General features: G+C 38.7%; 1 long non-coding RNA gene across 1 annotated transcript; it reads right to left on the reverse strand.

Moving 5' to 3' along the window:
• Window positions 1–2,240: 2,240 nt before the first annotated feature.
• On the reverse strand, window positions 2,241–40,592 carry LOC116657101. Its single transcript, XR_004312076.1, has 5 exons — window positions 40,547–40,592; window positions 34,371–34,454; window positions 19,373–19,432; window positions 13,770–13,866; window positions 2,241–2,354 (listed from the first exon to the last, which is right to left on the reverse strand). It is a non-coding gene; the product is annotated as an uncharacterized LOC116657101 (long non-coding RNA).
• Window positions 40,593–65,289: the final 24,697 nt, after the last annotated feature.

Below are 65,289 nucleotides of genomic sequence, written 5' to 3' on the forward strand. Positions count from 1 at the left end.
GAAGCTCAGGAGGAGGGACCCTGGCATCTGTAATTTTTAAAGCACCAAGGCTTTTCCCATGTGGAGACAGGGTGGAGAACCCCTGCCTCAGTTAGAGTCTGAGACCTGTATCTCATCAATTCTTCAGCAATAAATGCCAGTTTGCAGGAAACACGGCAACTAGGAGAACAAGTCAAATAACACCATGGGGAAGCAACCAACCAAGTCAAGGAGGCAACCCAGTTTCTCTAACAAAAACATCAATGGCATTAAAAAGGCAGAAGACTTCTGATATTCTACTTGCTCTATTTTGGGGTACAGATGTTCACATTCTTTATAATAAAAAGGGATTTAAAAAAATATTTGAGGATGAAGTCCAGGAATCTGCATTTTTGACACTGTCCTCAGGGGGTCCTGTTGAATATTTACATTTTAAGGATTTCTGCTCCATAGCAGGGAATTCATTAAGCCCCAGGGAATTCTTGGTTCCCACTCAAGTGGGTTCCAGTACTGAAAGCCCAGTTCTTCTCAAGTTTTGGACTGGCTAGGTTTTTGCTGGGGTTGGCTAGACCTGCAGTGCCCAAAACAGAAGCCACCAGCCACATGTGGCTGGTCCAAATTGAGATGTTCCATCAGTGTAAAATATATACCAGATCTCAAAGACTTTGTACAGGAAAAAAAAAAGGTAAAGTGTCAATCATTTTTTATATAGATTACATGGTAAAATATACTAGTTTAGATAAATTGGGTTAAATAAAATCTATTAAAATTGATTTTTGTTTTTTGTAAGATGGCTACTAGAATATTATAAATTACATATGTGGTTCATATTATGTTTCCAGTTAACAGTGTAGCTCTGGGGCTTTGCTTCTCAAAATGTGGTCCGCTGACCCGCAGCAGTAGCATTCTCTGGAAGCTTGTTAAAAATGTAGGCTTAAGTTCTATTCAGTCAGACTCTGCGTTTGACCAAGATCCTTGTGTCTCTGCCTGCCTTTCAGACTCTCATCCTTTAACTTTTTGCACTGTCTGAAACTCTTGTGGCTCAACGAAACCCAGCACTCATTTACTCCATTCCCCTGCCCCAGCATTGCATTCAAAATCTGTAAGTACATCCTTATCTTCGTCATCATCGTTATCCACCCTTCTTTGCAGAGCCAGGAAATAAGAAATTTCCTACTCTTTTAACCTCTTTCCTGCAATTCCAAGCTTTTAATTTCCAGCTCTGTTCTCAATCACTAGATAACACCAGTTACAATTTTTCTTTCTCTTTAATACTTCCTCTTCTAGGCCTGCTTTAGATTTTGTTTTCTGTTCCCCAGCTAATTTCATCCTTGTCTCCTAGGACCCATTCTCCAGCCCTTCCCATCATGATCAGTCCCTTTTTGAAGGCACACTCAAACAAATTCACTAAATGCTGAGGTGTCGCCAGCCTGTTCTTTATGGTAAATCTGAAAGTGGCTAGTGCCAGGCAGATCATTTGGAGAGAGGACTTTGATAAATGTTCCTGTGTTTGCAAGGTCAGACAAAAGAAAAAAGAAAGAATAAGGAGGGGCTGAACTACCTCCAAGACCAAACAGGAAACAGTAAAGTGAAGTGCTTTTGCCTAGAATGGTGGGGGTTTGATGGAATTAAGTGGAGAGTATGCAGGAATTTAGCACTTCTAATTCTGGCTCTTTCCTTACCTTCCTTCACAATTTAGGAAAAGTCACCAAGCCCAAGTGCCCTGATTTCCTCCAGTACATGCAGACAATGTTACTCTTCTATTCCATAGGGGATTTTTTTTTTAAGGGTGGGATAAAAATAAATAAATAAACAAAAATCAACACTCTTAAAAAATAAAAACAAACCAGTTTCCTTGCTCGTAAGCAACACATTTTACACGGGCCATGACAATGATTCCCTCATTTGAGGTTTCTATGAGCAGTTTATTGGTCAAATGGATAATATCTTCATTTTGAAAACCTAAATAGTTTTTTAAGCAAGTCCTGATTCTAGAACACCTCACTCATCTGAACTACCTCATAAAATCCATTACGTTGACTTGGTGACTCAGGGACCCTCACTTCCACAAGTGAAATGAGCAATTTAGTACTCAACAGAGAGCCTCTTTGTGACAAAGAGGAAGTTTGAGGGCTTATGATGCCCGTAGTAAAAGCTAGAGACATTCAGTACTAGGAATCTTTGGAAACTGGAAACAAATTCACTTTTACTAAAGGGATCTCATGGAGAAAGCAGTCCTATAAAATTCCTAGTGCTTTTTTTCCTTCCTCCAGTTTTCAAAAACTTGCCTCATCTTCCAAGGCTCTTCTCAGCTTGGCTCAAAATGAACCCAGGCCTCCGGAAGTAAAGCATTATAACGACCATCTAATGTTTTCCTGCAAAAAAAAGGGTTAAAACGTTAGATTCCCTCAACGGTGTGACAAAATTCCATCGCACTTAACATTTTTATATTTTACCCTTTAAAAATTAACCATATTCTGCATTTCCAAAACACTTTACTTCCAGCAATTAATATCACAGTTGGGAAAGTGACTTTTTATTCTTTTCTCCAGGCAAACAAGCTGAGAGTTTAAGTGATTTACCCTTTCTGAGAGAGGAGGTCACAGATAGAATTCCAGGATTTGAACCTGTACAAAGATCATTAAGGCAATTTTTCAGAGACTTAACAAATACCCACCTGGTGATGTTAAACTACCTTTGAAGAAGGCAGCTGTTGGCTCAAATTGAGGCTTACATGGAACCCTGTGGATTTTGAGGGTAAGGAAGATCTATATGAGGAGGGTTGACGTCCTTCCCAGGAGGCAGCCATATGGAAGGCAAGTGACCCAGTGATTTCCAAAGCTATTTCCTGAACACTGACAGTATGCACAGGAGTCCACTTGTATGACCTTATTATCTCTCCAATGCGCTGAGTTGTATGTCTTATTATCTCCACTTTACAAATTAAAATATAAAAACCTTAGAGAGATGTAACAACTTCTCTAAAGTCAAAGGGTAAAATCTGAGCCAAGAATCTGAAGCTAAAAACTCAAGTTCTAACCAATACCCTCCTGGTATTAACCCTATGATTATATCTGCAGAAGTTATTCACCTTCTTAAACCAAATATCCACACCCACTCTGCTTCATTTACAGAACATCAATCATGATGATTTCTTATTTAAATTTGAAAGCTTAGTAGATTAAATCTTACCGAGTTCAAAGTTAACATTGTTAAAGCAAGACATGCTACCTCATTATTTCTATTTCTTAATTGTAAATTGCATCTTAGAACAGAGGAAATAATTGAGGATGAAATAAATGACAAGGGCATTGATCAATTAAGAGTATTAATAGCTCTTATTTTCAAATCACTGAAAGCGACAAGCTGGGTCTAGGGCATATCCATATCAGTATATCTTTAATTCTCTTTCCATCTATTTTGAATACCATAATTGCTTTATTTTCAGTAAGAGAAAAGGACAAAGAGGCATCTAGAATATTGCACACTTGATTGTAAATTCATTTTATTTAAATGGAGACAATTTCCATTTCCTCCATTATACCATTTTTTCCTACTCTACTACTCTATTTCTTAGAGATTTTTGTAGTAAGCCTTAAAGAAATTACTAACATCATTTAAAAATATAGGTATCTATTAGTATGCAAGCTCATCAGTAACACTAAGATGATGGCAGAGTTTTCTGTGAATACTGCTGTCCATTTGCTATTTATATATGAAGGTCTCATCTTTTCAGCCTTTAGCTAAAGGGTTACTCTGTCATTTAGACCTCCTTATCACATTCTCACTTTTGCTCATGTCATTCTGAAATCATCAGGGTTTTGTTTTTTAGTAAAAGTTTAGACATTGTAAGATTGTAAACTTTGGCTGAATTAAGACCATTGACTTTTTTTTTTTTCATCAGAGTGTTTTATTTGAACTATTGACTATCATTAAAATTCTGGAAATTTCACGTGTGTGCATATTTTTCACATTCTCTTGAAAAATCAGAAGATCTGGATATACTGGGCCCATGTTCCCTCACGTGACTTGGTGGAGAATGCCTTCTAGTGACAGGTTAAGTATTGTCCATTTCACCAGTCCCCACTATCTCATATTCTCAGACTTGGTACCTCCCTTCAGTTGAACTTGGGTTTGTGATCTCCTCCATACTCCTCCACTCCCTACCTCATCTGCTGTGTTCAGAGATGTATTCCTAATATCGATAATAAAACCTGGCACACAGTAGATGCTTGATACATATTTACTGTAAGAACATCGATAATAAAACCTGGCACACAGTAGATGCTTGATACATATTTACTGTAAGAACATGGAGAAGAAACAATAAACACCAATGGATGTGAAGATGAGGATCAAGTCAGTGCCTTGTGGAGGATTTAAAATATGTCTACAACTTATCTGGCACTTCTCTTTATAAAAGGTGGAGATTCCCCTCCCCTTGAGTGTGGGACAGACTTAACCACTTACTAGTAATGAATAGAATGTGGCAGTGACAGTATGTGTGATTCTTGAGTCTGCGTCGTAAAGGATACTGTCACTTTCACCGTGCTATCTTTTGGATCACTCACCCTGGGAAAGCCATCCTCAGTATCCTGAGGCCACTCAAGCACTCCTGTAGAGAGAGTCATATGGCAATGCACTGAGACCTCCTGTCACTAGCTAACACCATCCTGCCAGGCACCTGAAAGAGCCACCTTAGAAACAAGCCCTGAGCCAAGCCTTTGGGTGACTGCAGTTCTGACTGACATCTTAACAGCAACCTCAAAAGAGACCCTGAGCTAGGACCACCCTGCTAAGCAAGCCACTCCTAAATTCCTGACCCTTGGCAACTGTAACATAATAAATGCTTATTTTCTTAAGCCACTAAGTTTTGGAGTAATTTGTTACATGGCACTAAATAACTAACACATGCCTCAGATTAACCTAAGTTGATTTGCTTGTTCATAATTCATGTGTCCTTTTTGATGGATATTGATAACCTCCAATACTTAGGGTGGGTGAGGACTGTAGTTCCTCTTCTTGACAATATGACTGAACAAAAAAAAAAAAAAGCAAAGGCAAGTCTCAGATCTAATTCTGCCATGCAGACCAGGAGACACAAAACAATCATGCATCTAGTTTTGCAAACTCAGTAAAGTCCCTGTTCTTTGTCATTTTAGGCCCATTGATAGCATTTCACACGAAAGGTTTATTCCGAAACTAATGTGACCATGCTGAAATGGCAGGATCTACTAATCTTCTAGTTAAAGTGGGTGAAAGAATTCTCCAGTAAGTCAGTTGAGGTGACACAGAACTGAACTGGGTTATAAACTTCAGCTGTCACTCAGGGGGCCATAGGCTTCTGGGCTCACCAGACGATTATACCTCAGGCCATGCCAGAATGAAGACGCCTGTGCAAAACTTCCTGCCAACTTTACATCATTTCACACACGAAAGCTCATTTTTGATATCTTGTCTGCTGATTAATTAAAATTCTAGTGTGGATTCAGATAGTGATATTTGAAGCTCTTGGGGAAGGGGCTTGATTCCTTTTTTTAAAAATATATATTTTTATTGAAGTATAGTCAGTTTACAATGTTGTGTCAATTTCTGGTGTACAGCATAATGCTTCAGTCATACATGAACATACATTTATTCAGTTTTCATATTCTTTTTCAGCATAAGTTACTACAGGATATTGAATTTAGCTCCCTGTACCATACAGTATGAACTTGTTTATCTATTTTATATGTGTTAGTTAGTATCTGCAAATCTCAACCTCCCAATTTATCCCTTCCCATCCTCTTCCCCCGACCCCAGGTAACCATAAGTTTGTTTTCTATGTCTATGAATCTGTTTCTGTTTTGTAAATAAGTTCATTTGCCTTTTTTTTTTTTTTTTTAAGATTCCAGATATAAGTGATATCATAAGGTATTTTTCTGACTTGATAATTTTCTTTTGTATCAGCTTGGTTTCTTTTTGGTTTCTGTGACTCTATTGTATGCTTTTGATTTGTGGTTACCTTTTTTTTTTTTCAAGTATGTTAAAATTACTGTATCTGTTTGCTTTAGACTGGTAGTCATGTATGCTCAAACACATCCTAAAAAGAATGAAGGAAAAAAAAAAAAAAAGAGGAAGAGAGAAACCAAAAAAAATCTATATTTTCTTGCTCCCATCTCCCACCTTTTATGATTTTGGTGTCTTTATTATTATTATTATTGTTGTTGTTGTTGTTGTTGTTATTATTTTTACATCTTCATGTTTATTCTCTTGCAACTCATTGTAGTTACTGCATTTCCAATTATGGTTTTCTCATTTCTATAGCTTCCTGCTTCTTTTCTAGTTAGAATGGGCCTTTCAATGTTTCTTTTAGGATAGGTTTAGTATTGCGGAATTCTTTGTTTTTGCTTGTCTGTGAAATTCTTTCTCTCTCCTTCTACTCTAAAGGATAGTCTTGCCAGATAGGTATCCTAGGTTGCAGCTTTTTCTCATTCAGGACTTTGAATATATCTTGCCACTCCCTTCTGGCCTGCAGTGTTTGTGTAGAGAAATCAGCTGAAAGCCTTATGGGGGTTCCCTTGTAACTAACTCTGTTTTTCTCTTGCTGCCTTTAGAATCATTTCTTTATCTTTAACTTTGGCCATCTTAATTATAATATGTCTTGGTGTAGGTCTGTTTGGGTTCTTCTTGTTGAGGACTCAAACCCTGTGCTTCCTGTACTTGGGTATCTGTTTCCTTCTTTATGTTTGGAAAGCTTTCAGTCATGATTTCTTAAATACCTTTTCAATTCCCTTTTCGCTGTCTTCTCCTTCTTCGACCCCTATTATGCATAGGTTGGCACACTTTATATTATCCCACAGGTCCCTTATATTACTTTCATTGGCTTTTACTTGCTTTTCTGTCTGCTATTCTGATTGGGTGACTTCTGTTATCCTGTCTTCAAAGTCACTTCTGTGTTCCTCTGCATTATCTGGTCTGCTTTTGACTGCCCTTAGCTTGGCTCTTAACTCAGCCATTGAGTTTTCTGTTTTTAACTGACCCCTCTTTGTAGTTTCTATTTCCTTTTATAGTACTCTCTGTCTCTGTTCATAGTCTCTCTTATTGCCTTCAGTAGTTTTATTACCTCCTTTTTGAAGTCATGATCTAGTAGACTGTTGAGATCTATCTCCTTGTTTGCTCTTTCAGGGGACTTCTCTTGTTTTTTTAATTGGGAGTGGTTCCTCTGCTTCTTCATTTTACTTATTTTTCTCTGGCTCTATGGATTTAGGAGTATCATTTATCTACTGTGGTCTTGAAGGGCTGTTTTGTTTGTTTGTTTGTTTGTTTAAAGTGGGAGCGTTTCTATGTAGACTGTGTGCATCTAATAGTTTTGTTGTGAGGGCTGTTCTTAGTATGGATGGTTGCCATGTCTTTCCTCTGTGTGTGTTGGCTGTAATCTGTCTGATTGGGGGTGTGGTTGGTGTTATGGTGATCAGAGCCTGCCCTGATTGTTGTTGTTGAGCAGGGCCTCCTTTTTTGTTCTGTGGTTGTCACAGCCTTTGCAGGGGCCAAGTCTGCTCCCCTGTTGCTGGAATAGAGGCTTCTCAACCCATTTCTGAGCTACGGTGTGTGGTAGGCAGGGTTGGAGCACTTTAGCTGGGAAAAAGGGTCACTGAGTGTACCTCCACAGGAGTTGTCCACTGGGAAGTGCCCACTGGGGTGTTGTCTGTCACTTGTCTTGTGGGCTTACAAAGTACTCTTTGTTGATGCTGTCTTTGTACCTGCCTTAGCTGTGGGAACGTAGGCCACCCACTTAGTGTCCTCCAGGTCCTGGGCCCCAGAAACCACCCATGCAAATCTGCCAATGTCAGGCGCTAGGACCCACCGTAGCGAGCGTGGGGTCACACATCTGAATACGTGGTGCACCACAGGGTCAGTGTAGACCCCAGCCCTGCCTCCACGTACAGTTCCATATGTTGGCCTATTGTAGATACCTGTAGTCACCCTCGCTGTGCACCACAACTCCGCTCGCTGCTTGTTTGTCCCAGAGGCCTGGTCCACCAGGGATCCAGAGAGAGCAAATCCACCCTCCCTGCCTGGGGCTGTAAGCAAATCTCAGTCCCGCCTATGAAGTTGCAGGGCCTCTGGGTATGGATTCAGCTTTCAGCCCTGCCTCCATGCAGCAGGGATGGCTATGACTGAGCCCCACCTCTCTTCTCCCACACCACACCAACAATGGAGCCAAGCGGAGGAAGTGGCTATGGTGCAGCTGCATTGCATCCCTCCCCACCATGCACACCAGCAGTGGTGCTTTTTTACGAGGGGTCCCAGGCTGTTCTATCCTGCACACACCCCCAGTTGGAGCTCACACTGCCCTCCAGTTTCCTGAGGCTGCCTCTGTGCAGTGGGCCCCAGCCCTCAGCCCAGGCTCCTCACCGCTCTCCAGCAGCCAATCCCAGGCTTGTATCTGCTGGCTCGTGTCTAGGGCTGGGGATCGCAGGGGCCCTCTGTGCCAATTTGTCTTAATTCTGTCTGCCAAGTGACTGCCACTTTCTCCTCTGAGCCCCAGAAGCTCTGCTTCTGTCCCCGTTGACCTGCTGGCTGGAGAGGGGGCATTCCCAGCGTGAGGGTGCATTTCTTCCTATGCTGCTCCCTCCTTGCAGGACCAGTCCTGCACCGATTTTTTTCTTTTTCCTTTTTTCTTTCTTTTTTTCTCTTACAGAATTTTGTGAGAATCCTCCTGTATTTCGAAGTGAGAGACACCCTGCTAGAGTTCAGTAGGTGTTCTGTGTGATTCAGTGGGTTTGTAGATTAATTCTTGGTATATTTGTGGGAGAGGGCGAGCTGTGAGTCCCTCCACTACTCCACCTTGGCACCTCCTCTCTGGTGTGTTCATTCCTGATTAAGGTTCTTCAGATGCTAACTGAGTGTGGCTTCTTGATTAGGACACTATTAATTCACCACACCTCAGGCTGTGCACATAGATAACACTATATCCTTATGTCTCTGACACATTTGGAAACAAGTTACAGACAATATAAAAATAAGAGATGTTGTGTGGAAAATTACCTGGATGCAATGGTAGCCTCCAAATAATTTGCCAGGCAATCTAATTCAGAGGTTACTTAACTGAAAGTCTCACAAACTAAGATGGTCAAATCATATGGTTTGTCGAAACAATTTAAAACACACATTGCAAAGCAAGGGGAACGAGATGAGATAGGTTAATATACTTAATAGAGGGTACCTATGAGGTGAAAGGGCCACACGGTCTGAATTCTGGAGATGTTTGCATATTCTCTCTCTCTTCTTCTCCCTCCCCTTCTCACTCTCTCTCTGCCATATCAGTCTTCCCAGCGATGGTGTGTTTATGAGGACCAGAGGTGAGGTTTGAGCAAAATACCCAAAATGATAGGTATCTGGGACAACCCACTTGGTTGCTCTGAGACACCTGCAAGTGCCCCTGGTCAATATCTGTATTTTGCCAGTAAGTCAGATAAACAGCTACTCTTGGGCTGAAACCCTGGAACCAGGATGAGTATCAATCATAGGAGCCAATCTAAGACTTCACAGATTGAATATTGCCTGGAGACAACCATTGCATTAATGTAATTTCCTACAGGACACACTTTAAAAAAAATCCTGCCCTTAACGTGTAGAGCAGGAATATTTGGTACCTTATATTTCTTCCCTCCCTTCCTCTCTGCATTTAGCACGGGCATTCCTCTACTTCATTTATTTATGTCTAACGTAGCTCATATGCTACTTGCATCTATGTTTAGTGTCATCTCCTCTCCATATTTGCTTCTCTTACTTTCTACTGCAGAACTGAATAATCTTAAATAATACTGCAAACATACATTACAAGAGATTATCATAGAATTAAGAGATCTCAGGGAAAAAATACTGGTTTTAGAAATGATGATGGAACCTATTATACAAAATTCATTTAGCTTATCTATCTTTGGAAATAGCCAAGGGGAAAACCTATTTGTTGGTGGTTTGTTTATCTAGGGATTTTACCTCTAAAAAGAGAGGGCTTTGAGGAAAGCAGACATTGCAGAATTAAATTCTAAATGGGTTTGTGCAAGTGAAAATTGGAGACTGGCTAATTCAATTAATTTCTATTCATGCCATCAGTGAAACAGGAACTCTAGGCATCTGATCAGATGCAAGAAATCTAGAGAAGCAGGATGCTGGAAACCAAATTACTTGCCTAGAATTCCAGCTCCGACATCCACGAGAATATTCTTGATTGAGTTGTGTGGATCAGCTCAACACCAATACCTATGGTTCATTTATGAGTCCTGGACCTGCCATAGAACACATTCCACAAGGGGGAGCCGATTTGCCTAAATGAGTGAGTTATTTCACTTCGTAAATCACTAGCGATAATTCACCTGTTTTTCTGGAAACTCGGAGTTCTTTCAGCCATCTCTGACAGTTCTAAATCAAATACAAAAATACGCTTCCTTAGAACAAAAGAGAACAGTATGAGAGGGACCCAATTACAAATAAGTTTTATGAATACAAAATCTCATAAATGGGTCCCCATTCAACTGGGCAGTTTATGGTTACATTTCTGGGCCTCACCTGAGACCTCACCTATTGAGTTAAAGTCTCAGTGACTGGGGTCCAGGAATGTGAATTTTAAACAAGCTGTACAAGAGGTTCTTCTGCACACTGAATTTCGATCAACACAACTAAGGAGTTATTTTAACAACGCTCACAGGACGTAGTAGTCTTGTTTGGATTTGTGTAGAAGTTAAAGTCCTTTCTTGTAAGTTTGCAATTAGAACCACAAATCAGCATAGCTGAAGTACAGTGAGTGTTTTCTCTGTCCTTATTAATAAGGATGATGACAGTGGGCCAATTAAAAAAAAACAACTCATCAGTTAACACCTGTAGCATATTTAGAATATTTGGTTACATCTGGGCTTTGATAACTCTTTTCAACTGAGTTTAAATGGCAGAAAAAGTTGGAAGCTAATTTCCTTTAGAGTAGGGTTTACTCCTCTTAACTCAAAGCCCAATGGTTTTTAAAAGACCTGAGATAATGTTTCCAAGTTGAGATTGAATTTACTTAAATGATAATATCTTTTTTTACTCTTTTTTTAATTGAAGTATAGTTAGTTGTGTCAATTTCTGGTGTACAATAGTTCAGTCATACGTATATGTACATATATTCATTTTCATATTCGTTTCCACTATAGTTTACTATAAGATATTGAATATCTGTGCTATACAGTATGAACTTGTTGTTTATCTATTTTATATATAGTAGTTAGTATCTACAAATCTCAAACTCCCAATTTACCCCTTCCGACCTCCTTCCACCCTTGGTAACCATAAGTTTGTTTTCTATGTCTGTGAGTCTGTTTCTGTTTTGTAAATAAGTTCATTTGTCTTTTTTTTAGATTCTACATATAAGTGATAGCATATGACAATCTCCAGGTGCATCCATATTGCTGCAAATGGCATTATATCATTTTTATGGCTGAGTAGTATTCCGTTAAATGATAATTTCAAGCTTAGACTTCTTCCTATATCTTCAGCTCCCGTTTGCCTCATTCATACTTGACTCTTTACCAAGTTAATAGCCTGTTTGGGTTTTGGAATCCTCATCTGTAAAGTGGGAATAATAACAGAACATACCAACTTCTGTTTTCATGAAAATTAACAATAGCCAGTAAAACAGTCCCTGATCCACAGTCTTTATGCTGTGGCCACTAATGGTGCAACTCATACTCATCCATGTCCAGGAAATTGGCTGGAAGACTTTTTTTTTAAAGGGAAAATAATGGATAAGAACCAACAACCTTCCCATTATCTATTTGTCTCAATGGGTAACATGCATTCCAGCAGTTTGCCCACCCTCTGGAACCCCTATTCCAGTGGCTATCCAACTATTGAAACAAGAACTGCCCTCAGGGCAAGGTTTTCCAAACTATCCAGCTTAGAAGAATCACCGAGCACACTTTTATTTTTAATACAGATTTTAGATCTATTCTTAGATAATTTGATTTAGTACACATGGGAGGAGAGGGTGCAGGTGCCAAAAATATAGAGATTCCCTGGGGATTCCTAAGACTAGGTCGGTTGGGAGTGTTGCCTGAGGACATGGCTGCCCCTTATTAATCACAAAACTGATTTCCCTTGTAAAAATATCCAGCTGTTTTTTCCCTCCTGAGACAAACTGGTTTGCATGGGATTGGGCAGCCAGACAGCCAGAGGGCTGACTTATATTTTCCTGTGACCCCTACATGGATGACCTCCTTCTTGTCCATTTCCTCAGCTGTAACAATGAGGTTAAGGTGGCTCCATGCAAGGGTGTGAAGAGGTGGAGCTAAGAGAAGGCGTTTGATAATTGAAAAAAATATGCAAGCGTTTTGTGAGCCGTCGTTGGAGGTTTCTCGGAGACTGTGTTCAAGAGGAGCGTGCTTCTTTCCATCTCTGATTTGGCCAGTCAGCCTTGTCTGTGGATGCTTCTAGCATTCCAGAATTTAGCTGCATTAAGTGAACTTAAGATGGGCTGAGTGAGTCCCTTCCACCCACTGTGCTTGCTGGCACGCCCTCTATGGCAGCTCACTGCTTGAAGTTAATAATGGCCTGTTGGTAAACTACATCTGAGAACTTGTCTTGAACTTTTCTCGTGTTCTTCGATGTTAGATGACCTTGGTGAGATGATTCAGGGAGCTACACGTGTTGTCTGCTGCATGTCCCAGGCTCATTTGGCAGGTGGCAGCTCTGGGCACTGTTCCCACCACCACTCACTCTCCAACTTGGTCTCCACGTTGCCTGCTGGGCGTTGTGAAGGACATGCTGACCTTTTCCGAACTGACAGAGGGAGGTGACAGAAAGAGTGCTTGGGCGTGGACAGGTCTGGGTTCCAGTGGCACTTCTGCGATCTTGTGTGTGTGATGTGGGTTTTTCCCAGCCTCACAAGGCATCCTTACCTGTGAAATGGGGAGCGTAGGGCTTCCCTCACAAGTTTCTGAGGACTGAATAATATAAGGTATACAAAGCACCTAGAAGACGGCCTGGCCAGTGGAAAACACTAACATTTTAGCTGCTCTTACGATGATCAATTTTATCAATTCTTAGATGCACATAGTTCTTCACATTTTTAACGTCTTCAGAAATGAGGTTGTGTCTTACAATCGGAAAAAATTAACACATGCCCTCCAGAACCTGACCAGAATCAGGAAGTGTCTGATTTTACTCCCTTCCCTTTTAGTATAAAAGAAGCCTGGATTCTAAATCAGGCAAGGTGATTCTTTTAGTCCGCCTTCTTCTTGGTCTGTTGGCTTTTGGAATAAAGTTGCTATTCCTTGCCCCAACAACTCATCTCTTGATTTATTGGCCTGTCGTGCAGCGAGCAGTATGAGCTTGGACTCGGTAACAGTAGGACTTGGATTATTGTACCACAGGACCTGTGTGTCCTTTGGTAGAACCATATAGCAATGTGTAGGTAATTTTTTCATTTTTTGGAATGATGACTGACCAGTGAATTTTGTCTCCCTTTGACCTATCGGATAAATCTGCAAAATAACCCAGAGTCCCTGATTTCTGAGTGCCTGCTTCAAGAGAATACTATTCACATACCAAAGTGCTTAAGTTGCTTTCCCAAGAAAGCAGACTGCTCTCTCTGCCTGAAGGGACCTGACTCAAAATTCTTTCTTGGGACTTGGGACAGTGTGACATCTGATCCCGTGTTGTTCCCTCCAGCAAGAGGCCAATACATGAGTGAATGAGACAGAGTTGTTACGAACCCCTGTGGCAGAGGAAGAAATAGGTAATTGGCTGTGGCACAAACTGGTTATGCTCACCTAGAACATTAAAGTGCCTCCGAGGCCTGTACACCAGGTCTGTCAATCCCGTCTGGAATCTGCTCTTCCTGAGTTAACCACGTTGACCTTCTTGGTCCTGAAGTTAGAAAGAGTTGAGTAAGCACCTACTTATATCATTCCCATCTATGTCCTCTCATTAAGCACCTGCATGATCTCACTTAACCCTCATGGCAGCTGCCGAAGATAGGAAGCAGCGTAATGAGGTCATATGGAGCAGGCCTAGAGATCTGCATTCAAATCCTGACTTCCTTACTAGCTGTGTAGTTTTGGGTAAACGACTTAACCTCTCTGAATCTCAGATTTCTATCTTTAAAATAGAGGGGAAAATAATACTTGCCTCTGAGAATTAATATAAGGATTAAGCATTGCTTAGTCGACACTTAATGGAGGTTTCCCAAAAGTGGTTAGTGCTTTCCCCAGCACCCTGCAAGCTGTCTGGCATATAGTAGGTGCTCAATAAAAGTCAATCTGTCAGAGATGCACATTACTATATATAAAATAGATAAACAACAAGGACTTATTTTATAGCATAGGGACCTATATTCAATTTCTTGTAATGAACCACAATAGAAAAGAAACTGAAAAAATATATACATATGTATGTATACATATAATTGAATCAATTTGCTGTACACCTGAAGCTAACACTGACTACACTTCAATAAAAAATGAGGATTACAAAAAAGTCATTCTGTCAGAGAGAGAGAGAGAGATCTAAGAGAGGTGGTGCATCAGTAGTTCGATAAGAATGAAGTGTCTCCTCTTATGCTTTAAGCCTGTGCTGGGAACTGCAGGGGCCCAGGCAAACAATAATAGCAATTTGTATTTACATAGCATTTTATAGCTGAAAAACACATTCATATGTTTTCATTTAAACTTCCCAACACACCCAAGACAGAAAGGGTGTTCTTATTCCTATCTCCGGAAGAATATGAAGCCCAGAGAAGTTAAAGAGCAGAGGCGCAAGTACGTGTCCCCACGAATTGAGGAGAATGATTACAGAGCAGAGCTGGTGGGTTTAGCAATCAGGAGGGCTTTGGTGACCTTCCAGAGAGCACGTTCATTAGAGTGATGGGGACAGACGCCAGACCTTGGGGACTGAGGAAGATACGGATGGAGAGGAAATAAGAATCAACCTCCTGGCAGCAAAGCAAAGGAGGGAAATGGGATGCGAACAGGATCAAACAATGGCTTTTTCAAAATAAGGGTGATCTGTGTGTGGTTATCCCTTGGAAATGACTTGTTCAGGCTGATTGGTGACGACTGAAACTTAGAAAGGGACACATCATGGCAGCTGAAGGATCACTTTGAAAAGTGATTCTTTGCTTTGCCAAAGAATTCTCAATAGACTGGGAAAAAAATCTAAGTCGTCAGTAAAAACAGGAAGATGTACTCAGCCTCCCGTATAATAAAATAAATACTAGTTATGGTAAGAATGAGATACCATTTTTCACCAGTGAAACTGACTTAGATGAAGCAGTTTGATAAGATGGAGCGGAGGCAGATTGTAGACATATGGTACATCTATTCAGCAATTGCAGGAACAAGGGGGGCTCTCTCTGTCCTAACATGGAGTGGGGTCCATCCGTTACATATCGATCAGAGAAAAACAAAAGGCAGACATTTTAAAAAAAATCATGCTGAAATATGTAGCAAAAATGGCTAGGAAACAATAAAGGGTTAAAGTTGATTATTAGGAAGGGAAAGGAGTGATTTTACTCTTCATGTTATTGTCCTCTCTACTATGAGTGGATTTTTTTAAAACCGTGACTATGCATTACATTTAATATAAAATACTGATTTGAAAAATTCACCACAAAATCCCTTTAAATCTTTAGGTCTTCTAGTACACTTGAAAAAAAATTCCATTTATAAAAATTTGATCTATTCACTCTGTTTTCCTGGAACACATCTACTGTATTAAGGGACACCAATACAGTTAATGACCCATCACCAATGGGTTTCTATAAAGACTTTCTTCTCCATTGGCCATTTCCTCCTCTGTGGAGGCTTACAAATTGCCAAGAAGGTAGAATTTCCCAACCTAAGTGAGTAGAAACCTTTCATCACCTCTAGTGCAATCAGGCTCATTTAGAATGGGTCTGTGATTACAAAAGAGTGTTTGAGGACTATTCCATTTTGGATTCGTACATGGAGTCTCACAAATCTGATTGATCATTATAACCCCTGGGGCACTTTTTATTGAAAAGATAGATTCTGTTATTGCTTATCCCTCATTCTGATCTGATAAGTCAAGATTGGTGCCTTTTTTTTTTTTAATTCTCAAGAACCAGATTAGGGAACGCTTATCTTGCATTGTGGCAACCCTCTCTTTTATTTCTTAGAAATTACTATGCAATGGTGCAAGTCATTCTCTCTAGAACAGAAGTCTCTATTTATTGGCTCAGCAACTGGGAACATGTTTACAGTCGCCAGAAGTCTATTGACATGCAGAGGGAATGCACAAGTGAGGACAGTGTTCCCTAAACTTCTCCAATAGAGAGTTTCAGTCACAAAGAACGCCTTCTAAAAGATCACAGCTATGACATCTGTTGAGCTAAGATGGTAGGAGGCAAGGCTGATGAGAGCTGTTTAAAGCAGCAATTTCCAACAATCTAAAGACACAGGACTTGTCAAGGCAGTCTACGTAGAAGTAGGGGCCCTTGCTGAAATAATTTCCTCTAATGTCTACATTTGCCAAAGCTTTGCTTATGGTTCCCTTGATAGAGATGGACATCAGTCTCGGAAGAAACGTAGTTTCGTCTTGAATGTAGATATCTTCCCCTCTCCAAACTCTGTCATCTAAAATATTATCCAGTGGTTGGTTGAAATTGGGCTTGGAGAACTGCCTATCAAGATTTTTGATTGTTCCCCTCACCCCCACTCCCAGGGAGACTTAATTTGCTTTTCTTTGGGTTATATTCATTTAAAACAAGAATTATGCTTTCATATTGAAAAAATTGTGCTTGCCTTGCCTGCCTCTCCAGATTGATGTCTCACTGTCCCCACCGTTTTTGTACCCTTAGCTCTGGCTTGAACTGCTTGCAGTTCCCTGAATGCTCCAAGCTCCTCCATACTCTGCCTTCACCCATGCTGTTCCTTTGTGCTTCCTTGCCTTTTTGGGCTTGGCAAACTCCTACTCTTCAACTCCAAACTCAGGCTTTCTGCACCCCTCTGATCTCATCTTCAGTGGTTATGATTTTAATCTCTAAAAATTCTATGTCTTTGTTTATATTTGCAAAGAATATCTCTGGACAATTATTGGAAATTAATACAATTGTTTAGGCAGTTGAATGGCTGGGAAACAAGGGTGGGAGGAAGATGCTTCATTGTACACACACATTAGTTCCTTTGAACTTTTGTACAATGTACATTTATACCTATTCCAATCAGTTCAATTCAAATGTAAAAACAATAACAAATATCAGCTGCAGAAGATATGCTATACTCTTCCCAGATTAACAACTTTAAGGCATATTTCCAAATCTATCTTTTTAAAAAATCTTTATTTTTAATTTCACAAGTAATATGTAAATTTTCTCCATTATAAATGCCAATGCAAATTAGTCTTTCTGCTACCAGGCTTCTCTGACATGATACTCATGTAATTTCTATTCTTGCCTTAAATGTGTTTTGAGTATATATATTAAAAAAAACTCAAGTGTATTACCAACCTGAAGAGGGTCAATTGTTTACAAAATGTGAACTTGAGTTGCTTTTAAATTTAATAATGCTGGGCTTTGTTGAAAGGGTTCATTAGGGTGACCAGCTGTCCCAGTTTCCCCAGAACTAAAAGGGTTTCCAGGACATTGGACTTACAGTGCTGAAACTGGGTAAGCCTCATACATACAGGGATGCCTGATCAATTAGAATGGACATTGGCCCAAACAGGAGGAATGTTTGATGTAAAGCCCCACACTGGGTATGGTGCATGGCAACTGATTACCAGCCCTGGTTTTATAGCTTTCCTCATCTTTCCAGAAGCATTGTTCATCAACTTTATGACATTTTTAAAAAGACCTTAACTTCTACTTTAAATTTCATAATGAAATAAGTGGCATAAAGAAAGAATTTCTTTGACATTTGATGCTGTTATGTTCTTAACTGAAGCTGGGAGATTTATCACCTTTAATGGTGCATGCAAAGTAAATCTTATTTTTAACTTCAGACTCAAGAAGAAAATATACCATTCTGACTTTTTTTTTTTTAAATAGCCCAAGGTTTACAAAGTCAAGAACCATTGAATTCAATTGTATAGTATGGCACAAGTAAGTAATTAAAAAGTAAATTAGCAGATGAGAATAATGAATTTGTAAGTGGGAGGGGCAGAAAGGCCTATAAAAAGTACTCAACCTGAGAAAAAAGGAAGATTAATTTCAGTTAGAAGTTGGTCAAGAAAGCTCATTGTGTTTTCAGCCTAAAACTGAAATGCAAGCTGAACAAGGCTGTTCCAGACTTCATTAACCAGTAATCTATGTACATAAGAGTGACACTGAACAAATAAATGTAGTGGAGTAAAATAAATAAGTTTTTCAAAATAAATGTCTTTTAACAGTAGTTGGCTATTAGTTAAAATAATGAAACAGCTCCAAAAAGCAAGCCTATGAAGAAGTTTTCCTCTTTGATGCTTTTTTTACCCCCCATTCACAATTTTATTTCCTGATTTCAGGAACCTACAAGTAAAGAGTGGATCTTTGCAAAAAGATGAAAGCAGAAGATTGAAGGTTTTGTCCACAGATGGGTTAGACAGCTCACACAGAATATTTTTAAATGGTTTACTTTGGCCCCTTCTGATGGTTTGGGGCACCCAGAGTAGGAATTCTTTACCTGGATACTTTTCTGGAAGTATAAAACCATCTGAAAGCTAGAAACTGTCTGCAAAGCTTTGTGTTTATGTATCCATGGGTGTTTTTCTGCAGAAAAAGTTCTCCATTATCTTTGAGCTTCCAAAGGGTTCTGTCACCCTTCAAAACATTTAGGAAGAATTGAAGTGCTACAGGGAAGTTTTCTGATTCTCTGTCTGTCTCTGTCTCTCTTTAATCGTTTGACAACAGGATTTGAAAGAGATTCTGTTTGCTTTACTTGAAGGACTGAAAATCCAGTTCTATAAGCAGAGAGAAAGATCCCACTCAGTCCTTATCCACTGGGGACACTCTACAGATGTGTAGATAGACCTACATACAGATTGTTGATTGCTGGGAGGAAGTGGGCAGACTTGCAAATGGACTAAGAAATACTCAGGGGGGATAGAAATATGGATCCTAATACTTTCCCTTTAAACTTTAAGTATATACAACATTTCTAATGAGGCCAGCTGACAGAGAAAAAAAAAAAAGATAGCCCTCCCCAAAGGTGAAAGTAACTCACGGTAAGGGTGAAGTCTGAACTGATAATGTGGACTCTATATGAAGTCAGATAAAAGTACCTGAAATTTAGGAATAGGGGAGATATTGCTGGGTGTTCTTTAGTGCAGTGTTGGGTTGACTTTACGTTGTCAGGGACATTTCATAACTCATAGGAGGCGGAGATTAACTTACAGATTTTTGTCTGATAGGGTTTAGCCAGATGAAACGAAATTTTACCTGGTGGAACAGATGACCATACAGGGTACAATTTATGATCCTGTTGGACATTAACCAAGTCTGCAAAAAAAAAAAAAAAAATTTTGAGGTAAAATTAACACAAATTAACATAAAATTAACCATTAACTATTTTAAAGAGTGTAATTTAGTGGTATTTACATTCAGAATGTTGTGCAATGTCACCTCTATCTAGTTCTAAAACATTTTCATCATCCCAAAAGGAAACTCTGCACCCATGAAACAGTCACTCCCCATTCCACCATACTCCCAGCTCCTGTAAACCTCTGATCTGCTGTCTCTATGAAGTTGCTTATTCTGGATATTTCATGTAAATGGAATCATACAGTATGTGGCTTTTTGTGTCTTGCTTCTTTCATTCAGTTTATTTTTGAGGTTCATTCATGCTGTAGCGTGTTTCAGTACTTCACTGCTTTTTATGGTGGGGTAATATTCCACTGTAGGGACAGATCACATTTTGTTTATCCATTCATCTGTTGATGGACTCTTGGGTTGTTTCCATTTTTGGCCATTGTCAACAGTGATACTATGATCATTCTCACATAGCATTTTTTTGTTCAAGTTTTTGAGGAAGCACCAAACTGGTTTCCATAGTGGATATACCATTTTACATTCCTCATGACAACGTACAATTGTTCCAGTTTCTCCATATTCTCATCAATGCTTATTTTCCTTTTTTTGTTGGTTGTGGCTAACCTAGTGGGTGTGATTTAATTATGGTTTTGATTTGCATTTCCCTAATGACTAATGACATTGAGCATATTTATGTCCTTGTTGGCCATTTGTATATCTTCTTTGGAGATGTCTGTTCAAGCTCTCTGCCCATTTTTTTAATTGGGTTATTTGTCTTTTTGGTGTTGACTTTGTATGCATTCTTTATATATTACGGATATTAAATAAACTCATATCACATATATAATGGACAGATATTTTCTCCCATTTCTTGGCTTATTTTCTCACTTTCTTGGTAAAGCCCAATTTATTTATTTTTTGGTATTTTTGTTGCCTTTGCTTTTGGCATCACATCTAAAAACAACTGTCAAATTCAAAGTATGAAGATTGACTCCCATGTTTTCATCTGGGTTTTACAGATTTAGGTCTTTGATCCATTTTGAGTTCATTTTTGTATATGGTATGAGTTAAGGGTCCAACTTAATTCTTCTGCACATGGATAATCAGTTGTGCCAGAACCATTTTTCAAAGAGACTGTTCTTTCTTCATTGAACGGTCTTGGCACCCTCATCCAAAACCAATTGACTATGGATGGATAGGTTTATTGTGTGGCTCTCTGTTCAATTCCATCCTTACCTATCTCTGGACTCTCCATTTTTTTGGTCCCACCTCCAGAGATTCTGATGTAATTGATCTGGGGCATAGCATGGGCACTGCTTTTTTTTTTTTGTTTGTTTTAACTCCCCAAGATGATCCTAACTGTACTTAGAGTTGAGAATCACTGTCTTAAGAGAAGTTCTAGTGAAACCATGCTTGATCTAATCTCATTGGTGCCTCAGGATTCTCACTGGGAAAAGTGGCTCTGAGTGGGTGTCACTAAGACCTCTGCTACAACAATATGGCATTTTCTTACCTATTTCAGAGATGGAAAACACCTGGCACCTAAACTTTGCCCACAATTTCCACTCAACACCTGATCTAACCACAGACCCTTTTATGTTCCAAAACAAAGTAGAAGTACAGAAGTAGGTGATTTCAAGGTGGGGTTCCCAACTGATTGATGAGTCCAGATTCTTTCCATCTTCCTGCTCTACCATCCTCAGTGTTTCAGTGACATGTGTTCTTTCAAGGGTACAGGAAGGCTGCTGCAATAGCAAAAAGCAACAATGTCCAAAAGCAGGAAATGGGGGAGAAAGAGATTTCCTTATTTCTCTTATCCATTTCTCTCTTTATCCCAGAAAATATCCCTTTCAAGGCCCACTGGGCAGGCCTGTGTCATATGGCCACACCTTAACTTCAAGGAGGCTCAGAAATAAGTAACTAGATTTTCAGTTTCTCTTAGAACACGAGGAAGGTTCTGCCGGCAAGAATAAAGGGTAGAAAGATGGCTGTTAGATTGGCAACTAAAAATGTCTGCTTTTCGACACGATGGTAGTAACACTTATTGTTATATGATCACTTTACATTCTAAATGACCACACTTGAGCAGCCTGGCATGTCATATTGGGACAAATGAATTTGCTTAAAGATGCTACAGTCTGCAAGCAAATCCTGTGTTTCTCACTGACCACCCCAACTAACTGAGTCCTGAGTCAATACTGCTATGACTAGGGAACCCTATGCGTCTTTTTCCTCTAGGCTTCTACAGAATTTGTGATCCCTTCAGAGCCAATTTAATTTAATTAATCTAATAAAGGAAAGCACAGGAGAAGGCTGCTATTGTGCTGTAATGCTCAGGAGGTAGCTTTGTGTTTGCTTTTTTTTTTTTTAAGTTTGATTAAAAATTCAATAAAACAAACAAGTTACAATGTATAATTATCATTAATCTCAGAGCAGATTATTTTCATGCACTAATGAAAAACTCAAGTAATCTTATCTAGTTTACAATTTAGACGTAAAATCACTGAGGAAATCTTCGTCTTTATTCAAGGTTCTACTCTGTCCTAATTCTTAGAACATTTAACTTATTTGTGTATATTCTCCACTTTTTTTTATCAATTCTTATTTTCTCAAACTTACACAAAAATTACTGTTTAACAATGCATGTTGGTTGTAATGTTACCAGCCTGGATCCTTGGACTCTTAAATCAATAAAAGTTGATGAGGCCAGATGAGGAATTCAGGCAAGTCTTTCCGCCCCAAGGTGGGGTGAGTTGGTCCCTCAAATATAGTGAGGGTAGGGGCGGACATGTGGATCTGGCTGGAGGGGTGGCTTAGGTAGTCTGCCCACCCCTTTGGCGGTGTTGTGTGCAGGGATCATGCGTAGTACGCTGCTTTTGCTTCCTTGAAAGTTGCAGTTGCCGGAGGGTGGGAAGGGATCGACTGGGATTTCAAAATTGTAGAATAGATAAACAAGATTATACTGTATAGCACAGGGAGATATACACAAGATCTTATTGTAGCTCACAGAGAAAAAAAATGTGACAATGAATATATATATATGTTCACGTATAACTGAAAAATTGTGCTCTACACTGGAATTTGACACAACATTGTAAAAGGATTCTAAATCAATAAAAAATGTTAAAAAAAAGTTGCAGTTGAGTCTTGAACGTTTTGTATCGTATTTTTCATAATTTGACCCAACTGCACATCCATGCAGTTATTTTTAGTCTCTTACAGTTGTTTCTTTGTATTCTGTTGCTCAGTGAGATGTTTGTCCGGGTTCAAGTACTTCTGTAAAGGGTCCCAGGTCCCAGCTTACCTCAGTAAGAATACGAATAATATAAAACTATAGAAAGTTATAAGGAAAAGTGCCCCCTCGCACTGCCATCCCCCAACCCTAGCCAATTCCCCATCCTTAAATACCCCTCCACAGTTAAGAATTCAATACTTGTTGTAGGCCTACAGAAATATGCACTTACAGACTTGTGCATTGTTTAAAGAGCACATTACATGTTGTTCTACAGCTTTTTTCCCCCCATTTAACAATATATCCTAGTCAACTTTCCATATGCTTATGTATAAATTTACTTAATGTTTATCACGTATTATATTCCATATAATGTACCTTTTGTAATTTTCAGAATATTTTTATCTTCCACTCCCCTTTTTTTCCATAGAAAAGAGCTCCCCTTGACTAACACTGTAATGACTCTGAGTTTTAACAACGGTGCTAATAAATTTTAGGAATGCTAGAGTCTTGATGGAACATAATCTTTTTCAGCATGAAATTGGATAAAAAAGGATGCTATGATTTTATAATGATGATGATTATGACAACTCCTACTTGTGTTTATACATTTTAAGATAATTTTCTATAAAGAATCTCATTTAAACTTCGTCTAATGATATTTTGTCTGGAAGTGCCTGCATATTCTCCTGATAACACTATTTTTATTGTAATAAAGTCTTACGGCATGAGCTGGGAACAGCATGGTAATGTTGCTATTGCTATCCAAGTAATTACTATTTAATAAAGATGAGAATTAATTGCTCCAACATTACTCCATGCCCATTACTCCTTTCCCAGCTTTGAATGTAGGATTCCTGACTATATCCTGCTGTTTCTTATTTCTGAGCTTCAATATACATGAGGAAAAATGGACAGAATTAAAAGGGAGAAAGACAATTCCACAATTATAGTGCTTGATTTTAATACTCCATCACAGGAATTGATAGAAAAACTAGACCCAGAAAATTAGTACAGACATGGAAAATTTGAACAACACTATCAACCACCTTTATCTGATTGATATTTATAGGAAACTATATCAGGAAGTGCAGAATACACATTCTTTTCAAGGTTTCATTATACATTCTTAAAAACAGACCATAAGCTAGGTTATAAAACAAGTGTCAATAAATTTATAGGAAATTAAGAAAACAAAATACATTTTCTGACTGCAGAGGAATTAATATAAAATTAATAACAATATAATATCTAGGAAAACATTGAATATTTAGAAATTAAACAATGTACTTCTAAATAAATCATGAGTCAAAGATACCGCAGAGGAAACTAGAATATATTTTGAACTATATGATAAAGAACATATAACATGTATTTGTAGAATGAAGCCAAAACAGCATTTAAAAGATAAAACTTTAAATGTTTATATCAATGACCCAAGGTTATATATCTACAAGAAATTAGAATAAGAGGAACAAAATAAACTCAATGAGAAGGAAAAAGACTAATGATAAATTCAAATCAATAAAATAAAAACAGATAAAGAATAAGGAAAATTAACTGATCAAGAAGTTGGTACTTTGAAATGATCAACAAAATCAATGATGCCCTAGGTAGAATGATTATGGAAAAAACAAAACACAAATCAGCAACATCAGGACTTAAATTTTTATTACAGAGCACACAGGCATTAAAAGGAAAATATAATCTTATAAACAACTTTATGCCAACAAATTCAACGAACTATACGAAACTGACAAATTTCTTGAAAAATACAATGTACCTAAACTGATACAGGATGAAACAGAAAATTTCAATAACCCTATATCTCTTAGAGAAATTAAATACATTATCAAAGACCTTCCCACAAATAAAACACCCTCTAGGTTTAGATAGTTTCACTGGTGAATGGTATCAAACACTCAAGGAAGATATAAAACCACTATTATATAACCTTCTATCAGCAAGGAGAGGAGAGAATACTTCCTCACTCATTTTATGAGGCCAGCATAACCTTAACACCCAAATATGAGGAAGACATTATTAAAAAATAAAGGAACATTGATGCAAAAATTCTTAGCAAAAAATAAATTGAATGCAACAATATAAAAAGGATCAGATATCATGACCAAGTAGGGCTTATTCCAGGAGTGCAGGATTAATTCAATATTCAAAACTTAACTGAGGTCTCTTTTTCCTTGCCAGGCCTAAGCACTCCATTTATGCGAAGAGAAAACTAAGACAAGCAGGTGGAGGGCTTGCAGGAGAGACTCAGCTACATCAAGTGATCTGATTCAGAAAGTTTTCTCCCCCCCCCGGCTCAAAACTCCTTCTTCACCTGAAGACACCAAGGCAGCAGGGGCCACCAGCAGGGAGATCACGGCCACATCCATCCTTCACCAAGAGACGTCTGGTGGCTTGGCCAAGGTAAACATCTGCCCCCTCAGATAGCACCGGAGGCACCAGGACCAAGTGGACCAAAACAACAACACAAAGTCTCTGAAAATTAAACTGCCATTGAAACCACAGCCTATAAAACTAGATAAAGACCCACACGCTAAACCTAAACAAGGTGACTGACTTCTAAGATAAAAGATTTACACAGAACCCACAGTCTCCTAATAAAAGAGACAAAATGTGCAGAATACAAATGAAAAATCACCTAAAATACAGAGAACCAAGAACATCAGAAGTTGAACGAGAAATGACAACCAACCGACACCAACACTGAGATAAGACAGATTTTAAAGCATCCATCACAAAAAAAAGTTTTTGACAATCAATTACAAATTCTCAGATGGCTATTCTGACTAGTGTGAGGTGATATGAATAGCCATCATTAAAAAGTCTACAAATAAATGCTGGAGAGGGTGTGGAGAAAAATGAACCCTACTATACTATTGGTGGGAATGGAAGTTGGTGCAGCCACTATGGAGGACAGTATGGAGATTCCCCAAAAAACTAAAAATAGACTTACCATATGATCTAGCAATCCCATTCCTGGGTATATATTCAGAGAAAACTGTAATTTGAAAGGACACCTGTGCAGGTGTCCTTTCAAATTACAATGTTCATAGCAGCAATATTTACAATAGCCAAGACATGGACACAATCTAAATGTCCACCAACAGATGACTGGATAAAGAAGATGTGGTATATTTATACAATGGAATGTTACTCAGCCATAAAAATGAATGAAATAATGCCATTTGCAGCAACATGGATGGATCAAGAAATTATCATATTAAGTAAAGTTAGTCTGACAGAGAAACACAAGTATCATATGGTATCACTTATGTGTGGAATAAAAAAAATGATACAAATTCTATTTATAAACCAAAACCAGATTCATTTCTACCCTCAGAGTCCCAGAAGAAGAAGAGAAAGGGAATGGGGGGCTGAAAGAGTATTTGAAAAAGTCATGGTTGAAAACTTCCCAAATTTGGCAAAAGCTACAAACCTACAGATCGAAGAAGCTAAGCTAATCCTGAATATGATTAACCCAAAGAAATCCATGCCACAACACATACAGTTAAACTCTGCAAGCTAAAGATACAGAAAAGAATCTTGAAGGTAGCCAGAGAAAAACAACTGCATTATGCATAGGGGAACACCAATTCAAATGACAGTAAATTTCTCATCTGAAATGTGGAGACCAGAAGGAAGGATCACATTATTTCTGAGGTGTTGAAAGAAAACAACTTTTAATCATGAATTCTAGATCTGGTGAAGCTATTGTTCGTAATTAAAAAGGGAAATAAAAATATTCTTAAACAAAGAAAAACTAAAAAAAAAAAAAAAAAAAAAAAAGTAGATCAACCCTTAAAGGCTGACAAAGGAATTTCTTCCAACAGGGAGGAAATGATAAAAGAAGGAATCTTGCAGTATCAGGAAGAAAGAAGGAAGAATGGGCAGAGCAGAAATGTGATAGACTATCCTTTTCCTAATGACTTTAATAAATAATATTTGATAATTGAAATAAAATTTCTAACACCATTTGATGTCCAAAGCAATGATATTCAAAAGTGGGGAAAGTAGAGGAATCTAAATGGAATTAAGATATCTAAACTCAAAGAGGCAAAATGTTGACACCAGTATATGTCACATAAGTATGTTAAAATCACCAGAGTAACCATTATAAAACCTATGCAAGGATATGAATTCAAAAACACTATAAATAAGTCAGGATAGAATCCTAATAAATATTCCAGTAATGCAAAAGAAGTCAAAACTAGAAAAAAAAAGGAAATATGAAATCTAGAGGAAACAAATAGAAAACAAATATAAAATAGCAGACTTATGTGATAATACAGCAATTACCTTAAATGTAAACGGTCTTAACACACCAATGAAAAGAGGTTGATGTAGTGTATAAGAAAGCATGACCTAGTTATTAAAAAAAAATCACTTCAAATCAATGACATAGGTAGGCTGAAAGTGAAAGGATGGAAAAAGTTTTACCATGCAAACAATCAATAATAGCAGGAGAGACTGTATTAATATCTGAAAAGGTAGATTTGAGAAAAAGAAAATTACTAGAGACAAAGAGGGACACTACATAGAGATAACAGTGAATCCACTAGGAAGACATAATGATCCTGGATGTGTATGCACCAAACAACAAGCCTCAAAGTACACAGAATAAAAAGTGATAAAGGTGAAAGGAGAAATAGACAAATTCATAATTTTATCTCCTCTTAGCATGTGCTACACATTCTATTTCAATAACACAATCAACCAATAGGATCTTATTGGTGTACATAGAACACTTCACCCCAAAACAGCAGTAAAGTCCATGGAACATTCACCAAGATAAGCCATACCCTGGGCCTTAAAACAAACCTCAACAAATTTCAAAGAATTGAAATCATACAGAGTATTTTCTCTCACCATAATTTGAATCAAACAAAAATTAGTAATAGAAAGACAATAGCAAAAGTCCTAAACATGTGGAAATTAAACAACACACTTCAAAATAATCCTAACTCAAAAAGGAAGTCTCAAAAGAAAAAAAACCTTAAAGAAAATGAAAACATCAGAGCAAAATGTACGGAATGCAGTGCTGAGAGGAAAATTTATAGCACTAATTCTTAAATTAGAAATAAGAAAGAGATCTAAAGTCAACCAAATATTTCTACCTCAAGAAATCAGTAAAAGAAGCACAAAATAAATTCGGAGCAAGCAGGAGGAAGGGAATAACCAGGAAAGCGGTAGAGAGCAATGAAATTGAAAATAGAAAATCAATTTTTAAAAATCAATGAAAAAAGAGAAAGCTAATTCTTAAAACAATCAAATGGATAAACCTTTGATAAGATTGACAAAAATAAAAATATATAAGAAAGAAACCCCTGATTTTAGGAATGAAAAAGGCGATATTACTACAGATTCTGCAGCCACTAAAAAGATAAGACACTACCATGAAGAACTTTATCCTCATAAGTCAACGACTTAAAAGAAATAGACAAATTCCTCAAAAACCACAAACTAACGAAATCTACTAATATGTAACAATCTGAATAGCCCTAAAATATTAAAGAAATTGAGTTCATAATTTTAAATCTCCTGAAAAGAAGTCATCAGGCTCAGATGGTTTCACTGGAGAATTCTATGGAACATTTGAAGAAGAATTAACCCTAATTTTATACCAGAAAATAGAAAAGGAAACACTTCTCAACTTATTTTATGAGGCCAATATTACTCTGATAACAAAATCAGATAAAGATAGTACCAAAGGAAAAAAAAAAGAAAGAAAGAAAAAAATTACAAAACAGTAGCTCCCATGAACTTAGATTTAAAAATCCTTCACAAAATTTTAACAAGCCAAATCCAATAATGTTTTAAAAAAAATCATACACCATTACTAGTGGATTAATTCCAGGTATGAAAGACTATTTCAACATTTTAAAATCAATCAATATAATCTACGATATCAACAAACTACAAGAGAAAAATCATAATATATATGTTTTAAATAAAATATATTTATAATATGCATGAAATGTATTTTATGTGCTAGCTGAAGATAAAAAACTAAAATTTAAATTCCACAGTAGTCCCCTCAAACTCAAAATTCTTAAAAATCTACTAATGCTATCCAAGACTTTTACAATGAAAATATTGCTGAGATTTTTGAAGACCCAAATAAATAGCTATCTATATACGATGTTCATCAGTTGTAACATTAAATTTTGTTAAGATGTCAATTCACTCCAAGTTGATCTATAGATTCAACACAATCCCAGTCTAAATTTGTCATTTTTTCAAAAGAAATAGACAAAACAGTTTTAAAAATTAAGTGTAGATGCAAACTATCTGTAAAATTAAATGTAGATGCCAAAGCATCTTTAAATGTAGACGCCAAAGCAAAAATAAAAATCATTAAACGTAGGTGCCAAAGCAAAAGTAAAAAAAGAACAAAGTTGGAGGCCTCACTCTTCTTTGGATAAGAGAGCTTCTGTGCTATTTCTATTAGAGTGTTCACCACATTTTAAGGTAATTGTTGTTAATATAATGCATGCTCCTTGAGGACAGGGACCATATCTCCATCATCTCTGTCTTAATCCTCTCTTGTCTTAACACATGTTTTTAATAAACAGTGCTGAGCTGGTTAAACGATAATGGTCATTTTATATTTATATGATTTTATTTTGAGAAATAAAGAGACACTGGGTATCTAAATCATTGAGCATGTGGGTAGGACTCTCTGGTGATTAACATCAGGAATGTAGCCAGCTCTTTTTCCTTCCAAGAGGCAGGTCCAGAACCCTGGGTCTCTGGTTTCCATTTAACACATGGGGAAGCCCCTGGAGGATATTCAGTGAGTTTGGTCTTACATCAAGGAACTATTTGGAGTCTGGCTTCAGCCAACCTTAAGTTTAATTATTCATGGTAAATATTGCTTGCCAATTGACATCTTTGTTTATATTGAATCTGATGATTTCAATCTTTGATTGCACGTGGCTTTTCTTCCTTTAACATTATGTATCACTCAATTCTTCAAGGTGAAACAGAGGGACCCCTTTCAACACTTAAGGTGAGCTCCTTAGTTCTGGGCAACATCAGCCAACGAATTTTGTATCTTGCCAATTCTCTAATACTTTATTCTGTGGACTTTTATAAATAGCTTTGACAAATCCAAAAGGCCATCCACTTTCTCTTTACAGAAGTTGCAAATTGGTATTGGTCCATGTGTGAGTATTTCCAAACATTCCTCCTACCCAAAGTTGTTTATTTGCACAGAGCTTTGGTCCAGTTCAGTGTCCATTGAGATTATTCATAATGACTTTTGAAATCATCTGTTTTTTGATTGTTTACCTCCAGGAAACTTCACTGCATACTGCTGAAGTCATCCCAGACAATGCCTGTTTTTCATTCCATTAAGTCATTAAGAACAGCACCAAATCAAGCACGAGATGCTTTTTCCATCTGTAACAAACAACGATGCTCCTATTTGATTATCTGTGTTTTTCATTCTCATATTTTCTGACCACGAAGATTTAAACAGTGTGAAAGTAATGCAAAACAAATAACCTGTTCAGACAAATCAGTCCAACGCTGTATTCTGAGGGTAATTGTGGAGGACAAAACGAGGCACAAGCATTAAATTATCAGGTTCAAATTCATAGGTTTCACCTACCTGCAGATAGTCCACTGGTAGTACCCAACCAGTCAATGTTTATTGAGCATCTGTAACATGCCACGTTAAGTACTACGAGGATTCCAGAGATGAAAAAGGTAAGGTTCCTGGACATACGTATGCAAATCAAGCCAAGAAGTATACGACAAAGGTCGATAAAGATGTGTGAATTAATGCTATTGGAGTTAAATCGGGAATGTCAAAAGTCTAGCCTCCAAATGGCTAGGCTTACAAGATTTCATGGAGGAACATGGTATTTGAACTGTGACTTAAAGAATGGATAATAGTTGCACAGGCAAGGAAGGATATGCCTATACATGAAATGGCACATGCAAAAGCACAGAAGTCAGAAAGTCAGAGGGGGTCAAATCCATCTGTCACAGGCTATGTGCATAGTCTTCTGGTCAGCAAAACTTCTGTATGACAGCTCTTCCATTCATCACGGTGAAGTGATGGGAAGCAGTTGATACGCTTGACCAAGGGTCACCTCTGTACAGAGGCCATCTAGGGGTTTCTTATTAGAGGGAGTAGTTATTCTTTTTCAAAGAAAGCTTACTCACTCAGTAGAATCCAATCCATATGTAAAGGCTTTTATCTTGCACACATATACTGATTATCCATTTTCTCCCTGTTGAACAGGATTGAGGGAACGAGGGCATGATCCTGCTTTGACCTAAGTGGGGTCTTGTTAGGTTGAACCCAAAGGTAAAGGGCTTTCCAAAAAGTGAGGTTTATGATTGGTGCTTGATCTAAATACCAACTTTGAGAATTACAACGTTTCTTAAGTAAGTTTGGATTAAGCTAATATTAACATTAGGTTGCAAATACTGTAATTACACCTCAGCTATGGCCATTAAGGATGGGGAAGAAATGTACCTGGTCTTGTACTAAGTGAAAAGTAGATGCAAAAAATTAACATGTAATATTTGTTGAGTACTAAGTACTTGCAAGGTCCTGAGATAAGAGTTCACATACATTGTCTCAATCCTTATAACAGCATTCTGAAGTAGACAGTATCATTTCTATCTTACATTTGAGGAAATTAGTGCATGGTTAATTAACTTGACCAGGGGTCCATAGCTGGTAGGTAGAGGAGCCAGGATTTGAAGCCAGGCAATGTGGATTCAGCCCATGTTCTCAACTGCTGGGCTAAGTGCAATGGGGATCATAATGGTGTATCTCTCAAACCGTTGTTATAATCATAACAAGAGTTAATATATGTAAAGTGCCTTCCTCAACATCTGGCGTTTAGTAACTACTCAATAAAGAATAAAAATTATTATTGGAAGATGAAGTTACTTGCCCAGAGTTGCATGTGGCCAGATTGACTAAAGAGCACCATGCTTTTAACCCTTATAATACTGTATAGATATTCTTGACTTTACTATAATTATGTCAGCTTTTATTGTTGTTTTATTTAATTTTGTTTCAGAAAGCTTAACTTGTTGCAATATTCGACAGGCCAGGCCAGGCCAGTAAAAGTAAAACTTGAATTTCATGTTAAACGTGTACAAATCTAAAATGAACTCAATCACTGTGACTTAAGCCTTTAAAAAAACATGTACGCTAAACCCATATTCCTAGCAGTATTATTCACTTTAGCCAAAAGGTGGAAGCAATCCAAGTGTCCACTGATGAATAAATGCATAAACAAATGAAATCTAGACATTATGCTAAGTGAAATTAAGCCAGCCAGAAAAGAACAAATACCGTATGATTCAATTTATAGAAGGTACCTAAAATAATCAAATTCATAGAGACAGAAAATGGGGTGGTGATTGTCAGGGAATGGGGGGAGGGGAAGTGGGGAGTGATTGTTTAATGAGTAGAGAGTTTCAGTCTTAAAAGATGAAAGAAGTTCTGAAGATAGATGATGGTGATGGTTATACAATGGTCTGACTGAAGTTAATGCCCCTGAACTGTACACCGAAAAATGGTTAAAATGGTAAACTTTATGATATGTACATGTTACAGCAATATAAAAAATCATCTATACAAAGAAATTGAATTCAATATATTCAGACAAATGCAAAAAGCCTCTTGGTCATCACAATAAAAATGAGGTCTTTTTGAAAACAGGTAGAAGTCATTTCCCTTCTTAAATGCGTTGTGAATGTGATGATAAAATTTTTGTTTATTTTAAATATTGAAACATATTAATTGAAGCCTTCAGTATTCAGCTGTTGAATACTGGATTTCGATAATCCTCTTCTCTGCTGTTTTTCTGATGTTCTCATTTCTAAAACCTAATTCTCCTGGGGAATATGCTACTCCTTTTCAGCAGATGAACAGCTTCTATAATTTAAATATTCAAAAATATAAGGCAGCTATGGGGTGGGAGGACACAGTACGGAGATGCTATTATCTTGGGGACACCATATTAAGAATAAATTGGGTTCTTCATTCCCTTCTGGAAAAATGGTTGGGAACTAATATTTTTGAGAACCCATTAGCATCCATGGTTTGAACAACCATGCTGAGAACTTTGTATATATTATTGCATTAATTCTTACAGGACCCTCATTTCTAGAGAGGAAAGAGTCTTGCTGCTACATTGGTCAAGGAGTTACCTTTGTGGTGCAGGATCCAGGTGCTCCCAAATGAAAAGAAAATCAAGAGATGGAGAGAATCAGTTCATCTACATCCTTGGCTCCTTGATATTTTGTGCCTAATGGTTCTTTGTTTTGGAGGCTGACCTACGCACTGTAGGGTGTTTAGCAGCATCCTTGTTCCCCACTTGATATACACGATATACATGTTTCAGGGTTGAGGCTTGGAGGAGAGAAGGGAGCTAGACTACAAGAGGTGGTGGAGTGGGCATTGAGAACAATTTTGGGGGATAGAGAGAGAAAAAGGAGAATCTTTGTAGCTACTGCTATAGACACTGAATGAGAGAATCCCCCAAAGGATTTTTGAGAGTTATTTAAGCATGAATTTTCCCCTTCACAATTTTCTCAAAAGTTTGGATCAGGATTTGAGTTGCTCTGAATTGTGCTTTTTTATCTGGTTGCTGTTTCTTTGAATATGATTCTGTGTTGAAACTGGACCACATGGTAGGGGTTTGTATAGATTTTATATGGGTTACACTCATAACGGTCTTCTGAATTCACATTATCCTCATTTTTATAGATGATGCCCTGACCTCTCTGAAAGGTAAGATTGTACCTGTACCATTCTGCCTTCTTCTGCCCTTTGCCTTCACAAAAGGGACCATGTTTAATTTTCTCAAAATCTTAAAAAGACTAGTATGAAAAGACACTTTTTTTCTCTTTTTAAATGACGTCATATCTTACATTCAGAGGTAGTTTAACATCTAACCATCATATGATTCAGAAAGGTTTGTCTGCAAGTTTCTTATTGCTGCTGTCACAAGTTACTACAAATTTAGTGGCTTAAAACAATACAAACTCACTATCTTACAGTTCTGGAGATCCACCATCAGTCTCAGTGGGCTAAAACCAAAGTGTCAGCAGGGCTACTTTCTTTTGGAGACTCTAGGGGAGATTCTGTTCCCTTGCCATTTCCAGCTCCTAGAGTCTGTGTGCATTCTTGACTAATAACCTCGCATCACTTCAGTCTCTGTTTCTTTTCTCATATCTACTCCTCTCTTTGACCTGCCTGCCTCCTTCTTAATCAGGACACTTGTGATTGCTTTGGGCCCACCTAAATATTCCAGGACAATCTCTCTATTTCAGGATACTTAATCACATCTGGCAGTCCCTTCTCCCATGCAGAATAGCATATTTGCAGGTTGCAGAGATTAGGATATGGACATCTTTGGGGGCCATTTCTTCTACCTCCCATAGCAAGGGTGTAAGAACTTGCGCTATGTGTGGTCTCAATCTGATAACACATTTGAATCGTTCCATCTTGACTTGATTTTTTTAACGTGACATTCTTAGGCTTAGCTGACATTTAATTTTCACACTGGAAAAGTGGTAAGGATTAATTGAATTATAATAATTTTGATTGAGATACTGGTAAGAGTTTTAAATACAAACTCAAATTCCTCTTTAACTTCATTCCTACTGTCTAATTACCAGGTCTGTCCAGAAGAAGAAAGCAGTGGCTGTAGATATTCAAAGATCTTCCACTGAAGATGGAATGGTCTTCCAATAGTCTTCCTGAAACATACAGCATGTGTAATAGTTAATAGTGTATGCGTTAAGAGCATGGACTTGCAGTCAGATTGATAGTGTGTTCAAATACCACCTCTGGCACATGTTGAGAAAAGCCTCTGTTTTCTTGCCTGAAAGGAATGATACTGGTGCCTGTTGCATCACAGGGCTGTGCTGAGGATTCAAGGAAAACCATGTGAAATGCAGACTCAAGTGCCTGGCACACAAGACCACTTAGTAAATGGGAGCTAATATTTGTCGGACTGAATTATTACCTACTAACAGGTAAGACTGTAAAATAGACTTTCTTTACCTTCCTATGCTCATGACTACTTTAAGGAGATTTTCTTAGGAAGAGCTCACCCTTCCTCCTGGAAGGGGGCAAGTAGGGGAGTGAATGCTTAAATGTTACAGGTTGTGTGTGTGTGTGTGTGTGTGTTGATAAAGATGCTTTGGAACTAGATATAGATGGTGGTTGTAAAACACTGTGAATGTATTAAATGCCAATGAATTGTATACTTCAAAATGGTTAAAATAGTGAGTTTTATGGTATGTGTATTTTACCTCAATTAAAAAAAAACATGGGATGATCTGAAGGGCTTCTTTCTTCTGAAATTTAGGATACATGGATGTGAGGGGATGTGGAGATATTTGCACTGGAATTTGGGGCTCTCAAGCTAAGGAAATCAGAAATTTAAAAGTATAGGAATAATGCCTCTTGTGTCTCTTCTGTTTATTTTTTTCTATTAAAGTGGAATAAAATTAAATTTAATATATTATTTAAAAGCAATTGAAAGTATCTGATTTTAGCAAAGTATTTCTATCCATTATCTAATTTACCTATGTAGCCAAGCTTGTCTCTGTACATATGCAGAAAATTTACATAATAATGTTCACCTGATGGAAATAATAGTAATTTCTGGATGGTGAAATTTGTGTGGATTAAAATAAGACTTCCTCTTATTTTTCTGCATTGTTTGGATTCTTTACATTGAACATATATCATTTTTATGAACATCACTGTGTGATTTTTCTTCAGTCAACCAACTAGCCTAACAAGCATACATGGAAAATGGAGGCAAATAAGCCAAGATGTAATAACAATTAATTCTGGGATAGATACGGTCCATTGTTATTTCTTTTTTCATTCTTTTTTGGGGTACTTTTTCAATTCCCAAAGTAATATTTTAAAAACACATAAAAGAGAGAAACATTAGGAAAGTTGTCTAATATCACAAAGCTGCTAGGGGTGGAGATGGTGGGAGTTCAAAATCAGATTTGCCTGACTCCAGAGCTCAGTTCTCAGCCTTGAGTTAATCTTGCCATAAGTAATATGGTTTTATTTTTCAAAAATTTAACCTAACTGCATTTTCCTCCTGGATTCTAACTACTGACTGAGCCCTGCATGCGTCCTTCAAAATGCCAAGACTGCAGAGGAGGGTATTGTCTGTGCTACCTCTTAAGAACATGAAGCACTCGATCCATTTCAAGGAAATTATCCACCTACTACCAAAATGCCCAGAGATGGAGCATCTGCTGTGTACAGGGCAAAAACAAGAGGCGTTGATCACAGAATCTGAATCTGAAGTTTTCATGGATTAAGATGCCCAGCAGCCTACTGCAGTGGGGGCTCTGTGGTAATGAGACATTAATTTGTTCATGTATCTGCTTACTCACTGTCTGTCGAGTTCCTGGGAACTATAAATGTTTGATGTCTGATTATCACAAATGTACTCCTTAAGACATTTTTGGTTGCAAGAAGCAGAGACCAAGTTAAACTAAAGAAAAATGGAAAGTTTATGACAGAAATACTGAGTGATTTTTGCAGGATTCAAAGAGAGAGATACATCTGAATCTTAGGCACAAAATGGCACTAGAGATAGGACTTGGTGGCTTAGAGCAAATGCTCTGAGGACAGATTGTCTGAGTTAGAATCTTTGCTCTGACATGAGCCCTCTCATCTTGAACAATTCACCTAACAACTCAGTGAGCTCATCTGTAAAATGGGTATAATGATAGTAGGTTCCTCAAAGGTGGTTCTGAGTGTTAAACAGTGATGCTTGTAAAGGACTTATCACAGTGCCTGCTACTTACCAAGCACTCAGTAACTGTTAGCTCTTTAAGTCTTCTTATCATTACAATATGTCACTGTAGACTTGATTTCTTAACTTCCTAGTCCATATGGTTAAGAAGGATCACTCAACCCTACTGATTTTATATGTTCCTGGTCTAGCCACAGGGAACAAATTAAGTTGACATTCTCTTGGTTCCCAAGCCAAATTTCTAGAGAAGAGCATTTGGTTTATTGGAATAGGCATCCATTCCTGGTCTAATAAACTAAATCCGGTAGGCAGGGCTAATCATGGCTGCCAGGAACCCACTGTTGCAACCACGTGGATAGAGGAAAGGGGTCAGGTGGTGGACACTGGCTAAACTGGTATACAATACACCAAGGAAACCTCTAAATGTGCTCCTCTTGGTGGCATTCAATAGGAAAAGGGAAGAATGAAGCAGACAAAAAAAGTCTTTATCTTGGTTGTTCAAAGAGTATCTCTGTGAATTCTTATCTTTCTTCTTAAAAACAAAACAAAACAAAACAAAACAAAATAGTGTTCTTGGATTAAACATTTCAGGAAGGAGACTGCAAATTGCCATGGAGATGATGGAGGAAATTATACACTTGTTCCTTTTTTTCTTCTTCACAGCCTATGCATAGGGATGGACTGAGGTATTAGCCTCAGCGCTTTTTCCACAGTGAACTGAAATGTTTTAACAAAATCTGCCACTCTACTAGCAATAATAGACTTCTACATGCAAGTGTTAAAATCTTTTCATTGTAATAGAGTCAACTTTACTAAACACCAGGCTACATTTGCTTGTCAAGGAAGACGCCCTGCACCAAGCTGTGAAACTGGATAATTTTATTCAAATTTGTGGGGTTTTTTTAAGGATGCCTATCTTCTAATCTGGTTTCAGCTTCCATTAATAATTAACTAGGTCACAAGTATCTGTTACTTGCAATTATTTGGTTGCAAGTAACAAGAAGTCAAACTTGGATTAGCTTAAACAATAAGGGTGGGGCAAGCTTCAGGTACAGGTTATCTAGTGGCTCAATCGGGGCCGAATTTCTTTTTGTTTCTCCATACTGTCTTTCTCATCATTAGTTTCATTTAAAAACTGACCTCTTTTATGGCCACAAAAGACTGGCAGCAGGAAAAGGCGCCACACGTTTCTATTTTAGCAGAGAGGAGAAAGAATTCTCTTGGTAGCTTACACAGAAAATAGAGGCCACTTCTTTCTCAGAATTCCTCCAAAAAGCCATTTACTCTTGCTGGGAGAGAAGGAAACACTGGCTGACACAAGCCAGTCAGGGCCTGTCCTTGGATTCTTGGGAGAGTTCAATTCCAGCCAAGCCTCATGACTGAGAAGCTTGAGGTCTTATTAAAAAGGAAGAAGGCTAGAAGGTATGTGGGGGAGGCAACCAACAAATGTTCTCTCCAAAATGCTTCTTTTTATTTCAAGTTACACTCATTTTGTGTCCTTCCCTAGATTGCAATGCAGTATAATCTTTTTGCCAATTTTGGTGAGTGTGGCTAGACGTCTGGCTTTAGTTAGAGAACTGCCTTAGGAATAAATTAAGAGGGTGGGCTCTCACTTTTCCTGCTGAAGACATCCAGACATCAGAAAGATGAGATTAGTTTTAATTCATTAAAGCAGTGTCTTTATGTTTAATGAAATACTATGCAGACCTATCTTCATAGTTGGAAGGGAATCATGCTGAGACATCTTGATTCTGGATTTAAAATAGTTCCAGCCTGAATACCAAGTCCTGTTCCCATTGTAAAGCTACTAATTATTTAGGCATTGGTGAGCACTACCTTATCTCATTGTCTATCAGCAGCTAAATTTATGGTGAAGCCTGAATTACTTGAAATTATACGTATTAGGAACGTCTGTAAAAAGGAATGTTGAGGGTGGGTAAACGGCATAAGAGAGGCAAAAATCAATTTGGGTGAAATATGGAGACTGACTACTTAAATGATGTGTTTTATGGCCTTCATTGGTTCCCTTTGATCAAATAAAGCAAATTTGAACATCTGAAAGAGTGTGGCTGATTACCAGAGGAAAACAATATGTCAAGATAATCATTCCCTTTACACTACTTTTTACTGGTGACCTGAATATTTACCAGGATCTAACGTCCCCATTTGTCTTGTAAAGGCTTTTGAGATCTTCCCAGTGTTAAATGCTGAAGTCCCATGGTGTCCAGAGAAGTCTATTACCATTCCCAGTAAGCCTGAATATTGATATAATCAAAGAAAACTATTCACTGTCATTAATTTAGCATATTAGGGAGCATCATAACACTTTGTTCCAAAGTATCTCCAAAAGCTTTATCTCATTTTTCTCACATGAAAGGCCCCCCAGAAAAGTAAAAAAGGAGTTAAGCAAATAGTTAAAATAAGTCTTTTTTTTACATTAAAGAACTTTAAGCATTTTTCTGCCACAGCTCTTTGACTGCTGTCCTTAAAACTCTGATTTCTTATTCATTCAGATGAATACATAGAACTTGTTGAAAATTGCTCATATGTTTCTTCTTTTTTTGTATTTTCTGTTTTTTAAAATATGATAGTCAAGTGAACCTGTGTAATAAAAAAATGAATGTTTTAAAAATTATTGTAGTTCTGTGGATGAAAAGATACAGTCTTTGAATTATCCTGTAGTACTTTATATTAAATTTTATTCTGGAAGTGTTGTTGCATCACACAGGTAGAATTCAGAGTGCAAATCCAGGTGAAGCCTGGCTTGTAATACAAACTCTCAGGGGAGATATTTCCTGTTCACCCAGAACTGTTTTCTTTTGGTTCCTTTCCATGCCAAGGTTTATTTCTCCCTGCTTCTTGCACTGAGGGTGTAGCCTGTTTGGGTATGTGGGAACTCCAAATCAGCACCCCTCTGCACCCACAACCCCATCCCTGCAGGAACTCACTCTGACCTGCTGTCAGTGCCAAAATTTTAAGGTCCCTAGTCCCAGAAGAATGTCTCCCAGGAGCCCTGGTTTTCTGTTCTTAGCCTCCGGAGGATCTGTCTTTCCATTCTAGCCCAGCGAAGCACTTAGGCAGATGTTTTGATATTTTCAATCTGGCTTTTTACTTGCTTCATTCAGGAGTGTTATTTATCTAGTGTCTGCCCTGCTGACATGAAAGTCCTGAATTGCTTTCTAAAAACGGTCTCTCAAAGATGTGTTTATAAATAATATAATTCTTGGATTTGTGAGGTTATATACACTTAGGAATACTTTTTAAATCTTAGATTTCTCTGTCTTTGTATTTATTTTTAAAAACGATATCAGGTGACCTCCACAATCATCTCAAACTAGCATTGCTGAAGTTGGTTCTGGTTCTTGGTTACTTATTATTCAAATTTTAAATATTTCAGTACATGTCCTGTAATGAGAGACTTGGTAAGGACTCAAATACATGGCGAATCTCTTCTTCCTGGTGGATAAATATTTGAGAAAATAAAAACTTACCTTATATTCATGCATGTGTGGTGCTCTTACACCAACACGCACTAGGAATGCCCTACTCTCTGCAGAGGTGGTCTGTATGGGTCTTAGTCTCTACTCAAAGGCCTTGAGTTTCTTGAGGCTAGGAGCTGCCTTACTTGTTTCTGTGTCTCTTATGGCCAGCACCTTAGCTGGCTTTTGCATGCAGCATGCTTACAAAATGACTGAATGAAATAATTGGTGGCCTTTGAAGTGTTTCTTTCTTCCCGCTGTGTTTGGATATCCTTGACTATTTCCATTTTATTCTTCATCAGTTTTGGCCATAGTTGGAGTCAGAATTTCCATCTGCTCAGGGAGTTATGTGCTTCCCCTATCATCCATACATAAGCTTGAGAGAAAACCGATGGAAGTAGTAAAAGATGCACCTATCTTGGCTGAGTATAACTTTTCTCTTTTTTCCAGCAGAAGTAGAATAATTTACTGTTGCCACACTCTGTGGAGCCCCTGCACTGCCTCCTTCCCTGTTTCAGGGATTAAGAGCTATACATTTACAAGATCACTTGCTGAGGGCAGTAAGTCCCACACTCACCTTTGCATCTAGTTGAAGCCGATTAAAATGCTTTGCAAGGCTGGTTTATTATTCTTATTCTATTCAGAGGGTGGCCCATAGTAGACAGCCATGATTTAGGATAAATGGATGAGTCCACATGCAGAGAGAGAGAGAGAAGAGAGAAGAGACAAGAGAGGAGAGGGAGGGAGAGGGAGAGAGGGGGAGAGAGAGAGAGAGAGAGAGAGAGAGAATGAATTAGGTTTTAAAGTCCTGGCAACAACAATAAAAAGTTTTAATCCTAGTACTGCTATACAGTAGCATATTGAGAACAAGCGAGTAGTTTCATTCTTATTTTCATCAGGGCTAGTAATAATAATCATAATGTTCTTTAATGTTTACGATCCTTGTGCTAGGAGATGGGCTGAGCACTTGGCATATGTCACCAATTGGGCTCTCCAGAAGCAGATGCTAAGATGGAGTTTGGGGTGCAAGATATTCATTAGGGATCAACACTGCACAAGAAAGGAGGAGGAGGCAGGACTGGGCAGAGGAAGAAGGCCCCCCCCCCCGGATTCTCAGCCAACCTGGTGGAGAATTCGGAGATGAGTGTTGGACATCACGGTATCCTGCATCAGGTTCAAATAGCCCAGCCTCTCTATACACGTGCCTCACTCAGTCACAAGGTACAGATGGCCCCAGAAATGACATGACCTTGAGGGAGGGGCTTTCGGCAGCTGAGGCTAACTAGAAAGAACTGACACCTGGAGTGTCTGCTGCCTGCACTCCCTGCAGCTGGATAGGAAGCTCTTCCTTGAAAGAGGCCGTGGGCAGCCCATCTCCATGCTCACTGTGGCATACATTATTGGATTTATTAATCAGCACAGCAGCTCTGTAAGCTGGATACTATTAATCTTCTCATTTTTCAGATGAAGAAATTGTGGCTTGGGGGGTTAAGTAGCATGTCCGAGTGGGGGAGCCGGGTTATATATCTAGATCTGCCTGACTCCCCAGAACTGGGGCTTTATTAACCTAGATTACATTAACCCCAGGATTGAATATTTATCAGATTCTCAGAACCTCAGATTGGGAGCAGACCATACATTTCCTTGCTTAAGTCAAATTCTAAGGCTTAAACCTCTCAGTGAGATCCCTTCTCCTACCACCATCTATCCTTTATCATTTTTGCACTTGGACACAAATGGATGATTAAAGTTGGGGGTTTAGGGGAAGGAAAAAAAATGTTAAAAATAAATACACAAAAAAGAACTTTTAAGAGAGGAAATATGTGTCTCAAATCCCAATCAGAAAGACACAACTCCTAAATGACCTATTTCTGCTTATTCTTCATCATTCCAAAACTACACCTGGAGCACCAGTTCTACACCATTTGTCAATGGGGGGGTGTTGACAATGCCATGGGGAACAACAGGAACAAAGTCCCATCCTCATGGATCTTATTTTCTGGCTTGGAAGGCAAATGTTAAATAATTACAACATGGATACATTTAATTAGAATCTTAATTTCTTACTGTGGCCTGTGAGGCACCATCTGGTCTGGTCCTTAGGTATCTCTCACCTCATCTTCAGCCATTCTCCCTGTTCTTACCAGCACAGCCATGGTCTTTCTTATTTAGCATCTTTGCTTTTGCTGCTTCCTCTGCTCTTGCTCCACATCATCGCTGGATGGATCTGTCTCATTATTTGTGTCTCAGCTCACATGTCAATGCCTTGGAGAAGACTTCCTTGATCATGCTGTCCCATCATCCGGGTTTAGGTACTCACTGCCATACAAAGTTAGTTTCTTTGTTTATATAGCTTCTTGAGAACAAAGACCCTGCCCATTTTATGCAAGCTTATATCTCCAACACCTAAAAAAATGGTCTGGTACATAGTAGATAAGCAATACATTCTTAATGAGTGAAGGAATGAATGAATGATTATTACATGGCAGGGAAATGATGTAAGCTATGAGAATCCTTAAAAGGATCAACTACCTGATTAGGGGTCAGGTACACACTGGACATATTGTGTGCATATGATCTTTTTCTTCAAGTCAGCTATAAACTCCTAAAGGCAGGACCTTACTTTATGCACTCTGAATCTTATTCTGCCAGTACATAGCATGGTGTTTTAAATTCTGAAGGTGCTCACTAAACTAAAGCTATTCAGCATTGAGATTCTGGAACAGAAGCTCTATAACTTTTGATTCCTTCCATGGTTGAGCTTCTCATAGTTTATGCCAAATATTTAGTTGCATATCTGTGACCTTTGTCAGTGAACCTCTTGGAATCTTATTCTGCTGTGTATCCATCACAGCCTAGCAGAGTGAATGAGTGAGTGCCTTCGAAGACTACTTTTTCCTAGTTTCTATGCCAAAGAAGTCAGCCATCAGTATACCATGTACACAGTGTGTAGCAACTGGGAAGTGCTTAACAAATAGTTGTTGAGAGATTGAATTTTGCAGCCTGGTGCAGCCTAGAGAATAAGTTTGATGTGTTTATGATGAACAACTCATGGTGTTATGTTTTAGTGAGAGGTAAGGAATTGGTTCAGGGCTATCGAGTGACTCCAAGCATCTTCATGCCCCTTTGCTTCTCAGTTTCCCCATCTATGAAATTATGTGGCTAAGCTAAGAACTGATATGTCAGGTCATCTGGATTTCAATCTTGAGTCCACAATTACTGGCACCTGTAAGCCTTGGGCAAGTTCAACTACTCTGACTTCTAGTGTCCTCATCTCTGAAGGGAGAAATAATAGTTCTCACCTTCTAAGACTGTTGCCAGGAATAGGATACAAAATGTAAGGGGATGCCAAAAACTCAGAAGTAAAGATAAATAATACTTAATGCTATATTTTAAAAAATCAAACTTACTGCAAAAATTTATGATTAACAACATATCAACATTTTCAATAAAGATATCACCAGTAGCAGTACTGTGCCAAGCCATAAATAAAAGGCAAAACTAAAAGGGACTACATGAGACCATGCTTGTAAGGTACTTAGCACAAAGCCTTCCAATAGTAAGTACACAATAGATGTAAACCAGTACTATTAAATAATCTCCAAGTTTTCTTCTATTATAAAATTGCTTAGCTACCAATTATTCTTACAAATTGGAATCTTTTGAAAAATGGCAACTCAACTTAATTTTATGCAAAAATATCATAGGGTTGGCACAATGCCTACCATCCTTCTGTAAAAATGTAGACTTAAAACTGAGGAAAATTAAAGTAAACCACACGTCTAAACTTCTATGTGCACTTAGGATACAATTAAACACATTGAGCTGTTAGAATAATTTCAGAACAAAGGTAAGTCTATATGCAGCCAGAATCACAGTCAAACTAAGCACAAAGAGCTTCCATTTGCTCATGATCACCAAAGTACCCATCCACCTAGTCAAGAAATCCATACTGAATGTTTATTGTGTTCCACTGCACTGAGTTAGATGCTGTACATACAACGATAACAAAGGTATAGATTCTGCCCTCGGAGTGTTCTAATGGGGAGAGAAGACATGCCTGAGAACACAGGGAGTCTGTACCACATGTCAAGGCTATATCTGAGGGAAAATTCAGCTTACGTTGCAAAGGCTGATAATGGGAAATTATTTCCATAAGGATTTATTGTAAAAAATCTAGATATATACTCAGAACCTTACCATTCAACACTTTTTGTGCATTAGCACTGACCTAAAACACATTTAAAAAACACTTAAAAGGCATTATGTAAATACTGCAGGAATAATAAAAGGCCATGTGCAATCACTGGTATTTTAAAATGTTGACCTTTGGCTTGGTGGAGGAGTTACAGGGACACAGTAAGATGTTGCACAAAATACCATGGCTACAAAAAGCATATCATTCAGTGAGAGGAGTGATGAGGGGAAGGAGAAAGGAGGAGAGTGAGGATTGTGCAGAGCCACCTTTCACCTCCACATCTACATCAACTCCACATCTGCACTGGGGAGGTGAGACGCAGACAGCGGGTGAGAAGGAGCAGCTTAATGAAAGGCCAAGAGAAGGTCTTGCCCTCTTTATATTCTTTTTGAAGACAATAAAGAAGGAATACAGTAATCTGCTGCTTTGTATCCTCAATTTTGGAGTTTTGTGTTAGAAGTCTTCCAGTGTTTGCGATGAGATGGAGGGCGGGAAGAGGCATGTAGGGTAGGGGCTCCCTGACAGATGTGGAGGGCTGAGGCTCACTCTCAGCTGTTCCCAGTATATATAGGCCGTCTAGCAGGACAAATGTCTTCCTGTTGTATCAAATTCTCCTTTCTATTACATGGTCACAAAAGTTAATATGACCAGAGACACACAGAGAGGTACCTACTGAGCATATTGTTCATCTCCTCCTGGTTTCCCAAGCTGGGTTAAACACCCTAATCTTTGTGCTTTAGAATCGGACATGAGTGACCCTTTGTGTTTTGGTCTGTAATTGATTTTAAATTATGCCAGTCGAGATAGTGTGATCTAAGCATGTGGTTGATTACTTTTAAGCTATACCCTACGGGCAGCCAGTCTCTCTGATCGGGAATATGTTCCAGAGATGGCCAGTTTGCATTTATTCATGACACCACACTCCAGATGAATTTAACCACAAGTGCTTCAACTAAATCTATCCTTGACTGATACCAAAGGTCTTATTAATTAGCATCCTAAATGTTAGAAGTGAGTTTTCACTGGTGAAATAATTGGTGTTCAAGATTTGTAGATTGGCTAAAATATTTTAGAGACATTTCTCAATCTTACATGAAGAAGACATATAAACTCTAGTGAGACTTTTACCCTCCAACTTTCAAAATGGTGTCTGTGGCTCGACTCCAATATGGTCCTACCTCCATCCACTAAGTTAGATGACTCTGGTTGCCTGATGATTCTAGGAAGCTAACTGAATCCTTCCTCAAGAATGTTGTGTGTATTTCAAGAGAATTTATCATGCAAAGAATGGTGGGAACGCACTGAAGGACAGAGAGCAGGGACATTATCAAGCATAGAGGTTAACTGAATGTTTTTGAGCTTATTCACTGATAAATGCTTATCTAATAAATGTTTTTTTGTGGGATAGAATTTAGTACTAGATTCACTTTCATTGCAGCAAGGTTTGGGGGAGGTAGTTTATACTGATCTACCTCTAATTATGCATAAAATATTTGCTTACTGGACAACTCCAATGTGTTCCCTTGGAACTTAGATTCTATTAAACAAACCTAGTAGTTTGTACTTAACCAAACTGGCCTGAGTTGTTCACATTGACCTACTATACCCTTCCAAGCCAGAGAGAGATACATCCCAGCAGAGAGTTTGTTTAGGCACCAACACTTATCATAAAATACATTCTCTGTTTCCTCTCTTCCTGGATTTTATCAGAAAAATAGTTTCTATGAGAGACAAATACAAGAATGCATTTTTGAACATTCATATTTTAAGGCTTCTAGGCTTTTTCCAAATACCTCTTGAGAAGATCTTGCTTTCACACTTGTGTTCTGATCACATGTCTTCCCTCTCCCCTGTGAGAGCTGCTACCCAATGATACAACTTTGTAATGCTGTGATAGCAAAAGATGTTGCATATAAATAAATGAGGTGCTGCCAAAGGGACACAGAAGTGTCAGTTCACTAAGCAAACCCCTCTAATTGCAATTCAACAAAGTGAGTGCTGTGGAAAAGATAACGGAAAAATACGTGGGTATTTAGAGGAGGGAGTTAGTGCCTTGAGCTGAGGATGATTGAGGAGTGGCTTAATGAAGTAGGTGGCATTTGAGCTGGTTCTTAAAGAGTGGCTAGGGTTTGGATATACACCTACATCTGTTCTCCCTTATGAAAAATAAAGGTTAAGACACAGAGTTGTCAATCTGATTTCTTTTTTTTCAAAAGGCTCATTTGATATAGTCACATATAAAATAGAGTGACTGCTCATTTCTCTATGGGGGGGAATCTCTTGTGACAATCAGGTTGGTGGGGAGAGATATGGATGGGATTATAGTACAGTTGTTTAGGCTACGGGACATAAAGACGAAGCTGGCCAAATAAGGTCGTGTGGGAAAAAAGTAATTAAAGAGGATGAGAAGCAATTTTAGTTGCATATTAGCATGGGGGATATTTTTGTAAAAATGAGATTTGCTAATAAATAAGGAAGGGTGAAAAATTAATAAAGCTTTGATAAGTGGCTGAGGCATTACACCCTCTTTCTCTGTTCATCTCTAATAAGACTAATTGAAAGGAGAAATCTGTAAAATTAAGAAAAATTGCAAAAGGGGCATAGTAATGAGACTCTTTCGCTTAGTTTTTGTAGTAGTGTAAGTTGGTAAAACCTTTTTTGAAGAGAAATTTGGCAGTGTATCAATCAGGTTATTCCACAGTAACTAGCAGCCCAAATGACGGTGCTTAAAACAACAAAGATTCATTTCTCACTCACTCTGTGTGTTCATGGTGGTTCAGCTGAGACTCTGTCCCACGCTGTTCTCACTACAGGACTCAGGCTGGTGGAGCAGCCACTATCTGGAATACTTCTGGTCACTGTGGCAGAAGAGAAAGAAGGCTCTGGAAGGCTTCAAACTGTCAATAAAATGGCGATGACATACGCCTCTTGTACTCACAGCTTACTGACCAAGTCACATAGCCCTTCTACTGGCAAAGGGACCAGGAGATGCAGCCCCATGAGGCCTTGGAAGGCAGAAAGCTGGAAATACTCCAGGAGCTGAACAGATGACTTCCCTGGGCCATAACTATTAAAATTAAAAATGGCTATACCTATGGACACAGCAACTTCATCTTTGAGAGTTCAATCTCTGAAAACGCTCCCATAAACACCCAAACTTGTATGTGCAAGGATGTTCCTTCCAGCATAGAAAACCTCACTGAAAGCCTAAACAACCATCAAGAGCTGAATGATTAAAAAGATGCTCAGCATCACTAACTATTAGAGAAATGCAAATCAAAACTACAGTGATGTATCTATCACCTCACACCCGTGAGAATGGCCATCATTAAAAAGTCTACAAACAATAAATGTGGGAGAGAGTATGGAGAAAAAAGAACCCTCCTACACTGCTTGTGGGAATGGAAATTGGTGCAGCCACTATGGAGAACAGTATGGAGGTTCCTTAAAAAACCAAAAATAGAGTTACCATATGACCCAGGATTCCCACTTTCGGGTATATATCTGGATAAAACTATAACTCAAAAAGATACATGCACTGCAATGTTCATAGCAGCACTATTCACAATAGCCAAAACATGGACACAACCTAAATGTCCATTGACATATGACTGGATAAAGAAGATGTGGTATATTTATACAATGGAATACAATTCAGCCATAAAAAGGAATGAAATAATGCCATTTGCAGCAACGTGGATGAATCAAGAGATTATCATATTAAGTGAAGTAAGCCAGACAGAGAAAGACAAATATCAAAATGTGGACTCTAAAAAAATGACACAAATGTACTTATTTACAAACCAGAAATAGGTTCACAGACATAGAAGACAAACTCTAGTTACCAAAGGGGAAAGAGGTGGGGAAGAGGGACAAATTGGGAACTTGGGATTAACATATACACACAACTACATATAAAATGAACAACAACTACATACTATATAGCACAGGGAACTATATTCAATATCTTGCAACCTATAATGGAAAAGAATCCAAAAAAGAATATATATATATATATATACACATATATATATACACATATATATATATACACATATATATATAATTGAATCACTTTGCTGTACACTCGGAACTAATACAACATTGTAAATCAACTATACTTCAATTAAAAATCCAGACCCAGGACCAACAAAAAGTTCTTATTCTGGCACTGAGAATAATAAAAAAAAAAAAGAGTAGAATGATTAAACAAATAATGGAATGTCAGTGCATTGATATTCTATAAAGTTATTAAAAAGATTTAGATGTCCCAGATAAATTGTGACTAAAATTTTAAGGCTTATGTGCATAGAATGATACCATTCATATTAAAAAGTAGGCATTATGTTAAAAAATTATGACTACATTTGCAGAGGTGAAATAATGTAAGGCTGTTGATAATAATGATACTAACATACCTATTGTCTCTTGAGCATTTACTATGGTCAGGGTTAAATGCTTTATAAGCTCTATAAGCATGATTCACAGCTGTGGTGACAGGAATTATCACTCCCATTTTGCAGATGAAGACCTTAAGGCTTGTCCACGTTCACACTGATAAGCAGGTCTGAAGCTAGGGCCCTAGTCTGAGAATAATGGCCGCTTCTGGGGTCAGGGTTTACTGGCAGCACGAAAAGGGAAGAAACTGTATAGCCTTTTTTATGGAGTTTAATAAAATCTTACATTTGTTTTTCTTACAAGACTGTGCTCCTTTTGCAAAAAAATTTTTAAAATATACCTTTTTGAAAAAAATATGAAGTGATGCAAACGAAGAGAAAAAAATAGAAAATTGTTCAGACAGGATGAAGATAGCCATGTATATAAATAGAAACTGAGGATCCTTGGGGGGAAAGAAATCTACAAATGTACCAAACACCCATCCAAGTTTGTGAGTTACAGTAAAGGTGGGAAGGAAATCTTGTATCAAACTGACTGAATGTATAAAACACAGACAGGGTGAGGAACCTAGTGAGAGATGCTGGGAGTAGGGGTCTCTCAGCAAAGAACGGCAGCCTGGCAAATGGATGTTGAGTTTCTGACAGCCTCCTGGAGGGAACTGTGAAGGCTGTCTTGACAATTCTGCAAACACTGAGGACGATGGATCTCTGAAAACAAGCAGCAGGGTTCATATGGAATAACTCATGTTGGGCAATTTGACAGTTCTTTAAAAACAGAATTATTATGTTAGTGAATAAAAGAGCCATTATGATCCTTTGCATTTGGAGCTCAGCAGGACTGTCTCAAGAACCCCTCCCATATAATTTTTTCAAATGGGCTTCTGCTGGGGACATGGGCATGGACTCAGAGACAGGTAGAAGATAGCTGTTTACATACTCAAGGATGCAAAGATGCATGTACAAGGCTGTTCACCACAGCCATAGGGAAAAACTGGAAACAATCTAAATGTCACCATTGGGGGAATCTGTTAAAAGCATTTTGGAGTGTATGGAGTAGTACATGGAATGCAATATTACGTAGCTGTTTAAATCAGGGGTTGACAATTTACAGCTCGTGGGCCAAAATCTGTCCCCTGAGTTAAGAAAGATTTTTATAGTTTTAAATGGTTTTAAAAATTCAGTGAAGAAGAATATTTCACCACACATGAAAATTGTATGAAATTCACATTCCTGTGTTCATACATGGTTTTTTGAAACACAGCCACGCCGATTCATCGATGTATTGTCAATGACTGTTCACCCTACAGTTCCGGGTTGAGTACAGTAGTTATTTTAATCCCCTGTCCCTTCTGAAGTGTCTGTGCTTTCCTTTCTATCTGGGATTTTTTGCTCAGCTTTCTTTGACATGGTTTAGTTTTTATTTGCTTTGTTTTGTGTTTTCATTTGTTTCTGTCTCTGCCTTTCAGTTGTTGTAGATCATTCATTATTCCAAAAGCAAAAGCGAAGTTAAGTTTTTTACATTAGTTCAGTAATACATAATGATTACTTAAAAAAAAAAATCAAACAGTATGTAAGTATATACGATGTTGATGTCAGCTTCTGCCCCTGGAATGGAAACTCCCCTAGAACAGTGACTACATGCTCATCCCCCAGCAGGTCGCACAGGGCCTGGCACATAGTCATCCCTCGATATTAAGTCTTTTTAATGAATTACAGCATGAATGAATGAATGAATCATAGTTTAATATGCATATAAATGGGATCATATGCAACACATATAACAACACAACACAAAGCTTCTTTGACCTGTGATTTAAAAAGCTTGAACTTCAGACAGTAATATTTTTCTGTGTAAGCTTTTAAAATTATTTTTGGGGGTTATAGCTTGTTTTACTTTGTGCTATAAAATTAACAATATTAAATGACTTATATTCTTAGAATATATGGAGTATCTTTTCTTGCCAGATCAATGCCTTTTTATTGTTGCATTTCCATTTTACGTTTCTGGTCCCAGCATCAGTCCCTTGTTCCCATGACCTGTTTGTATGCTGTCTCAATAAAACTTGCATCAGCCAGTGGTGGTGTGGCAAAAAAAAAAAGTCTGTACTGTCCTTTTTCCTTTGTGATGATATGTGGGGTACATCAATACACTGAGATTAAATTGGATGTGCAATGAGAGAGAGCATTTTCCTTTTTTCTTGGCAACAGCATACACTCTTCTCTGCATGGGAGCTGAGGCCCTTGTAGTAACTTGCCTCTGCACAGCTCAAAGGTAGCCTCAGGCAGGCAGAGTGGATCACAGTCATGAAGCATTTAGTTAATCTGTTATGGGGGCGACACACAGGCAGAGACACAGGAGAATCCGCATGGAGCATTTCCTGGGCCCTCTTACCAAGGGGAGTAATTGCATTTTTGTGCTGTGAGCACTGGCCTTGTTGCTCTTTCCCCTGCCCATTCTCCCTTCTTGTTTCTATTTTCTGACTTGCGACTCTGCTGTCCCTTTCTATCCTTTGCTTTTTCCTAAAATGCTGTGCATGTAGGTGAGTCCGTAACGCTGTGCATCGTGTCTCTTCAGACTTAGATTTATGGATTGTGCTAGGCAAGTCTGATTAGCCCTATTTTATAGACAAGTAAATCGAGGCAAAGAGAAGGTAAATAACCTGCCCAAGGGGAATGTCTGGCTCCCAAAGCATGTTCTAACCACTCTGCTAGGCTGCTTGTCCAGCACACACAACTTTTGCCTCCCATCATAATGCTGTTCTCTGCTAGATGACTAGGGCTTTACTGGCCTCTGTATCCCCAGTGCCCAGCATAGAGCCTGTTCCCAGGAGCAGACAATCTGTTGGTCAGTTAAAAAGATGTTCTAAAAACAAACTTTATGATGCCTCTCCAAAGTTCCATGTGTAGCTACTTTGTAAGCTCTTTCATACAATGCTGTCAGCAGGGGACGAGGTGTATCTGGTTAGACTTTTTTTGAACAGTGACTTAACAATACAGAGCAAAATGTTTTTACCATTGTGCAAAAGCAATTTTACTTCTAGGAATCTGTCTTAAGGAAATAATCACAGATATGTATGTAAAAAAATGTATACATAATGATGTTCATTGCAGTATTATTTATAATCATGAAAAATGGCAACAGTCTAAATAACTAACCATAAAGAATTGGTTAAATAGATTATGATACATTTCTATGAGGGAATATTATGCAGCCAGGAAAAAACATAGTGGGCTAATGGAGAGAAGATACAAATGTTACTCCAGAGGTATAAACAGAAAGCTTCAATTGTGCTTGTGATGATTAATTGCTTAAGCTGGGTGGTGGATTTAGGGTGTTTTTGATATTATTCTTTATAGCTCTTCAAATATCTGAAATATTGAATAGTTAACTGAAAAAATAAATTTAAAAAAATTTTGCTTAGAATTTTTAATAATGTGGAATAATCACAAAATATTATGTTTAAACAAACAGGGTATAGCAAATAATACTAATATAATTCCAACTTTCTAAACCAGTGCATAGGACTGGTTATAAAAGAAACATACTAAACTTTTAATTGTGTCTATTTTTGGGCAGTGTGATTATAGGTGATTTCTGTTTCTACAAATGAACCAGTATTCTTTTAATAAAAGAAATAAAAATAATACTTTTACATTTGTGAGCTCTAATTTATGGCTATTTTCTACTTTATGTCTAGCTTCCTATGTAAGAAACTTTAGCATGAGTTCCAGTTTGTCTTTTTCTTTGCATTCACAGTCCAGTTTTTGCTAGATTTTACTATTTTTTCTTTCACACTTCCTCAATCTTTTCCTTTGTCTACAGTCATTCTCTGTGAGACTCTAGATTTGATTTTTGTTACGTATCTAAAGCAGAGGATCTTTGGGCTACCTACACTGTGGTCCAGTGGTGTTGAAAACCCCTGAATGTTTTCTTTTAAGAATTCTGGGCTTCACTTTTAAGCTTAAGGACAGAGATCACAGGGTCTGGCAATAAATTACTTTGTGAGGAGTCAAGGATGGTGATGAGCTGCAAATTGACTTTATAACTTCACACTATGAGGCACGTGGGGGTACTCACTAGTTCCATTTCATCACTTCAAGGACATTAAATATTAATGGACTTGTGTACCTCACTGCGGTGTGAATGCATCAAGAAGCAGAGTGTGCACACCGGGATGAGTTCAAGGAGGCAACTCTGACCTGTCTTCTCTGAGCCTTCTCTCTGTGATTTGTTCTGAAGGAGAACTGGCTTGAAGCACTGGATGGCCATGCTGGGGCTAGTGACCTTGGCCTGGTAGGAAAGTATTCTCGATCCTCAAAGAAAGCACAACTGGAAGAAAGGCATCAGGTGATAGGGGAGGCCAGTCACTCACACAGAATGAAACGGTTTCCTGAAGAGAGAGAAACAGCAGGAGTCAAGTTCATCCGGAACATTTCAGCATATGTTCTGAATTTGAAAACATTGTGCAATAGGAAGACAAGGAAACAAGACTTTGCCGCAGAGCTTAGGAAACGTGTGGGAAAGTGTTTGCAGCAGGATTCAATTATAAGAGCTTCCTGTCCTTTCCTCATGCCTGTGTCCCTTTTCTTCCCAGACCAGAAAGAGTCATTTAGGAAGTTCCAGATGGGTAGATGAACAACCACATCAGATATTTATGGGGGTCAGTGTATTACTGAAGATTTTTTGTTGTTGCAAGTGATGGGAACCCAATTCAAAAATAACTAAGCAAAACCAAAAAGGGCTTTGGTGGCTGGTGTCATTGAAAAGCCCAGTGGGTAGCACTACCTCGGTCATGGCCGGATTCAAAGGCTCGCACATTGATATTAGGTTGTCTTCCTCAGTCTCCTGGCTCTGCTTTCCTTTGAGTTGATTTGATTCTTAAATTGGCTCTCCCTTAATGTTGGCAAAAATGGACTGGATCTAACTAGCTTAACAAACTCAGCTGAAAGCACCTTCTTCTCAATGGCTCTAACAAAAGCATAGGTTGTAAGTGTCACTTACATCATATGCCTATCTCAGAGCCATCACTGTGGCCAGGGAGATTGCCTGCCCTGACCAGCCAGGCCTGGGTTCTGTGCCCATTCCTGGAGCTAAGGAGGTGGTGTTAACCCCAATGAAACTATACAGACAATGATAGGGAAATGGAGGTCTCCCGGAGGCATGCTGGGATGTCATCCTCAGAGAAGGGGAATAATACTGATGCTGGCCAGTCAAAAGCTTCAGAGGTTCACTCCCTACCAGAAGTTCATTCTTCTGAACATCAAGATAGCTGCAGTATCCAGAACTAGTTTGTTAACAACAGTACATAATGCCAAATTACAGAAGATTGCCTCCGTTGGGAAAAAAGAGGTCACAGTCCTGATTCTTTTCTGCTACGATTTGTTCTGCAACGACTAACTCTTTCGCCAGAAATCTGTGACCAGGGGCTTATTACCATAGAAACTTCCTTTGAGGGAACAATTAGCATCTATTGTTATCATTGGAATGTCATCATTTCATCAGGAGTTGCTAATAACGCTACTCTCTTGGTTTTCCATGCTTTCCTATGGATCGTCACATGGCGATCGGTTCCCTGAGGTCAGGGCCCACATCAGCACACTACCAGGCAGCTAATTAGTGGCTTGTCAGGTGCCCACTTGGTTCTAATAACTCTTCCTCCATATTTTTGGGATAATAGTGGTTCCTGAGGTGCACAAACAGAGAAAAGCTAGAGAGAGTGATTCAGAGTCTGCCAGCCCAAGAACAGCAATTTTGGGACTCTAACTTAATAGTGAACAGGGTAAAAAATACATATATAATCATCATCATCATCATCATCCTTATTATAGACAAAGACTACAAAAGGAGGATATTAAAATATTGTGGACACCGGGTCTCCTTTTGCTTCTTAAAAGATCCCACAAGTTTACTCATGTGGGAATGATGGCTAGAGAGAGCTAGTACTGGTCACACGCCCTTTCTCAAAAATGGCCAAGTAGGAAAGTACTGAAAATTCAGGGCAGTGTTCCTCACAGGCTGGCCTTTGGCTCTCTTGCCCGAGGTTATCATGAAATATTGCTTTGGTTGCAAACATCAGATACTGACCAGCTAACTTGAGCAGAAAGGTATTTATTTGTTCAAAAGATATTTGGGCAAGGATGAGGGACAAGGTGGGTACCAGGGAAACTCTTGGGTTAAGAAGCAATAAGCACACAGTTGCCCCATGGATAGAACGGGACATCACTGTTGAGCTGCATCATTTCCATTTTGTCTTCACTCAAAATTCAACGTCTTAGGAGAGGACACGTGATCGGCTAACCTTAGTTTACCAGACAATTCCTTGGCAAAATCAATCCACAGGAAAGGGGGTTTGGCTTCTACGGAGATGAGTGTCTGGATTTGCTCTCCCATCAGGACCAAGCCCAGAGGAGGAGAGGAAATTCTCTCAAATACATTTGGGTTGGTTTTAGGTCAGAAAATGGATAGTGGGCAATGCAAAGTAATAATAATAGTTTCTCTACCTAGGATGCTTGTCAAAAATACCAGTGCTGGGTTCAAAACCCATCTTATTGAATCAAAGCCTCAGAATATGAAGCCCTGTAATTTTTGTTTTTAACAAGCTCCCCAGGTGTGATTTATGTACACCCAAAGTGGAGAACCACTGAACAGTGTGCAGAGGAATATGTGCATATACACACATCTGAAAAAACTGTAGCAACTGGTGAAGCATCAGCACAAATGGGTAGGCAGAAAAGAAAAGACTGGTGCGGTTAGTAACCAAAATTCTAAATATGGACTTCCCCTCCCCTCTAGAATTTGTTAGAGTACATGAAGGACCTACTCTTGGTGAACATTTAAGGATTGCAGAAATTCCTTGAATATTTGGCATGCAGTGCCTGCCATCAATCCATGACATTACAGAATAGACTCATTGAGGGTTAGGCTTGGAAGGGGTTTTACACTCATTTACTATTCACTTACAGTCACAACCTCCATATTCAGTCATTGAAAAGGTAGTAAAGTTGAGTGGTTAAGAGCCTGAGTTCTGCACTCAGACAGAACTGGCTTCAAATTCTATTTAGTTACTAGTTTGGTGATCACGCACAAGCTACTTAACATCTCTGTTTCATTTTCCTCATGTGTAAAATGAGACTTGTAATACCAACCTCACATGGTTGTTCTGAGAATTAAAAGGAATAATGAATGTGAAATTCTTAGCATAGTTCCTAACTTAATATTACCTATTATGATTAAATAACTAAGTATTTATGGATTTCCTACAGGGATGACCAAGAGAAAGATGTTCACTCTCACAGAGTCTAAGGAAGGAAGGAGAAGGCCACTTTGTGGTCTGTAAAGAGCCCACCAGAATGGGAGATGGAGAGTCTTCCCATTGGTCTTCCTCCTTCTTCTTTCCCTTCATTGGACCCTTCAGGGCCCTGGCATCATGTCCCTGAGCTTCTGAGTGCTTTTCCAGCTCCAGTCTTGTAATAATGGTATGTTCTTCCCGTGCCCCGAGTGAGGGAGCTTTCTGTTTCTTCATGTTCACCAAGAGGGGCACCTCTAAGAAAGTCAGATCCTTCTGTTTTCCACACTGATATCTCCTCTAAAAACATCTACCCTTTTTATTCTATTTGAGTAGAGGCTATCTCCCACCAAAACTGAGTAGGGGAGAAAAGAAAAGGGTGGGGGGGTAGGAAAATCACATCAGGACCCAGACACTTGAAAGGTATTCCTCCACCTGTGTAGCATTAAAGGATTTACTAGTCAGTTGTAATAGGAATGGTTACTAGCTAATAAAAATAATAATGTAAATTCGTACTATATGTTGGAGAGGATGTGGAACAACCAGAACTCACAGACATTGCTGGTGGGGATGTAAAATGGTACAACTTTGGAAAGCAGTTTGGCTGTTTCTCAAAAAGCAAACAAACAAACAAAAAACATACCACACAATTCAGCCAGTGAACTCCTAGGTATCTGGGCAAGAGAAATGAAAGCATACATCCATACAAACACTTATAGGAATGTTTACCATGGATTTATATTTATAGTAGCTCAAAACTGGAAACAACCCAAGTGCCCATTAACAGATGAATGGCTAAGCAAATTCTGTTATATCTATGTAATATAATGGAATACTATTCAGCAATAAAAAGGAGTGAACTATGAATCACACACAATGTGAGTAAAAGAAGCCATCCAGAAGGAGTACATACTGTATGATTCCATTTATATAATGTTGTCAAAAAATGTAAAGTAACAGTGATAGGATGTGATAATCTGCCTAAGAATGGAGGTATAGGGCCTAATGAAGAGGCACAAGGAGAACTTTGAGGGCAATGAAAATACCTATCTTTATTGTGTTGATGGTTTCACAAGTGAATACTTACATCAAACTGGATCAAAGTGTACACTTTAAACATACACGATTTAGCGTATTTCAAATTATACCAATAACAAAGTTGTTGTCTTTAATAAAAAAAGAATATTGGATTAAAAATCGGAAGGCAAGGGTGCCAGTTCTGGCTCCTATACAAAGTCTGTGTGTGCCCTTGGACAAGTCTTTTTTACTTTGATGTGTCTTCATTCTTTCATTTTTAAATTGAATGTGATAGATCAGCTTATGTCTAGGGTCTCACCCGGTGGGAAAATTCTGATTGTTGAATGGCCTTTTCACCAATAGATAAATCCATCAAGGTATCAGTTCCTTCACTTGATTTTCTAACTCTGTGTTAATTTTTAATTGATTTACTGAATTCTCAGATCTCAAACACAGCAGACCAATAGAATGAATTTTTTCAAGCTTTGAAAAGAGATCGATAGAAGCCCAAAGGCTTCATGCTAAGTCTGTTATCAGTGCCTGCAGATTTATAAGTGATTCTCAGATGAAGAATTTCGGTTAATGATGATTCTTGAGGGTGAGAATCATAAGAGAAATACGATCACATTTCCTTAACACCAGCTTAACAGATTATAGAGTTACTGGACCAGCTTACACACTGTGCCCACTACAAAATCTTAACGGTACTCTTCCGTGCAGCTAACATCTCTCCCCTGCAATCCAGAAGTACTTTGCCTCCATTCTTATTGTACTAGTGTGACTTTGGGGAGATTATATAACCTCTCCATACTTCTCATCTATAAAATGTTAAAATAACAAAGCTACTGTGAGGATTAATGGAGATACTGCACGCAAAATATTTTAGAATAGTTCCTGGCACAACATTAATCCCCAAATAAATGTTAATCATATTTTTAAGTTAATAATATCACCGGGTAATAGAGTTATTTAAGTACGTTTTTCATCTTGAGGGAGCAGCAACTGCTTCAGATTCATTTTGTCCCTCAGGCTGCGCACACAGTAGGTGATCAATGAATGTTGTTTGGATTAAGGCACAAATGATGACTAATGGCAAATATGGGGACTCAGGATGTTAATTTCTTCATTGGACACACAGCCTCTGTATGAATCTTGCTGATTGCAAAGGAAATGTCACCAACTGTCAGAGATACAGCAACACATTGCTCAAGCATATGTACCAGGGAAGCCAGAAACTTGTTATTGTATGTGTGAGAAATCTACAACCAACACAGTCAAAGAAACGCTCGTGGACTCTTCACTGGACTCTAACAATGTATTTATATACATTTCATTCTTTTGTGAGTTTACAAGGATCCTTTATTACTGTGCTTCTTGGGAGCAAGGTCATGGGGCAGAATTACAACCCCAGCTTGGTGGTGCCCCCCAACCTCCTCCTCACTTGTTCTCTGGGGGCTTTTTTCTTCCCCCAGCCTTGAATCATTCACTTTGGAAGCAGCAACAAAGACTTTAACACTCAGAGAAAGAGGCTTCTGACTCAGAGAAAGAGGCTTCTGGCTCAAAGATTTTAGATGCATGTTTATGGAGTGAGTTTCTCCACTCCCCAGAACTTAGTAAGTCTCTGGCTAGGTATGAGGGAAAAGGAGAAGGGGGGCTCCATTCAGACTGGAAGCTGACTCAATTCCAAGGTCATTTTTGGTGCTATTCAGGGGAAACCACCAACTGCCAGTGGCCAGCCCACCTGCCACTGTGTCCAGCTTGAAGTGACAGCAGTGGGTGCCCTGAAGACTCTGGCTGGTTCTGTTCACCAGTGTCCACCAATCCATTGCTTAGAGGCAACCTCCATGCTTGTGCTCTAGAAGTCCCTTCAAACACTCAAACAAAGGATATGAGATATGGACCCGTTATGGCCTGATGATGGTACATTCCTAAAGCTTTGATCAAGGTGGGACAGAAGAGAACCTGCTGGAATTTACCTATGAGCCATGGCACCTGTGAACAATGCATCTTCTTTTTCAGTAGTGAGTAGAGTCAGAAGCATACTCTAGAATCAGACAGCATGGGCTCTAGTCCTAATTCTGTCCTAATTCCATGATTTTCTAGCTGTGTGACCCATGGTACACTTCTCAACCCATGTTGTCATCTTTTCAATGACAATTTATATTCTTGAGTTGTAAGCAACAGAAACTGATTCTAACTTAAACAAAAAATAGTTTATTGTAAAGATAGTAGAAACTCATGGATGTGAAGGCAGCATGCATGCGCTGTCAAGCAGAGGGAAGTCCAAATGGCTTCCCGGCCATAGGAGTCTAGTCAGAATGCGGCCCCTTACAGTCTCATTCTCTCTCTGTCCAATATTCAGATTCTTGGCCTAGAAGACTAAGTTACATCTTGACACTTGGCTGGGGAGAGTGGAACCTTTGTCCAACAGTCCCAACCAGAGAGTGGCTCTGGGAAAATAATTTCTCAGGGGAAAATAGATTGAGAATGTGGATTCTGGGCAGTCCTTAAACAAAAACTGCCCATTATACTAACTTGTATGATTTTTGTGACATTAAAATAGGTAATGCATGTAAAGCTCTTAGCACAGTGCTTGGAATGAGAACAGACACTCAATAAATGTTAGCTGTTGATCCACTGGAGGGTAAATTCCATGAGGCCAGATACAGTGTCTCTGTATGTCTACCACTGCTGGGCAATATTAATGAGTCACTAAATAGTCGTTGAATGAGTGAATATCAGTACGTGATGAATGTGTCTTATTGTATGTTTATAAAGTACATAGTGAGTATATCCAAAACCAGATGCAAAATGTGAAAAGTCGGATTTATCATTTCTCTTGTTTTGTTCCAGTGATCAGGAAACACTTAGGCTAAACAGTCCCTATCCTTGACTTCTGAAGTAAATCCCACAATGATAATTTCCAGATATTTTAACATCAGCGCTTCTAATTACCCCTGGAAGTACCTGGCTGGTCCTGCAGATGGTGATGTGCTGTACAGATTCAGTGACCTCTAGGTGAGTCATTTCCTAGAATAAGATAGAATCTCTTGAGTGATCTTAGCACCTTATTCTTTGAGAGTCATTATTATTGTTGTTTTTACTATAAAGGAGTCAGGCCATGGTTATTGTGTTTATTCTTTATAGGGACCTAACATTTGTGGTCTTTAGGTACTTGAGTTGTGATCTTTAATAATATTTAGTTGTTGGGCTTATGTTCTTAAGGGGGATTTTTTGGTACCATTCATTCATTCATTCATTCATTCTTTCATTCATCAAACAGGTATTTATTGAGTGTCCCCTTTGTGCCAGGGACAGTGCTAAAGGCCAGAGATTCATATGGTCAACAAAAGTAAACATACTCCGATCTCTGTGAAACAAAGCATTTGGGGGTGGAGACTGACATATATCAAATGCTCACAAATGTATGTAAAACCATCTGTTATGAGTGTTATTATGAAGAGGTAGGTGTTGTTTATAAAGGGTCTTGTCCAGACATCAGGAAAGTCTTCCCCCATTAAGTGTTGTCTGAGTTGAGAAGTGATGGACGACCTGGCATTAACTAGGCAAAAAAAGACAGTGAAGAGAGTTTCAGGAAGCATGAGAGGAAAGTCCACTGAGGGCAGAAAGAACTTGGTGAAGACAGGCTGAGGAAAGGCCAGTGTGGCTGGAGAACTGGTTTGGGTGTCAAATTACACTGGGTCTTGCAAGTCATGATAAGAACTTTGGTGAGCAATGGATTTGAATCATGGACAGGACCCAACACCACCTGGATTTAAAAGACTACTGAAAAGGGATTAGAGGGAGTTGGGGAGATGGCAACACTCCAGTATAATTGTGACTCAAAAGTCTGCAGAGAAATGTCTTGGGTTGGTGTGTGTAGCAGATGACAACTGTGGTGAGAACTGTTCCACCAGGCATGTTGTCTCCCATCTATTACCAACATTTGCTAACTGACAACTCAAACACTGTTTAATGCTGGCCTCTACAGAGCCCTCATTAGCAACTAGAATTCTACGCCATGTCTCAAATAGATCACAGTGACTCCCATAAAAAGAAATGTGAAAGAAAAAAAAGATGTAAGACAGATGATAGTTTAATCATCTTTGCTCCAGCTAGATTTTATCCTTCCCATGTTCATTAAAAAAATAGTTATAATCTTTCTGCTAATCTTCCCTTTAGTTATTTTTCATTCATTTACTCACCCAACAGTTTTATGTTTACTATGCCCACTCTTGTGCTAGGTGTCGGTGAATCAAAGACGAATTAAAGAGTCTCTTCCTTCTTTCAGAGAGAGCACATTCTAACAGGAGAGGATCGAAATGTAAACAATGAATGAATACACTATGATGGATTTTATGACAGACACATGTATAAAATGATGTGTGAGTCTTGGGAAAGGAGTGGTGACTATGTCCACAGGCGTGACAGGGGAAGCTTTGCTAAGGGTGTAATTTTTGGCTTAGTTACATAGCTGATTGCTCTTATTTAAGAAAAAGAAAATCTAGTGTGTTGGAGGAAGGAAAATATTGTAGGTTAAGCATTAAGTATGTAAGATGAATCTGGTTAGCAGGTATATAAAGATATCATGTATACTTTGAATATATGCCAGGAACTATTTCGTATGTTAACACTGGTCAAAATATAATGTTCTAACCCTGTGTTTGTCCAGTCTGGTAGTCACCAGCCACATGTGGCTATTTATATCTACACTTAAATTAATTAAAATTAAAAAATCAGTTTCTCAATAATACTAGCCACATTCAAAGGTTCAATGGCCACATGTGGCTAGTGGATACTTTGTTGGACGGTGCAGATACAGAGTTTTTCATCATTGCAGCAAGTTCTATTAGAAAGTGCTGTCCTAACAAACCTAACTGGCTTTAGGAGAACATGAATTTATCAGAGTAGTTGGAGGAAGACCTCAGTAAGGGTAAGAGAAGAGGCTGCAGGGGGTTCAGATTCTTGTGATCACAAGGGTGAGGTGAGCCAGCTGGAGATAAACCAAATGAAGTAGAGGTTTGGCTGAGACCCTTCTGATTGTCCTGGCTGAAGGGGTTTTCATCTCATATTAATGACACTATGAGGAGAAAAGCGATGTGCAAATAGATAAGCAGGAATTGTGGGTGGTCTGGCTGGTTTCACTGTGTAGGAAAGCCGGGGAGAAACAGGGGAGGGTTGTGTTCCAGAGGAATAAGGATGAAATGTCAAGGGGACAGTGAGGCTGTAAACAGAATGGTTGAACCTAGCCCTGAGCTTGAGAATTTACCAGGTATTACAGACCTGGTGTGATTCTGCTGATACAGTAGTAGCTTGTGAAAATCAAGTAAGTGGTGGTAAACCCATATTGTCTTGCCTGTTGACCTGGCAGCCTTTGCCCAGAGGAAATCGAACTGCGCGAGTCAGCAGCACTCCTTCTCTGGGAATTGACTTGGGCAACTAAATTTGTCAGCTTGTGTCTTAGTACTTCCCACCTTTTACTACCAATAAAGAGGGTTCCAGCCTACCCAAAGGTGTTGAATTGGGAGGAAGAGAAAAATTATCATGGGGAAGAGAAAAGGGTGGCTTGGAAGCGCATTGATGCAGCAGGAAAAACTTGTTCAAATTCACGAAGGAGGAAAATGAATGGCATGGGTGGCTGAAACAAACGTAATATGAAGATTGTACTGGTAATGAGGCCAGACTGCCAAGGGTCTGCTGAAATATCATGATAATGGGAGGCCCAGTGGAAAGATGGAAAGATCCTGATCTTTGGAGCCAGAGCTCCTCCAACCCACTGGCTCTGTGATTCTGGGCGAGTTATTTTTTGTGCTTTAGTTTCCTCATAATTATACCCTGTAAGTAGGAGCTTCCTCTTGAAATGAGTATCAACGTTTTAACCATTATAATTTAGATGTGCCAGAAAATAGCTTCTTTATTTCCCACAACTAATCAAAATTCTCGAGTGCCCATTCCCTTAACCTTGCTTAGACATTTGGATAGACCTTCAGTTCTGATCTCAAAGGGTTGCCTCTCTTTCTCCTTCTCCCAAGCTGGTGCCTGTGTCTATGTATTACGTGCAGTGTCATGGACTGGCACCTGGAATGCAAATCCACAAGACTGGTCCTTCCAGGTCTTTGCGTGGTTCATGACAATATCCTTGGTCCCACTTGGTAATTGTCATTGAAGTTTAGAGATGGTAAAATTGTGGTCTTACTTTCTTGGTTAGTTTTCTTTGGTGTGTTTTCCTCCCTTCTCATGCTGATGTGGGCCTTCCTGCTGCAGATCCCTTGAATCTCAGCTCCTCCTGCATCTGAGACCAAGCCCTGGTTGCCCACTCCTAGCCTCTACTATGAAGTCACCTCTCATCGGACTGCTGGCCCTCAACCCTGAACAGTATCTTTCTGTATTTCCCACCAGGTGCGTGTGGAAACATCTGTATTCCTCCCATGCTACCTCCGCTGAGAAGATGCCATACATCCTTTTCCTTCACTGCTGCACCTTTGTCAGAGCACTGGAAGTTATCTTCCAGAATTGCAGGTGGAAAATAGGTCCCAAATCCCTGAAACTTTCATCTCCCACCTAATGCTATCTGGCATTTTCACTGCCTTTCTCCCAATCCACCCAAGCTCTTGACCCTGAAGGGAAGTCCCTCTTGTGCCTGACCACTAGCCTCCTTTCCTCTTTCTCCATGTTTCCCCCGAGTCCCCTTACCATGCTAACACCCTCACTGCCTGTCTGGGCAGCTGGGAAATTTCCTTATGTCATATCCTGATTTCCAGGTTCCTCTGGCTTGTGGTAAAAAGGTCCATTCAGATCTTAAAGTCTTACTTTTAATATGTTAAAAGGAGATTTTAGAATTGCTTTTTCTTTCTCAACTCAGTCTGGCTTCCAAAATCATTGTTTCACTGGTGCGTCATGTCCTAAAGAAATGGTGATTAATGGAAACACCAACAGATGAAGTTGGGGGATGTAAGAATCTTAACTGGCAAAGAATGTAGAAACAGATCATTCGCTGGAGCAGTGTTTGTCACTGTGTACTCTCAGAGGGACAACTTCTCAGGTCCCTCAAGTTCTTCATAAGAACCTACAGCAGTGAATGCTGTTACCTGTGCTGAGTGGAGTCTGCCACGTGTGAGATGTTCCTTTGCCATTGTAATTTTTTTTCTAACTCCTCTAACTTCTTTTCCAGCCAGGCTTATCTGGAGATTCTGGCCCACCAGGTGTGCCATATATATTGGTGTAATATTGTCCCAACTCTTTATTTAGTGTTCGTTGTAAGCCTGAATGAAGTAAAGGCCAATTTCCAAAAGGACCCACCCATCAGCCTCTGAGATCCACTCTTGTAGCATGAGACTCCAAACTCGAATTTTATGGTCATAGCTGAGCAATATTTTTTCTTGTTTTAGCACAGAGTTTCTCAGTCTCGGTACTATTCACATTTTGGGCAAGGTAATTTTTTGTCATGGCTATCCTGTGCACTATAGAATATTAAACAGCACCCCTGGACTCTATCACTAGAGTCACAGTTATGACGATCAAAAATGTCGTTGGCCAGTACCAAATGTCCCCTGCGGGATCAACTGTGCCTGGTTGAAAAACCACTGCTCTGCTGTGTACCTGCTCTACTCAGGAAAAGCTGAAACCATTTACTCAAGAGATACAATGTCACAGGGCACATCACGTCAGGGAAATTTTTAAAAATCTTTGTTTAATAACTTATAGAATGTTTTAGTTGTTATGCTATTAAATGAAATATTTTTAAATGCCCAGCATATAGTTTTTCTTGATGATTATTATAAGGATTTTGAACTTAATCCAGTAGCGAAGTGGTTTGCCCCTGAAGATTTTTAAAACATAAACTGACAATGTCAGATTTATGTTTTAGAAAGGTATCTCTGATGGCTCTGTGGAGGACTGATCCAAGGAGATAATGTTGGTGACAGCAAGATTAGTTAGAGTTTAGAAAGAGAATTCTGATTTTCCCCAACACTGATAGAAGAGTCTGGGCTGGCAATGTATATCTATACTGGCTGATGCTAAGCTAATTAGCTGCAATCAAGGAGTTCAGACATTCTCTCTAGAAAGACTGGGAAGCCAATGGATGGATCTCCAGTAAAACAGGTTTGGTTGTAAGACGTTGTAGTATACAAAGTTGTAATGTAAAAAGCCTTCTATTTTTAACCCCGTAGGTGGACCGGACTCCAATCATAAACATTTCAAGTGTGTTAATGTTATAAAAATCCATTTCTTGAAGATAGCTTTTTGCAGATATAGCAACATCATTCACAATACCCAGAAGTCTCCTCTTTGTTAGAATGGAGTAACTGATTGGTAAAATCATTTTGAAAATTCCCAGGGAGAAATGATGAATTGTTCGTGGTCAGCTTTAGCACTGGTATCCTCTCCTGTTTCATAATTTACCTGCTTTAACATAAGGCTT

Source organism: Camelus ferus, chromosome 17 (assembly GCF_009834535.1).
Source record: "Camelus ferus isolate YT-003-E chromosome 17, BCGSAC_Cfer_1.0, whole genome shotgun sequence".
NCBI lineage: Eukaryota > Metazoa > Chordata > Mammalia > Artiodactyla > Camelidae > Camelus > Camelus ferus.